The sequence below is a fragment of the Abrus precatorius genome, unplaced genomic scaffold (assembly GCF_003935025.1).
Source record: "Abrus precatorius isolate BTA unplaced genomic scaffold, Abrus_2018 Scaffold9, whole genome shotgun sequence".
Classification (NCBI taxonomy): domain Eukaryota; kingdom Viridiplantae; phylum Streptophyta; class Magnoliopsida; order Fabales; family Fabaceae; genus Abrus; species Abrus precatorius.
The window spans coordinates 2,116,517-2,177,464 of NW_020874439.1; the positions used below are offsets into that span (position 1 = coordinate 2,116,517).

General features: G+C 34.9%; 2 protein-coding genes across 7 annotated transcripts; both read right to left on the bottom strand.

Moving 5' to 3' along the window:
- Nucleotides 1-2,522: 2,522 nt before the first annotated feature.
- Nucleotides 2,523-4,534, bottom strand: LOC113851456 (type III polyketide synthase A-like). The gene is made up of 2 exons (XM_027481944.1): nt 4,384-4,534; nt 2,523-3,487 (listed from the first exon to the last, which is right to left on the bottom strand). The coding sequence occupies exon 2, from the start codon at nt 3,450-3,452 to the stop codon at nt 2,523-2,525; it is 930 nt and encodes a 309-aa protein (XP_027337745.1). The 5' UTR covers nt 3,453-3,487; nt 4,384-4,534.
- A 19,713-nt stretch (nt 4,535-24,247) lies between these two features.
- On the bottom strand, nt 24,248-59,392 carry LOC113849308 (probable helicase CHR10). 6 transcript variants are annotated; one of them, XM_027479122.1, is made up of 17 exons: nt 59,046-59,392; nt 53,396-53,403; nt 52,792-52,870; nt 52,526-52,686; nt 52,286-52,414; nt 47,508-47,688; nt 47,053-47,188; nt 46,815-46,932; nt 45,550-45,639; nt 44,865-44,972; nt 44,581-44,784; nt 37,026-37,151; nt 36,280-36,938; nt 26,425-26,570; nt 25,483-25,653; nt 24,671-24,785; nt 24,248-24,587 (listed from the first exon to the last, which is right to left on the bottom strand). In XM_027479122.1, exons 1-17 carry the CDS (start codon nt 59,230-59,232, stop codon nt 24,563-24,565), a joined length of 2,643 nt encoding a protein of 880 aa, XP_027334923.1. In that variant the 5' UTR covers nt 59,233-59,392; the 3' UTR covers nt 24,248-24,562. The 6 variants fall into 6 exon arrangements, with proteins under 6 accessions (XP_027334923.1, XP_027334926.1, XP_027334927.1 ...); XM_027479125.1 differs by having other exon boundaries at nt 24,554-24,587; nt 52,532-52,686; XM_027479126.1 differs by having other exon boundaries at nt 24,554-24,587; nt 25,483-25,656; nt 37,068-37,151.
- Nucleotides 59,393-60,948: the final 1,556 nt, after the last annotated feature.

Genomic DNA, 60,948 nt, shown 5'->3' on the forward strand with positions numbered 1-60,948 from the left:
GCTTTGTTGTCTACCAACACCATGATAGGTACTCTATGCATTGCACCCTGTAACTTTAGTGTTTGTGGTGCTAGCTTTTGACCTTCGAGATGCAACACGTTGCACTCTCCATTTATGTTCGCTATATCGTCTTCTTCCATAGCAAGCATGTTGGCTTCACCATCCTCCTCATTTGTGTCCTCTAAGAACATTACTTTCAATTGTCGATCAAGACACAGATGACGTGGATGATACTTGCCTCCACATTTGAAACAAAACCATTTTCGTTTGTGATCCAAAAGCACTTGGTATAACAAATGGCAAATTTCATTGTCTCTCGATGTAGTACATGTCCTATCAGCCATTGATTGTTTTTTCCTTAGCCATTTCTTTGAGCTTTTGGTAAGTAATGCTATTAGTCTCGCCCAGTTCTCTTCTATTTGTAAATACATTGCCTCCATCATTGATTTCAATCCAACAATTTCTCACTCAATCACCGTCATTTTACCCTCCATGCTATATACGTTCTTTCCTTATGTTCACTTCTTAGGTGGCATTCACCCTCCGAGTTATCTGGCAAGTCGGACTAATTTGTTACAAACTGAATCCAACAATGAACAAATTAAGAAAAATAATGAAAAAAATGTGAGAAATATACTAAATTTGTATTATTGAACAGTTAAAATATCAATAGGAGTACAATCACTTTGGCCCACAATCTATAACTAACCAAAAGTTATTCCTCTGTGCCTTCTCACTACACCCGCCCCTCCCTATATAGAAAATGCATCATGTTATAACTAACTCTCATTGCTACCTTCTCTCTATGCCAGCTCATCACTTATTCCTTCCTTTCTCCTATTTTTCCTCTTATAAACTCTCCAGATTATGGGCCTCTTATATGGTTACTGGATCATTATTTTGTCCTGACTATTTTGGAGCTACAACAGATTCACCAAGACAAGAATAGAAATTACTTGAAGTTTGTGTTGCCAAAATAAAAATTATGTATTTTCGTCATTAGAAAAATGGCATTACATAATAAGACTGAACTAATACAATATAACTAACATAACTAATTACTATTATCTTATAGTCATGATTCCAAATATTTGTTAATTTGTATATAAAGTATAATTAAAGGGTTACCTTTACTATAAAGATAAGGTTATTGTCATGTAGCCTAACAACTATATATTTAAATACTAGAAATGATATCTTCCTTGTATTAAATTATTTTTGCATGAATTATAACTTTAAAAATATTTATTTAGAAAATGGTACCTTTAAAGTCTAATTTTATAACATAGTAAGCAAAAATTAATTTTTTTGACTTTTTGTATCTTTTTTCTTGAACAATTTGAAATGAGGTTAGAAAATAATTAAAAACAATGCTAAAATTGAAAAAAATTTAAGTCATTTGTATAAAAAGTTGTGCGCTTGAAATAAAGGACATCTTCAAATTATGAAAATATGTTTATAAGTGCTTTATATTATGCCTCTATGAGTGAGCACAAATCTCTTATGTAACGCCCCAAATTTTTGCAATATTGATTATTGTTATATGTATGTATATATATATATATATATATATATATATATATGTGTGTGTGTGTGTGTGTGTGTAAATGTGAATGGATGTTGAAATTTGCACTTGAGTGCATGATGAATATTGAATGATGATGTGTACGAATGTGTATGGATAAATATGCGATTATAAGAGTATATATTTAGATATATATATATATATATATATATATATATATATATGTGTGTGTGTGTGTGTGTGTGTGTGTGTGTGTGTGTGTGAGTGTGCTAAGAATGTTGGACCGTGGCTGGTTTGATTGATGAGAATTAGGCTAAGTGTCTGGTGCAGAGTGTTCTCGTTGTAACGAGAGATGTCTTGCTATAGTGAGAGGTTTCTCGCTGTAGCGACAAAACGACAGTTTGGGGTGTAACTCTGTGTTATGTGCATGTGTTGGATAGTGTAGAGTACTCAGCCTTGTATTTATTTTTTAGGTAACCAAGACGATTAGCACTGGGCTCAATGAAGGAGTGGATGAAATTGCTATAGGACTTAGGAATTTCTTTTGAAAATTTGATGTATTAATTAAGTTCTGTAGTAGTTATTGATTCAAATTGTAATTCACCCTTATTTTAGAATACTTTGTTGAACTATGTGTCGAAAACCATTTGAATGAAATTTTTTATTATTCTCATATCCTCGAAATTCATTTATTTTGGAAATTAAATTTAAGGTGTTACACCTTACACTAAATAGTTATGCACAATTTTCATCACATTTATTTTGAAAGTAAAAATAATAAATTTATGAAGTAGGAGCTAGTTCTATAAGGTTTATAAAATAAAGTAAACAAAGCAATAAGAATTGAGAACTTAAAGTATCGTAATAAAATTTTCCTATTGATATTCATAAAGCAATTAATTTTCTACGACAATGCCTTATTATTAAGAAAGATTTTAAACCATAAGAAAAATAGCACCATTAAGTGCAGCTTCCTAATCCAAATTCATGTTCAAGATTATAGGTTGCGTAGGAGAATGCCTTCAAAAGTAATTCCTGGACCAAATGCCAATCCCAAACCCCATTCCTCTCCATCTTCTTTTAGAAACTCCTTCATATACTCCATGACATAAAATATAGTGTTGCTGCTAACATTCCCATAATGCATTAGTGCCTTCTTGCTACACTCCAGCTTGTCACTACTCAATTTGAGTGTACTCTCAAGCTTGTTGAGAATTGCAGGCCCACCAGGGTGAACAGCCCAAAACAAATCATTAAACTCCTTCACATTGCTTTTAGCCATAAGCTTCCTACAGAACTCCTCTATGTTGTCTTCAATTTTCTGTGGAAGGTCCCTTCCAAGCTTGAAATTTATACCTTCTTCCGAAAGTCTCCCATCAATCACATTGTGTGTCTCAGGCAAGAATTTTTGGACAGCATAGTTTAACTCCATAAAGGGAGACTCTTGACCCATAACAGGGTTAGCTCCAACTATCACGGCTGCAGCTCCATCACCAAAAAGTGCTGCCCCCACAAGATCATAAGGCCTAGCCTTGTTAGGGGGTCTAAAACCAAGTATTGTAGTCTCAGAGGTAGTGAGCAGAACCCTGCTACCAGGGTTGTTCTCTGCTATGTCCTTGGCTACTCTTAGGCCAGTGACACCACCATAGCAACCTAAAAAGTATAGCATTACACGAATAACATCACTCTTAAGGCCTAGCTCATTTGCAAGATAAAGGTCACCACCTGGTAGGCGAATTTCACTTGAAGAAACATAGACAATGTGGGTTATGTCTTGAGCTAGCCTTCCCCATTCCTTGATACAAGCAAGGCTAGCCTTGGTTGCCAACTCCACCACTGCTGGATTTGCTATTTCAAGTTTTTGCTTTAAGGTTGGTGACCCCTCTGTGGCCAACTCTGGGTATTTGTCAAGGATCTCCTTAGACATTACTGTGTATCTTGTCTTCACTGTTGTATTTTTACCTAAAAAGTGAAGAAAGTATTGTAGTATAGATTAGTAATTTTTATTAAAGAATTAGCTTATGTTTATTATAGTTTTTATTAGTTGCTTTTATGAGTGTCAAACTTTAATTATCTTCTCAAGATTTTAAATTACAATTCTAGTGACAGTTACATAGACTTTCAAAACCTTTATATTGCAAAAAGTTACTAGCAAATGGAATCCAATAATAGTGGGAATGCATTTATAATGTAGACTTGCAATCTTAATTGTGGATGCAATATGATTATAGATAACTTTGCATCAATACTATTAGGATAAAATCACAATTAAGGGTATGCTAGAAGAAAGATTTTAGAGAGAAAGTAAGGGAGGAATATACTTTTTAGTTTTAAATTAAGAGAATTATATTATTTATGATAACAAATATATGGTTAAAACATTAAATTTTATATTAATATATCAATTTATATATTCTATTTGTTAAAAAAAAAAGTAATTTTTAATAATTTTATTTAAAACAAAATAATTTGACCTCTCTTCCAATTTCCTTCAAAAGTCCTCTTGGTACGGAACTCCTTAAAATTTATCTTCATTATAAAACGAGAGACGCAATTAAAATTATAGACCATAATTTTAGATTTACCTTCGTTATAGAACCAATTTTACTAAAAACAAAACTTAAGTGGAGTTTCTTAAATGTTCTTTGTCTTTTTGTCAATTAAAATTAAAGTTTTACTTTCATAACCTGTAACAACATAAAAGTAAACATTTTATGGAGGTAAAATTCTAACTTTAATTCATAAACCAAACAAAAAATATGTACTTAAATCTTGTACTTTTGTTAATTGTTTTGAAGCAAGGAAGAAAAGGTTGATATTTTTGGTAAAATAATAACGTAAAGAATTAATGTACTTACAGAGACGCTCTAATTTCTCCTTAATATATGCATCTTCACACTTAGTATCACGTATGTAGCCCTCGACCAAGCATTCTTGAGGGATAATTTGGCTAGGGAAAGCTTTACCTATTGCAAGTATTGTGGCCTTCCCTAGAGTAGGAACACGCTTAGTGGGTGCACCATGCTGCGTGACACTAGCAATAGAATCACCTTGTGGCATCTTTCTGTGGTTTTAGCAAATACTATAGTGTAGAGACGGTGAAGACTTACACATGAACTTAAAAATTATCATATTATAAATGAAAGCTTGAAATGGTATTGGAAAGGAGTTGGTGGCAAGCAAGTTTAGCATGTTGTAAGAAAATTATTATCTTATTAAACTTCGGTGACAATTTTATGTTCATGATTTAGATGTGTGGAAAGTTTTACATGTCAACAACTTTCTACCATCTTAATTACCACCAAATACATTTCTAACTTGTGACACTTCTGCTACTAGTATTAAGTGTGACATAACATTGTGCCAAATGGTATAAACGAAATACTCACCTAACATTCTCAATACTGTAGTTTAAATTAATTTTGAGAAAAATGAGGTTAAAATTTGTTTGAAAATGAAGTTTTAAAATTAAATATAGAAATTAATTTTATTAAAATAGTAACAAATTTATTTTTAAAATAAAAAAAAAATATCTTTTTTGTGGATCTTCAATATGAAATCAATTCTTTTCAACTTATAAAGCCTTAATTTTCTTATTTTTCTAAGAAGTAATCACTTGTAACATATTGATTTTGAACATTCCTAAAAATTATTAAAAATAGGTTTAAATACGATTTTAGTTCTTACACAAAACTCATTTTTTTTATTTGGTTTGTATATAGCATAAACGTTTATAAATAAGTTCCTGAATAAAAATTATTTATAAAATAACCTATATAGTTAATGTTTTATTGTTATTTTCTTGTATTTAAACAATTTTTACTTGGATCTTATTCACAACACACTTTTCATTATAATCCTTATACATAACACAATGCAATTTGCTTGAGAAGAAAGAAGATGAAGAAAAAGAAAAATTACAAGAAAACTACTAACGTAGAAAAAGGAAATTGTGGGAAAATGAAATAATTTCACTGATTTGAGAGAACAATGTCATATTACAAAAGAAAATTCCACAAAAACTTAAAAATCCATGGAGGTTTGTTATCCATTCACTAGGAAACATGGTAAAAGGTAAGACATTTTGTGATGTATGTTACATCTTCGTTTTTGGTCCCTCCAGATCAATGCACCAATTGTGGTACAATAGAGTTGTTATTCACTAGTTATTCTAGACGCTCACCAAATCTAAAAAAATTAGAGGTTATTTGTATTCCTCGGAACCCCCCTACATCACCATTCAATATTTCTTGGCCCACTATTGGCCAAACCACCTTGGCACTAGGACCAATGTGAGTAGGATCGCTTAACCATGCTTCATAATTAGAAAAACGAGCACCATGGAAATACATGCCACTCAGCCAAAGAAAGATGATGGAGAGTTGGCTGAAATGGGCACCATAAACTTTTTGGGAAATCTCCTCCAAATCACTAGTATGGCTATCGAAATCATGAGCATCAGCATATAGGTTCCAGATCCAAGTAGTAGTATAAGGTCCTTTAGCTATTGTTTTTGAGAAATGACTGGGTTTTGCCCATTCCTCGAAAGAAGTTTTTATGGGATCCCTATCTACCAAAATTTTAACTTTTGGTTCCGGTAAACGAATAATCATCGAGTCCTCCTCTTTCCAGACAACACATATAAAGAAACTCGCCAACATAAAATAGAATTAGTGAACTTATGAAAGATGTTTATATTGAGTTTCGTTCTCTTCTATTTTCCATCTATCCATTCTATATTTTCTTTCATATAATCTATTTTCTTTAGTTATTCACTACAACAATTATGATCTTGAAGTCAATCCGTGGCAAGTGTTCGGATCTATTATGAAATAGCAGTGAGGCGCTCAACAGACCTTTTTTAATCTTTTAAGTGTTAGAATTTTCTTTAATCCATTATGTAATTTTCATTATGAAATGACTATTATGAAATTACCTTTTCCCCTTATGATCTTGAATTATGTTACTCTCACAACACAATATATGGTTCTCATACAATTAAGGGTTTAGAGAGCACTAACCTGAATCCATTATTCCTTGATGTTACCTTTCTCTTTGGTATCGTTGATCCTTTGGTATTTTCCCCAACTTTTCTTTCCTCTTTCAGCTCCTCTCGGATGGTTGAGAGAAAGTTTCTTTCTTGCGTTTATCGTGAGCTCACTCAGAGACCATGAAAGTGAAAAATAGGAAATGTCGTAACCCCTATTTGGTAACCACTCTTTAATTTATATGAAGGAAAAAGGAAGGGTTTCCTTATAATTGTATTTACAATTATACCCTCAATGACTCTATATTTTATATTTAACCACCATCACATTAAATCATTAATTAGAGTCATGCTATAAGTTATATAGGACACTATAATAAGATTATTAAAATAATCTAACATTCTCCCACTTAGCCTATGTGACGACTTGAAGATTTAATGAACTGTAAGTGCGCATATCATTGATAATATCAGGTCATCATCTTTTAATGATTTAAGTTGATCGGATCATGGCGGTCACAAGTCATTTGACGACATGATTCCTTCCAAGTATCACAGAACCAACTCAAATCAAAACAGCTTTAATCAGTCATACTACATGTTGTAACTCTGATGTGCTTTTAACACTTAACCTGTTATCAAACTCAAACCATACATGTACATTAACACAATTCAGATAACAAGTAAACAAGCAGAAATAATACTTTTATTGAATTCCAAAAATGTCTACAATAATATGAGCAAAACAATCTATACACATATATGTGAATCACACAATCATGCTAACAAGGACTTGTCTATAATGGCCATTCTACCAACATGGCCAGAAAATGTTTTAGGGGCAATCTCTTAGTTAGCGGATCCTCTATCATTAAATCTGTACCAATATACTTAATAGACACTTTCTATTTCCGCACTTCTTCTTTCACTAATAAGTATTTTAAGTCCATATGCTTTGCTCCATTTGAATACTTATCATTCTTAGAGAAAAAGACGGCTGCGGAATTATCACAGTACATTCTCAGTGGCTTTTCTATATTATCAACAATACCAAGCCCTAAGACAAAGTTCCGCAGCCACAAAGCATGAATAGTGGCCTCAAAGCATGCCACAAATTTTGCTTCTATGGTATACGTAGCAATAATGGACTCATTTCCCCTCTTCCATGAAATCGCACCTCCAGTTAACAAGAAGATATAGCCAAAGGTCAATTTTCTTGAGTGTACACATCCAGCATAGTCTGAATCCGAGTAGCCAACCACTTCCAACTATATCTCCTATAAGTAATCATGTAGTCCTTGGTGCCTTGTAAATACCTAAGGACTTTCTTTGCAGCCTTCCAGTGGTCCATTCCGGGATTACTTTAATATTGGCCTAACATTCCAACAACAAAATTGGTATCAAGCCGAGTGCATGTTTGAGCATACATTAAACTCTCGACCACTGATGCATAGGGAATAGATTCCATTACTTTCTGCTCCAACTCATTCTTGAGACATTGCATTTTACTAAACTTGTCTCCCTTTGAATTAGAACTACCCCTGATGAGCACTTTTCCATTTTGAATATCTCTAATACTTTGTTGATGTAGCCTTTCTAAGACAATCCTAATAATCCTTGTGATCTATTACAGAATATTTCTATTCCAATCACATAGGAAGCTTCACCAATATCTTTCATCTCAAAGTTCTTAGAGAGAAATTCCTTTACACCATGCAACAGCCCAACATCATTAGTAGCAAGAAGGATGTCATCAACATACAGGACTAAAATGATGAACTTGCTCCCACTGACCTTCATATAGATACACCGGTCAACAGTATTCTCTACAAAACCATATGACGTGATGGTATCATTGAACTTAAGATACCATTATCTGGAAGCTTGTTTCAACTCATATATTGATTTCTTTAACTTACACACCATACTTTCTTTACCTGCGGTCAAGAAGCCATCTGCCTGATCCATATAAACTTCCTTTTCGAAGTCACCATTCAGAAAGGTGGTCTTTACATCCATTTGGTGGAGCTCTAAGTCATAATGAGCCACTAAAGCCATAACAATTCTTAAAGAGTCCTTCTTTGAAACTGGAGAAAAGGTCTCTTTATAGTCTATGTCATCCTTTTGAGTGTATCCTTTAGTAACAAGTCTAGCCTTGTATCTCTCAACGTTGCCTTTTGAGTCACGTTTAGTTTTAAAGACCCATTTACAACTGACTCATTTTAAACCTTCAGGCAACTCAACTAGATCTCATACCTTGTTGTCACTCATTGATTTTAACTTTTCTTTCATGACATTCAACCACTTTTCATCATTGTAACATTCCATGGCTTGCTTCAATGAGATTGGATACTCATCAATACTCAAGTCACATTCATGCTCAAGTGAGTAAACCACATAGTCATTCGAAATAGCTGGTCTTTTCTGCCTTACAGACCTCCTTAATGTTATCTCTTGTGGTTCACCTTCCTCTTGCTCACTTGTGACTTGTGCATTTTCAGCTGGTTCATCCTCTATATGTTGTTCTTGTGGGTTTGGAACATTAACTTGTTGTCTCCTTATGTTGTGTGACCGTGATACAACAAGAGAAATGACAACTGGAGAAAAGACACCAACTATAGGAGTTTCCGCACGTGTCTCTTTAATTTCCACCTTTCGTGTTTCGCCACTCCCACTAAACTGACCATTTTCAATGAACCTTACATTTTCAGACTCAACTATTCTCATACTATGGTTAGGACAATAGAATATGTACCCCTTTGATTTTTCAAGATAGCCGATGAAATAACCACTTATGGTTCTAGCATCAAGCTTCTTTTCATGTGGATTATACACTCTTATTTCTGCTGGACAACTTCAGACATAAAGATGTCTTAAACTGGGTTTCTTTCCTATCCACAGTTCATATGGAGTCTTTGGAACTGCCTTACTAGAAACTCTATTAAGCAGATACGCAACGGTCTTTAATGCGTACATCCACAAAGACATAGGTACAGAACTGTAACTTAACATACTCCTAACCATTTCCATGATAGTACGATTCCTCCTTTCAGCCACACTATTTTGTTGTGGTGTACCAGACATAGTATACTGTGCACATATGCCTCGACTTTCCAAAAGTTTTGCAAATGGAACTGGACATTGTCCTTCATCGGATTTTCCATAATATTCACTACCTCTATCTGACCTCACAACCTTTACCTTTCTATCTAGTTGCCTTTCCACCTCATCAATGAACACCTGTAAGACATCCACTGATTGATTTTTCATGCAACACACACAGATAACAATAACGTGAGTAATCATCAATAAAGGTAATAAAATATCTTTCACCACCCCAAGATGGGATGTCAAACGGATCACAAATATCAATGTGTATCAACTCTAAGAGTTGACTGCTTCTTGTGGCTGAATTCTTTGATGTGTGTTTGGTTTGTTTTCCTTTAATACAATCCACACATACATCCTAGTCAACAAAATATAACTGAGGTAAAATTTTACTTTTCATTAACCTTATCATCCTTTCTTTGGATATGTGACCTAACCTTTGATGCCACAAGAAAGCAGAGCATTTATTACGCACATTCAAATTACTACTAACAACATTCTCAACATGAAACAGAGATTCAGCAAATTTAACATTAAAATTGAAACAATATAAACCATCAATTAATGTACCAGATCCAAAATAGTACGAGTGTTTATACAAAGAAAAGGTATCGTTTCCAATCTTAAAATTAAAACCAAATTCGTCCAACTTTGCAATAGTAACCAAATTTCTAGCACATTCAGGAACATAAAGACACTTTTCTAGATCTATGCAGCAACCAGTATGCAAGATCAATCTGTAAATCTCTATTCCTTCTATCCGTGCCTTCATTATGTTTCCCATGTACAAGAAATTTTCAGTTTTGCTTATGGGCTGGATCGAAAGAAATCTCTGCATTACATGTGACACATGAGTAGTTGCACCAGAATCTAACCACCAGGTATTTTTAGGTACCTTAATAAGATTTGATTCAAAGCATACTGAAACATAATATATACCTTTCCTTTCGAACCAAACCTTTCTCTTTGGACAATCTTTCTTGAAGTGACCAGTCTTCTTGCAGAAGAAGCACCTTTGGCCCTTCTGGATTCGGCCTTCACGAACCTTTAATAAGGCCTTATCCTTCTTGTCCTTGTTGTCCTTCTTACCTGGCTTAGCCTTGCTACTACTAGCCCCTTCATGAAATGTGAGATGGACGGAGTGTTCTTTCACCTTCCTCAGCCTCCCTTCTCCTGAACCAGCATGGCCTTCATTTCCTGTATGTTCCATTTATCCTTAATGGTGTTGTAATTCACCTAGAACTGACCAAACTCAGAAGGGAGTGAGTTCAAAATGAACTGTACTAGAAAGAATTTCTTTACCTCCATGCCCATTGATTTCAACTCTTCCGCTGATTGATCATGTCAGTCACATGATCATGAATGGGCCGTTACCAATCAAACTTCTTAGTAGTTAGCTCAGTCAACAGGGTGCCTGTAATGAACTTGTCAGTAATGTCCGATTGTGCATACTCTTTTACCTTTGCCATAAATTCCCTAGCATTTTCAGTCTTCGGCATTGATGGTTTCACATTTTCAACCATAGTCATCTTCAGCAAGCTCAAGCTCAGCCTATTCGACCTTTCCCAAGCCTTACGAAGAGTCCTTTCCTCTTCAGTACTGGTCTCTGTAATGGCTGCAGGCTCTTGTTCCATAATGATTGCTAGGTCTAAGTTCATAAAACCTAGCTGGAATCAAACTTGTTCAGCCCAATCATCATAATTAAGCCCATTGAACTTGACTACGCCATTGCTCATGCCATACGTATTCATAGAGACTGAATCCATTTAATACATGCTTCAACATTTATGCTTTGAATAAACTTAATAGATTCAGACAGCTAACCATTATCAATTATGCATATAAGTTTACCTTTGGGTAACGCCTAAATACATAATTTATCTATAATGATGCTAATAAACAACTTTAATTGACAACCAGTCACTCAAACCAATATACAAGTCATCTTTGGATATACAAACATATTATGAAGTGCTTACATGTCTCCTTAATGTCATTAATCATATGCAATGATCCACCTTTGGGCGATCTCCTAGCGTTATAATTAATAAGCTAAATTGTTCACTCTTTGTTTCCATATAGCATCAAACAATTTATAACACACAATTAAATGCTTAAAGAACTTTTAAAACTAGGCCACTTTGGTGAGTAACAAGCTACCCTTAAAATTAAGCACTAAATTATGAAGTTCTCATTATGATAATGTAATTTAGAATTAATTAACTTGAGAATTTAATCACTTTGGTGAGTAAAATTCACTTTGATGTAATTCTAAAATTATCTATATATTTTATGAATTATATTCCTTATTCTGCTGTAAAATTCCTATGCACAGCTGTGCTTTTACTTAATGCATGGTCGTGTTTCGATGAAGCAAGACCATGCTCATTTCTGATTCCTGAAGCATGGTCGTGCTTACAATATGCAAGGTCGTGCTTCCATTATGCAAGGTCGTGCTTCGTTGAAGCATCGTCGTGCTTGTTCCTGATGTGTGGCCCTGCTCATATTACAGATTCAAAATCCAATGTTTCTAGCTTCCAAAACCTCAAGGTTTTCAATTATTGAATCCAAAACAATTATTTAACATCAAAATTATGTCAATCCATCATATAATATATCTAGGGTTCATGTAATTTGGGGAAACTTTAATGGAGAACCAATCTCTTATGGAGAATCAACGAAATTTACAACCTAACTCTGATACCAACTGTTAGAATTTTCTTTAATCCATTATGTAATTTCCATTATGCAATGACTATTATGAAATTACCTTTTCCCCTTATGATCTTGAATTACGTTGCTCTCACAACACAATATATGGTTCTCATACAATGAAGGGTTTAGAGAGCACTAACCTGAATCTATTATTCCTTGATGTTACCTCTCTCGTTGGTGTCGTTGATCCTTTGGTATTTTCCCCAACTCTTCCTTCCTCTTTCAGCTCCTCTTGGATGGTTGAGAAAAAGTTCCTTTCTTGCGTTTACCGTGAACTCACTCAGAGACCGTGAAAATGAAAAATAGGGAATGTCATAACCCCTATTTGGTAACCGCTCTTTAATTTATATGAAGGGAGAAGGAAGGGTTTCCTTATAATTGTATTTACAATTATACCCTCAATGACTCTATATTTTATATTTAACCACCATCACATTAAATCATTAATTAGAGTCATGCTATAAGCTACATAGGCCACTATAATAAGATTATTAAAATAATCTAACATTAAGACCTTTTTTGGACTTTGAATGGATGTTTAATAATTTTTTGTGCAACCTAATGTATTCAGATTTCACTCATAAGTTCTCCTAGATAGAATTAATTTCACCCTTTCTCTTTATAGAGAAGGTACTATTATGTACTCTATTTCAAATAGAGTGAGCAGCCATTAGCATTATTAGGGAACACACTAGTATTTATATTTAGTTTTTCGAGGGTCTCTTTTATTAGTTTAATTGAATATTGGTTTGAATAGTAGGAAAAAAAATAAAATTATCTACTATATCCACGTATCATTTATCTCTACGAAATACCAGACGAAATAGAACAATTTTAAGTTAAGGGAGAGATACTAAAATTTTGTAATTGGTTGTTCCTATAGAAATGATTTGTTTTATTTGACTGATGGGAGCAACAACAATAAATTAGAACAAATGAAATAAATTAGAACAAGATGTTCATGTATGTAAGGAGATTCTCTCTTTTTCAAAAGTAATTCAATGTATTTTACAAAATTTTATGATTTTGGTTAAAGAAGTTTTGAGACAAAAGTATTTATATTATTTTATTAAAATAAATTCTCTCTAAATCCGTGTTTGATTTTTAAGAGAGAATTTTAAAATACTTATAATTATTTTAAAATCCCTTAATTAGATTTAATTTGCAAACATCACACACACTAAGGAAGGTAGTTCATCAACTCTTGGAACTTAGCTGCATACTCCCCCACGGTCATGTTTCCTTGCTTCAGCTCAAGGAACTCCCTAGCTTTTTGCTTCCTTAGGTCCTGGGGAAAGTAGTTCCCTAGGAAGATGGTCTTGAATGTTTCCCACTAGATATAGCCATCTTCTTGTGGCAAGGTCTGACTGGCAAACCTCCACCAGTCCTCAGCCTCCCCACACAGCAGATAGGTGGCATATGCAACCTTGTTCTCCTCTCGGCACCCCATTGCATTGAAGATCTTCTCCACATCGGCCACCCACCGTTATGCTCCTTCGGGGTTGAATCCACTCTCAAACTTAGGAGGATCATGCCTAGTGAAGGCAGATAACCCTCTATACTCAGCCGGCTCTCCACCTTGATTGTGCACCATGGCTTTCAGAATCTGAGCCATGCGTTCCATGAGGTCATTGGTGCCTCTAGCCCCTCTACCTCTACCAAACATATTCAATCTAGATACAACAAGTCAACAATCACATTCTAGCACATTAGGTCAATTTATACATTATAATTCAGGCAAACAAAATAATCAACACTTATCTTGGACGCTTCAGCCCGATACCCCAGTCCGATTTGGATGAATTGCTTTGATACCAAAATTGTAACACCTTAAATTTAATTTCCATAAATAAGAAATTTCACAAATTTTTGAGATAATAAAATTTTCATTTTTAATTCAAGTTTCATTAACCATTTCAAATAAAGGAAGGGGTTACAAATTATATCAAACGGTTACTATAAGACTTATTCAAATACAACGGTTTTCCAAAATAATATCCTAAGTCCTATACCAGTTCCATCCACCCTTTCACTGAGTCCGGTGCTGATCGTCTTGATTACCTGAAAAATGAATATAAGAGTGAGTACTCTACAGTACCCAAAAACACACAATCAACGTAGAGTCTCACCTCTAGCACATTTCTAATACATTAAACAAACATTATCACAGGCAGCATTCCATATCCATAGGTACAGTACACAAAACTCGTGCATACACACACACACCAACCATACTCACTATGGCACTGTGATCACAGATTTACATCATGAATGATCACCGGTTACCCCCGCCTCACAGATACCACGTGGGCAGTCACGGGTTGCTCAGTAAAGATAGCGGTTAGAGGTCTAGTCAGGAAGAGAGTGTGTGGTCTGTGGTGCACCTGTTCCGCACTTGGTGTCACCACCACTCTCTCTTTCCTAAGGTATTTCTACCGTCCTCATCTCCCCCATCCCTAGTGTATCACTGAACCATTCACAACATATTACAACAACGCTAACATGCCTATTCACACATATTCCATTCATGCATGCAGTAATCATGCTTACACATGGCACACAGCCCGCAATTATCGTTCACATTACACAGCCCTTGGGCTCACATTTTCACAATATTCATTCAAATATACGGCACAAGTGCCCATACTCATTCTATCACACAACATTTACATACAATCCACAGTCATCAATTTCGGATCAACACATATCACGGCACATGGCCCACATTACATTTCTCAGCAATTTCCTACCCACTAACTCAGCCACAACACAATATTCAGCAAAATAACAATAATTTATGCATAAAACAGTAGGATAGAGTCCTCCCTTACCTTGGATTGACGTCCCACATGCTAAATCCACCCAGAAGTGCTCCCCCTCATAGATTTTGTCCTAAACACATGGAGAAACTCTATGAGAACCCAGGGAAACTACGAAAACAGAGAAAGGGGATGAAAAACCAAAACCTTAACCATTAACACTTACCTTCAAGCGTTCCCCACACAGATTTAACCTTCAATCAAGCTCCTGAACAAATTTTGAGGCAATTAATCGGTGGAATAGGGCTTTGGGAACGAGAGGATCAAAGGAATTTCAAAGGGAGATGGAGAAATAACTCTCCCCGAACCCTAACCCCCTTTAAATCCTTTCTGGTCGCGACACTCTCGCTACAACGAGATATTCTCGCTGCAGCGAGGGGATTAATTGTCTTGCATTTCTACAATACGATGAATTAATTATTCATAGAGATAGAATGGATTGAATGGTCCTTAAAATACTTATAAGTAAGGTAGAGATTTATAATTTATCTTTGTCATGCAATAATTTCTACACCAATTTGCATAGAAAGGCAATTTCATCTTCTTGGTATCTCATAAGCCTTGGTCACTTTGAGTAATTGTATTGCAATTAACTTGGTTCCAACAACATCTTTCCCCATTCTTAAACATGTGTCATCATAAACAACTTAAGAGAGTAAAAAAAATTGTTATAAATTAGAACAATAGACAACATTGATTTTGTTAAGCAAGCCATTTCAACTTTGTTTAAGAAGTAATAATTCCAAGAAGCCATTTTATTTTAAATTTTCTTCAATACATAGTTGAAATTTTTTTTTTTTTACTAGTTCATTAGGAAAATAGAAAAGTACTTCCCTAAGCTATATGCACTCATAAAATTGGTTAGGCTGGGCTAAGCTAAGCTTTGTATAAAAGGAAATATTTTAAATCTCTCACTCTCATTTCCATAGAAACTATACTCACAAATAGGGATGAAAATAGGTTAGGCTAGGCTAGGCTAAGCTTTGTATAAAAAGGCCTGATCTGTTTAATAATTTTGAAGCCTAAGCCTAGCTTATTACTTGTCATAGGCTTTTTATTAAGCATAGTCTGGCCTTTTTAAAAGTCTGATTTGGCTTATAGCCTTTTTAATGGCCTAATTCATATTAAAACATTCAGTAGGTCATTAAGCTTTCATATAAATAGATTATTATTGAACTATCTAAATGAGTATATCTTTTTAAAAGTCATAAGGATTATATCTAAATAAACTATTAAAAAAATGATTCAACATCTTGAATATGTACAATAAAATTACATATTCTTATTTATCACTTTCAAACCACATATTTAATTTAAATAAGTAAATCGTTACACATATTAAAAATACAATAAAATGAATATCAATTTATAAATTATTAAACAAATCCAGTAGCATAAAGTTTTACACATTAAATCAACAAACACAATATAACTAAATAAGTTTTAGACCTAAAATTAGTAAAAGCAACAAACATAAATCTAAAATATACAAATAACAATATTTTTTTCATAGTAAATAAGAAGCAACAAATATGTCATCAGATTTTCAAGGAGATCTCTTCATATTGTTCATCAACCTTCAAAATAAAGAAAAATATTATTTGAATAAGAATACTTTAAAATAATGGTTACAAATATTTTTTAAAAATACTTTTAGAAGTTATTACCTTTGATTTTCTCACCAAATTATACTTGTGATGAAGCCAATTTCCACCACAAATTAATGTTTCAATAGACTCCTATTCAAACGAGAGCGATATTCATCAATAACTCTACCTCCAGCACTAAACATAGACTCTAATGCCACAGTTGAGATTTAATATATTATTATATTATAATTTTATATAAATTATTTAATATATTATTATAAATTTTATGAAATTTAAATAGACTATTCTAATAGGCCTAATAGGCTTTTTTTTTAAGTTCAAGTCTAACCTATTTAACTAATTAAGCTTTTTAAAAAGCTATTAATTAAATAGGTTAAGTCGGACTAGACTTTAAAAAGACTAGGTCGTAGGCTCTTATTGGACGGCCTAACCTATTTCCATCCCTACTCAAAAGTATTTTGTAACGTCCCGAATTTTGGTAATATTAATTATTGTTATATATATATATATATATATATATATATATATATATATATATATATATATATACGTGTATTGATTTACTTGATAATGATGTGTATGTATATTAAGTATATAGAGGTGTGTATTTTTAGATATATGTTGTGAATATATATGTGTATGCATAACTGGATAGGGCTGAGAAGAGCTAAGTGCAAGACGTGATACTGGGCTGTTCTCGCTGTAGCGAGAGGGCCCTGAGAGGGAGAACCAGAATTGTCGCCTTCTCGCTGTAGCAAGAAACATCTCGCTGTAGCAACAAAGCAATAGTTTGGAGTGCATTTCTGGGTGCAGTCTCGCTATAACGAGATGGTGCAGAAACCAGGATGCAATGTCGTCTGAGATTTTTGCTGTGGAGACAGAGGGCGTCGTTGCAGCGAGAATTTCTCGCTGTAGCGAGAGTATCGCGATCTGAGAGGTTTTAAAATGGAGTTTAGGGATTTGAGATTCATTTCTCAAATTCCCTCTCAAATCTCTTCAATCCTCTCGACCTAAAACCCTATTCCACCGATTAATTGCCTCCAAAGGCGTTCGAGAGCTTGATTGAAGGTTGAATTCGTGTGGGGGACGCTTAGAGGTGAGTTTTGATGGTTAGGGTTTCGATTTTTCATTCCCTTTCTCTGTTTTTGTGGTTTCTTTGGATTCTCATGGAGTTTCTCCATGTGTTTAGGACGAAATCCGTGAGGGAGAGCACTTCTTGGTGAATTTAGCGTGTGGGTCTTCAATCGAAGGTAAGGGAGAACTCTATCCTACTCTTTTGTGCGTGAATTGTTGATATTCTGTTGAATATTGTGTTGTGGCTGAGTTAGTGGGTAGGAAATTGTTGAGAAATGTAATGTGGGTCATGTGCCGTGATATGTGAATATGTGTGTTGATCCTAAATTGATGGATTTGGAGTATATGCAATGTGATGTGTGATAGATAACTGGACCCGTGAGGGTGATTGTGTATGATGAAATACCATTGATTGGTGTATTAATGATATTGTGAATAAATGTGGGCTATGTGCCGTGTAATGTGGAATGAATGTGGGCTATGTGCCATGTGTAAGCATGACTATTTCATGCGTGAATGAAATATGTGTGAATGGGCGTGTTAGTGCCGTTGTAATGTGCTGTGAATGGTTCAGCGATACATTGGGAATGTGGGAGATGAAGACGGTAGAAATACCTTGGGGAAGAGGGAGTGGTGGTGACACCGACTGCGGAATGGGTGCACCACAGGCCACACACTTTCTTCCTGACTAGACCTTTGACTATTATCTTTGTTGAGCGACCCGTGCCTGCCCACGTGGTATCCGTGAGGCGGGGTTTATCAGCGACCATTCATGGTGTAAATCTGTGATCACAGTGCCACAGTGAGTGTGGCTGGCGTGCATATGTATGGGTTTATGTATTGTACTTATCGATGTGAAATGCTGCTTGTGATTGTGTTTGTTTAATGTATTGAAAATGTTCTGGAGGTGAGACTCTACGTTGATTGTGTGTTTTTGGGGAGTGTAGAGTACTCAACCTTATATTCATTTTTCAGGTAATCAAAACGATCAGCACCGAACTCAGTGAAGGGACGGATGGACTACTATAGGACTTAGATTTTATTTTAAAATTGTTGTAATTGAACTAGTCCTGTAGCAGTTATTTAATATTAATTGTAACTCTTCACTTATTTCAAAATCTTTTATGAAAATTTGGTTATTTGATTTGTAAAATTATTATTTAATTGAAATTAAATTTAAGGTGTTACACATTTATTATGAATGATGCTTGAATGTTAAGCGATGAAATAGTTAAGAATATTTGGATTAAAATAATAGAAATTAAATGAAGTTATAAGAAAACTAACTGTGGAGAAATCACAGAGAAGATTTATAAGGATTAAAGTTCAGGGCTTCAGTTTTCTCTTGTAACTATCTAAATGTAAGTGATTCAATTGTAAGCTTTTGTGTTAGTCTAATTATCAATCATCTAATTAATTATTACTACTATCTAATTATCATAGAATAATGATAATCTTCTTATCTAAATGTTATCCTAATGATCATAGATAATAACTAACAAGTAAACAAGAGCATTAAGATTCATCAGACATGTTAAATCTAATTAATTGATTGGAAGTCTAAGTGATAAATTGATCCTTTTAATTCCTACACCCAAATTAATGGGATGATTGCTTATCAATTGATTAACAAATATTTACCCTTTAGCGGCCAATTCAATAATAACAATAACATCAAAGAGACAATTATAATTAACACATAACATGAATATCATAGATCAAATTAGGGTTCAATAAGGGTTATTACATCACAAGTATCCATATAAGCTCTAGAGCAAGAAATGTTTAGTTACACATAGTTATAACATTCAAAGAAGGAGAAACTAAACAAAAAAAATCCATAATACTAAATAAAAATGAAAAAAAAAAGAAGAAACTTTGTGACTAATTTGCTCTTGGATAATACCACTCTGTGATAAGGAACATCGCCGCTTTGAGATATTGTGGTAATACTCATAATGGAGAATGGAGAAGGAGATGATGTTGATGATGAAAGTAGAGGAATTTTGGACAAGAGCTTTGATGTGGATGAGGCATGAAGAGAAAGAGAGAAATGAAGTCACCACAAGTAATTCAAAAGAAAGAATATATCTTTTAAAAACTCTAAAATTTTATTTTATTTGATGTTGCAAATGTCAAGTACAAGGATGCTTCTATTGAGTACGCCTTTAATAAAGAGTTCTCAACACTTGAGTAATAGTCATGCTTCCTAATTAGGGCCTAGACAGAGAGTTTTTTAGCATGCCTTAAATAAAGACAATTTTATTCAACATAAAGTGTGCTAATGTTGGCATGGTCATGTTGATTTAAGCAGGGGCGCATACATCTTATATCATTTACCAATTACATCCAATTTTTGTCCTTTTATGCAACTTTTTTTCATAATTTAGCTCGCTTTCATCAAGTTGCATCGTAATCACTTCCTACAACAAAAACAAGAGAAACTTAGTTTTTTTAAGTGATAAAACACCAATTATAAAAATAAAATAGGTTATAAATTTATCAAACACCCAAAATATTAGAAAGTTTTACATGTTGATGGTTAGTAACAATGTTTAAGTATAAATCTAGATCTTTCAAAGTTTACTTTCAAGCCAACTGGAACACAAAAGTCATCTAACCTATCAACTATTTGTTTGATTTTAGTATTAGAAGGCCTAAAAAAAGCAAGACATCATATATATATATATATATATATATATATATAAAGATGAGAAAGACCTATGCCTCCCTAGAAATATGAATTAAGAGACAACTACAATTATTCACAAGTAAAATAGAGATGAGAATTTTTTTCATGCATAAAACAAATAAATATGACAATAAGGGATCTCCTTGATAAAACTCCTCGTTAAGAGTGAAATCATGAAGCTTAAATGAAATTCACAGTGCGAAGATGACAGAGGAACAAACTCCCAATTTGATAAAACTAATGACGTTGAGGAAAATCTAAAGGATAGATTGAAAGAATTTTCAATTGATGCAACCTACAACTTATCAAGGAATATCTTCAAAGCTATTACCACTTTCTTTCTTTTCATCTTCCTTATATAATGCATCATGTCTTGGGCTAGAATGACATTCTCCAAAGTCTCTGGCCTTGGTAGAACCTGCCCAAGACTAGTCTAATAAATTTGTCAAGTAAAGGTCCTAGTCTATTTATAAGGACCTTTGTAACAATCTTATAAACCATATTACACAGGGTAATTAGTCTTAAGTCCTAAGTCCTTCAAGTGCATAGAGTTATCTACTTTGAAAATCAACACTATGATAGTTTCCAATTAGCTTAGTTCAACAAAATTCCTATTAAAAGCCCCACTCACCATATACCTCAAGTCGTTTCCAACCAAATGTCAATATTGTTTAAAGAAGAAGGGTTGAAACTTGTCTAGGCTAGGTGCCTTGATGAACTACATGCCTATAGCTACATGTCTAATTTTGTCTCTCGATACCAAGGCTAATAAGATAGTATCTCCATCTTCTTTTAGCTTAGGGATATGATTAAGCAACAATTTATTAAATTGACTAAAGTATTGGTTGAAAACAAGTTCTTGTAAAATTGAAGAGCTTCGACTTTAAGGATCTCTTCATCTAAAAAGAGACCATGCAACTTATTATTCTTGCTCTTGACTAGTGTTTAAATGTGGAAGAACTTACTGTTTCTATTCCCAAATTTATTCACTTTTCTCTAGAATTTTGGAACCATAACAACTGCTCCTGAAGGACATCATTATAATCTTGTTGAAGGGACTTTTCAAATATGATAAGACGTTTTGACTAGCCTCAATTTGGCGTTTCCTTTGAAAAATTGTTCTTGAAAACCTCTTTGATGAACGTAATGGTATCCTATCGAATAACAATAAGACCATTGACTACTCTATGATTGCTCTTACGTAAAACATCCTATACAAGGTTACCTTTTGGAATTAAAAAGTTTTGTTCTTACTCATATTCACCTCACGTCAAAGAAGCATAAGGAAAAGATCTCAGTAGACTCAAGACTAGTTTGCCACAAAAGTTTCTAAGAACTCAGTTCACCAAATGATAGCAACCCATTTTATAACACGTTTTTTTAAACACACAATTATTAGTTAAAATTTATTTAAAACTGCAAAAATTATGTAAGTCTAACTTTTTTAATTTTTAAATTAATGTTTTTCTTTTATATTTTTATAATTTTTAATAAATTTTAATCAATAATTAAAAGTATATTAAAAATATATATTAACAAATAAGTTACTAGCATTCTTGTTCCAGTTTCTTAACTGTTATATGACCCTCGTATCTCCTAACCCAACTATACTTATTATCCACGGAGATAATATCTAATACATTACAGTCAGAAACCAATTACACAAATGTTTTAACTCTACTGTTGTTAAAAGAACCTCCACAAATTTTTGGCAACCTTATAATTTCATTGAAATCTCCAAGAAGAGCCCACAACATAATGTACACAATTGATTGACAAAAATAAGTTGTTTACAAAACCTGATAAAGAAATTGGCTCAGAATATGCTCTCTAAATTAATAGTCTTGTTAAAAAATGTGAAATCAAATAATTTTTTAATACTTTAATTTTCATATGAAAATAAAATAGTTTGAAGATAAATATTTTTATTTTATTCTTTTATATTCATAAATTTATAAAAAAAATATTTATAATAAATTTGATATTTTAATTAATTAAATTATTATCAAAATATGTTATAATTTTGACTATTATGATAATTTATACATTAGTTTTATCTGTTTAACATATTATAACATTTTTATAAACTATAAAATATTAAGATAATTTTATAGTATTTTTTAATAATTAAAAAGATTACAAAATTATACAAAAATTTTAAAAAGTGTGAATTCAAAAGACCAAGAAACATATAAATGAAATAAATGAAAATTTAATAAAAAAAAAAAAACAGACTACATGTTATAGTAGAGCTTATAATTAAAATAAAATATCAAACAAAAAACTTTAAATACAAATATATATATATATATATATATATATATATATATATATTTAAATCAAATTGGTAAATAGTTATATCACTGTGAAGTTGTAATGCTATTTAAATAAACTAAAAGAATTTACCCGAAATATGTAGACATTTTTTTGGGTAACAAAAATAAAATTAGTAATTATATGTCATATAACAGTGTATCATATAACAGTGTATAAAATTTATATTATAAAAACACCATAACCTATAAATACAAAAATATGTTAAAATATAAAACTTGATTTAGTTGTCATCGCAAAAGATACAATATCTAAATAGTCATAACTACATAGTATATAAATATTTTTTTTCCTAAACTCACTCTAATGGTTAAAACAAACTAAATATAAATCTCTATAAGAGAATAATCAATATTTACTGTTTCTTTACTGTGTATTTTATATTTTATACAATAATTTACATAACAACAAACTAATAAATTAGGATATGAAATTTAAGTTCATGATTAGTACGAGAATCCAATAGCAGTTAACTTATCTACAATATTATAAAAAATATATATCATTGAAATATTTCACATAAATATAAAATAAAATATAGTAATAATGTATAAGTACAGTAAAAGCATGTGGAACTATCACAAATAATGCCTTGGTGATGACAAATATTGATATATTTTTTGTTATTTAATTTAGCTCTAAAATAATGTTTTTCTTCTAAAATTTTGGTATATTTTTTCTGATATTTTCAAAATATTATATTTATTTTAATTACAACTATTTTATTTATAATTTATTTGATTATTTAATGTTATTTTATGATTAATCTTCATAACTGATCCTAATTTACTTTAATTAATAGCCTTTATTATATAATTAATTTTTCCCTCATCTGGGTCGATTTAGGGAACTAAAATCTTAATCCTAAATCAAACTTTATTATTACAATGTAAAATATTAATCATATTTTATTAAAGAATTAAAGTATTAATCTAAATAAATCTAATTTTAATTTCTGTTTTATTTTATAAGAAAATTTTAAGATCTTTCTTAGCTTCGCCCTCCCATATTCCTTCGAGCCAATGACAGTCCCAAGATCCATAATTTTTTAATTTTAATGTCATCAAATGCTCACTAAAAATTCTAATAAAATATCAAATAATTTCTAAATATTCGGCTTAAGTATATATTCATAATTCTTCCTTCAATTTTAAGGGCCCTAAATAAATTTGAACTTACATGGCGGCTACAAAAATTCATGCCTAAGAGACCGTTAAATAGGATTTAAACGCATGCAGTCGAGTATTCAAGGCATCAAGAAGCAATTTTATTTATTAATTAAACCAAACCATTAACAAAATTCATAAAAAAATAAACATAAAGGAGTACATCCAATTCTTGAGGTTATGCCAGTTCTAGGAGTAAATCCCAATAATGAAACTAATCTTCAATCCATTAGTAGAATATTGACATATTGTAATGGTGATTGACACAAATCTGTCAAGTCTAATTACAATTTTGTTTGAATAATAGCAAGAAAGACGTACATGTAAAATATAAATATATATTAATATATTTTTTTAATCTCCAATATAAACTTACAAGAATTTGCAAATTATTAAAGCTGTTTCACGTGGGTAAAATGATTTTGTGATACACATACATGCATGGATGCATAACCAAGAACTAAAACAGCACTTCAATATTGTATCTGCCAGAACCATCCTAGAGTCAAGGAAGTTTAGTAAGCCTGAAGACTTAATGTGCTCTTCGATAATAATATCTGAAAGAATTCGAAGATTAGTTATGCAATGGTGTATCCAAATCTGTTCAAGAATCTGACGACGAGAGAGAGGAGAGCATTACACATATATATTGATGTTATAAATGGAAGCATATTTTCTCAGTAGCCGTTCTATCGTATACCACTCGGAACGATCAGATCCCTCTTGATAACCAATTCGCGGCATGTGTATTGATGCTTTGCAGAATGATCAGATGTCAACTCGTCATAACAATGATATACATATTTAATCATTTAATAATCATATATGGATTTAAGTACTTTGCAACAAGAACTTATAGCTGAATGACCCATCCACGGTGTCCTAAGAATCTCACCAATATTTAATGCATTAATACTTGGAAATATTTTCTATGCTTTTCAAGAAAATGCTTTCCAATTCATAAATAGAAAGGGTAAAATGCATGAACACCCCTTCAACTTAGTAAATTCCATGTACAACCTCTCAACTGGACAAAAAAAGAAAGCAGCAGCAGCTAAATGCAACGCAAGCTATAGCAATTGGGTTTGCCTTACAATATTCTTAACAATAACGAGAAATATAGAGATTACCCTACATTTTGAATTTTTGACACTTCTGCAGAAAAATTTCCTAGCTTTTCTCTTTTGCTTATACGGCTGATATAATACATGGTAGTAAATATGCAAGATAAAGATGAAGTAACAAAACAATTCAGTATTTAAATGCCTATGACGCCTCAACTTCACTTGCAGCAATATGCTTTAGAATTAAAAAAGTAAAATATCAGCGCATACATGTGCACAATCCCCAGCCACGGATGTAAGCAATGTGCAAAGAAAATAGCAAAATGATAAATTAACAAAGGAAATGGAAGATAAAAAAATCAAATTAAATAATTGTGGAACATGTTACCAGAATTTTGAGCAGCTGAGAACGCGGCCTTTGATAAGCAGCTTTCCAAGTGGGGAAGTGAGATTTCACTGCGAGGGACTTTGCGCCTTGGATTATAAGATTGAACCACAGCTAAAGCAACCATTTTGGGAGCATTTCCTTCCATATTTTGTTCATCACATCCATCAACAACTACTAGGGCACAAAATGAGGCATCAACCATATATTCACGTGTCAGAGATTAAACACAGGCAAGAGAAGCTCAGTAATGTTTACTAAAAGCTGTTTTGAATAGAAATAAGCTAATCCATTTTAGCTTATTTTTTGTTAAAAACAGTTCATAATTGAATTTGGAGAGAGCTTAAAAAAATGCAATTTTCCCCCAAAATATTCCCAGCTAAACATACCACTAATCTAGACACATCAATTAAATGTGGTCTATTGGTTAATGTCCCAATTTTTAATATAATACTCGTCACTTAATTCATAATCTAACTGGCAGTAACACAAATAAGCCCCACCGCACCTTTCAGAGGATACCCATTAATGATAGATACAGTATACTCCAGAAGACAGAAAGATAACACCTAGTCGGAAGACAAGCATTAGTTATTTCTGAGGTCAATTGTTCATTAATGAAAATGACACCTCAAACACCTTAATGGAGTTATGACAACATAAAGAATAAGAGACACAGATTATATTTGCAAAAAAAAAATGTGGAAAATGGCAATAAGTAATAACATCCCCAAGAAGAAATAGTTTTAGTAGTTGGTAGTGTGGCGATGACATTGAAAGAGACAGTCCTATATAATAATTGAAATGATTTCTACCAAAAAAAGTTCAAGAAATTAACATTGCCCTTTATAGGCAGGTTAGTATTGTCGTATATTTGTTTGTATTATGAAGCATCTTGTATGCAGTCCATGTATGCCTAAATAATTAGTTTTTATCAGTGCTCACCATCGAGCTTTATAAGATGCAGATCACCAAGATGCAGATCCCCATGTTCAGAAGCCCTTTCATATGCATCACCAATGGTCGAAGAAAGTTTGGCCAGTGCATCAAACATTCCACCATGGCCCCAATGTCCAGAGGTGTCAAGGCAGCTGCAAAACCAACTTACATATTCACTGCTTATAATAAAATAAAAAACTTTTACAACATGGCCAGTTTTTTATCATATGTTCACAGCCAACAGATGATTGCTTATGTAGACATTACTGGTAATAATTCGAGTACAAGATACTCAACAGTCATAATTTTGTCACTTAAACTGTTACATATTTGATTTGCTTAGGATTTCGGGGTAGAAAGGGATGAAATGGTATTTTGCTAACCTCAAGAACCAATCATACTTCCCCTCCATAGTAATGTAAGACTCATGCTAGTAACAATAAAAACTATCAGTTTTATTCAATAATAGTTTTAGGGGATGGGGATATTTGGAATGCCAGTTTAAGTAGAAGATTAGTCTGCTGCTGAGTTGTTTGTGGAAGGACCCAAAGCAAATCTACAACCTAAGATGGCATAAACAATGCTGTTGAACCCCACAATCTCTCAGCAATACCCTCTATCTGACTCAATGGCTCTAGTGGGCTCATGTTGCCCATAAAACCTTCAAGGGTTGTAAAAGACTCAACCACGTAGAATGGAAGGCTTCAGCCAAGACTAACGAACAGTCCAAAGCAAGGGATGATGAAGACTCCTTATGATTTGATTGTGGAATTCTATGATTTCAGAGATGAGCTAAAATTGCATCATTTTCACCACTCAGGAAATTGTGATAGTGCCAAATCTTTATGAAATAGTATATCTCTGCTTGTTACAAGTTGGAGAATAAAATTTTCAATACGAAGCACCAAACTCTTTTGGTGACCAATTACTAAGCAATCTTAAATGGCTTGTGGATTGGGTTGGACCAATATTAGAATTTGAACATGAAGTGCAGTGAGGATACTGTCATGTTGAAACAGTTCACCATTCGATATAGGATCCTATTCAAGCTCAAATATTAGGCAAAGAGACACTCTGATGGGCCTCAACAAAATGGACCTCCATTGAAGACATTCCATTGAAGGAAGGGTAAGATAGGAAGTAAGGGAGAGGAAGGGTGTATGCAGGATCTTAACAAACTGCATAAGTGGCAAGAGGAGAGAGAAAAAAAAGATGTGTGCATCAGGCCAAGGGAGGGAATATTTGAGGGAATGGAAGGCGGGGAGAGAGCATAGGAATCATTTTGGGTATTCTGGAGGATGACAGTTGCCCCAGGGTTGTCACCAATTCTCTGATGTCTATCTTATTGTTTGCATTTATTTCCTTTTCGGTTGTCTATTTGTAATTTGGGTTAGTCCCTGAATTTTGTTTGAGTTCAATAACAAGAGCAGTACCTATCAGTGGTATCAGAGCTCCCAATCCTAGGAGTATCTGATAGTATCGACTAGAATGGAGAACTGTTTGGAAAGTGTTGAACGCAGGTTAGAAGGAATGCAAGCTTCCATTTAAAAAGAGTTCCGCTGGCAGATGGAAGAGATGATGCAGATGATGATGGAGCAGGTTGACGCCGCAGTAAGAGAGCATAGGAATCATTTTGGGTATTCTGGAGGATGACAGTTGCCACAGGGTTGTCACCAATTCTCTGATGTCTATCTTATTGTTTGCATTTATTTCCTTTTCGGTTGTCTATTTGTAATTTGGGTTAGTCCCTGAATTTTGTTTTAGTTCAATAACAAGAGCAGTACCTAGCAGTGGTATGAGAGCTCCCGATCCTGGGAGTATCTGATGGTATCGACTAGAATGGAGAACTGTTTGGAAAGTGTTGAACGCAGGTTAGAAGGAATGCAAGCTTCCATTTAAGAAGAGTTCCACTGGCAGATGGAAGAGATGATGCAGATGATGATGGAGCAGGTTGACACCGCAGTAAAGGATGCTAGGAGGGAAAGGGAAGGTGAAAACAACGGAGACGGAGAACATTGGGGAGACTTTGCGAAGGGAGGAACAGGTGAAACAGGTCGAAGTGCCATACTTCGGGGGGACGATCCGCATGGATGGCTCTACTGAGTGGAACACTATTTCGCGATAAACAGAATCCCTGAGGCGAAGAAGGTGGACACAGCGATGGTGTGTTTGGAAGGAAGGACATTGAATTGGTACCAATGGTGGGAACCTCATATGCCGGCGGTTACTTGGCCGATATTCCGGCAAGCCCTTCTTATCTTTGGAGAATCCATATGAAGTTTTGATGAGTTTGAAACAAAAGGGCTCGGTTGTTGAGTATAGGGAGCAATTAGAACTCCTCTCAGCTCCACTATGTTTTGTAGATGAGGAATGTATGATAGGAGCTTTTTGGAATGGATTAAAAGATGAAATCAAAGCAGAAGTGAGGATGATTAGTTCCGGCGAGTTGCATACCGTAATGGAGATGGCACAGAAGATAGAGGAGAAGAATCAGCTTTTGGGTCACTCGTACGGACCATTGGGCAGAGGAGTTGGGTCAAGTGCTAATAAATCCAATTGAGCCAATACTCACAGACCTAGTTGGGCCGGAAGGGGGGTTGGGGCCCAAGAAGGGATAAGGACAGAACTGTCTTATTCCTTTGGACAAGGAATGTCCATCAACCAGTAGCTAGGAGTCGGGTTGAAACCCAAAGCACCAAAGGAAGCAAACGTGAAGGCAGCGCCGTAAGCTCCAATCAGAGAGGGCTGGGCTTTAATATAGAGGAGGAGGAAAACGAAAAGAGACAACAGGTTGTGTTTTCACTGCGATGAGAAGTTTACCCCAGGCCATATTTGTCGGAACAAGCAACTCCATGTGATTTTGCTTGGAGAGGAAGAGGAGAACCAACGGAGGATGAAGGTGCAGAAGAAGTGAATCTTCAGCTGAATGTTAGTAGCATTGCCGGAATGACCTCAAAGAATTCATTGAGGCTATGAGATATTATAGTAGGGAAAAAGGTCATCGTAATGGTGGATTCAGAGACTAATCCAGGTTACAAATAGACAACTAAAAAGAAAATAAATGCAAACAATAAGATAGATATCAAAAAATTGGTGACAATCCTATGGCAACAGCCACCCTCCAGAATACACAAAATGATTTCTATGCTCCCTCTCCGCCTTCTATTCCCTCAAATATTCCCTCCCTTGGCCTAATGCTCACATCTCTCTTTTCTCTCTCCTCTTGCCACGTATGCAGTTTGTTAAAATCCTGCATACCCCCTTCCTCCCCCTTACTTCCTATCATACCCTTCCTCCGATGGTATGTCTTCAATGGAGGCCCATCTTGTTGAGGCCTATCAATACTCCCCCCAATGAGCTGCACCTTGTCCTCAAGGTGAAATTTGGGAAAAACTGCCTAAATCAATTCAAATTCGTCCGTTGTCCACCTTGGGCAAGCCAGCCCATTTTATAAGTACCTCCCAGGTTCCATTTAACAACTTCCGAGTTGCTTGCACAGCTTCAGGTTCAACTCTTAATTCCAGCTCCTCTGTGAAGAAAGGTGGAAGTTCTTCACTAGGTTGACTAGTTGGAGGAGCCCTTTTAAGTTGTGACATATGAAAAACTGGATGTAACCATGATGTCTCTGGTAATAGGAGTTTATAAGCAACCACACCAATCTTTTCCAGGACCTTGAATGGCCCGTAGAACCTAGAACTAAGCTTTTCATTCACACGTTTTGCCAATGATCTCAATTTATAGGGTTGAACCTTTAAGTAAACCATGTCACCCACCTGAAATTCCACCTCCCGCCTGCCCCTATCAGCTTGTTCCTTCATCTGCATTTGGGCTTTTATCAAATTCTGCTTCATCTCCCCTAAAATACTGTCCCTTACTAATAATAGCTGGTCAACCTCATCTACCATAGTGCTGTCTTGGTGGTAAGGAATAATATTAGGAGGATCACGACCATAAAGTGCCTTAAAAGGACTCATTTTTATAGAAGCGTTGAATGAAGATTTAAACCAAAACTCTCCCCATGACAACCACTTCACCCATTCTCTCGGGTGGTTACCTACAAAGCACCTTAAATAGGCTTCAATTGGTTACTTCCGTTTGGCCGTTGGTTTGAGGATGGTATGCAGAGCTAAATTTCAGTTTGGTAACCGACAAGCGAACTATTGGATACAATGGAATTAGGAAAACCATGCAACCTAACAATTTCCTTCACAAAGACAGCAGCTACCTCTTTAGCCGAGTATGGATGAAGCAAATGTATGAAATGAGCATACTTAACCTATTCACAATGATTATGATGGTGTCAGCCCCCTTAGTCTTGGGTAATCCACCAATAAAGTCCATGGAGATCTCTTCCCACAAGTGGTTTGGAATAGGTAATAGTTGGAGTAATCCAGCAGATTTAAGTGTTTGAGACTTCGTTTTATTGACAAACCTGACAAGCAAATACAAACTTTTCCACATCTTGCTTCATACTATTCTAATAGAATGCAATGGCTAACCTTATGTAGGTCCTTGTAACCCCTGAATGACCACCTAGGGTGATGCATGAAACTCAGCTAATAAGAGTGGAATTCTAGAAGTCCTAGGTGCTGTTTGAACCAAAGGCAGCCCTTAGAAACTGAGTAATGTGGGTGGGAATGCGGATTGAGTACAATTTGCTGCATAATCATACGTAGTTGCTCATCCCCAAAAATTTCTTCAGCCAATTCTACCAAATCTGAGTTGGTGACCATAGATGGCATTGCAGTGCATTACTCTAGATAAAGCATCAGTTGCTTTATTTTCTAAACCGGCCTTGTATTGGATTTCAAAGTCGCAACCCAACAACTTAGTCACCCACTTTAACTGCTCTCCAACCAAGACCCTTTGTTCCAAAAGAAATTTCAAACTCCGCTGATCTGTTTTGATAATAAAATGCTGACCTAGCAAATATTGGCACCATTGCACAGCAAACACTATTGCCATGAACTCCTGTTCATACACTGACTTCACCTTGTTTATGTCTGAAAGGGCTTGGCTGATAAAGGCCAATGGTCTGCCTTGCTACATTAGGACTGCCCCAATACCATAACCAGAGGCACCAGTCTCTATCACAAAAGGCAGCTCGAATTGTTGCATAGCCAATGTTGGCAAACCCTCCATTGCCGATTTCAGTTGCTCAAAAGCGTTTTGTGCTTCCTCCGACCACATAAAACTATTCTTTTTTAAGAGTTGCGTAAGCAGTTTAACAATGCTCCCACAATTGCGTACAAAACGGCAATAGTAACATGTCAAACCCAAGAATCCCCTTAAACCTTTAAGATCTTTAGGAATAGGCCAATTTTTCATTGCTGCAACCTTTGTTGGATCTGCTGAAATGATATGCCCAAGGTACTCCAACTATTTTTCTCCAAAGCTACACTTCTTACTATTGACCCACAGCTCATGACTACACAACAGTTCGAAAACTACACGCAAATGGTCAATATGTGAAAAGCAATCAGGGCTGTATACTAGGATATCGTCAAAAAATATCAACACGAATTTACGTAGATAAGGTCTAAAAATTTAGTTCATGAGAGCTTGGAATGTTGAAGGAGCATTTGATAACCCAAACGACATCACCAAATATTCATAGTGCCCTTCATGTGTCCAAAAGGTGGTTTTATGAATATCTTCCTTCTTCGTGCTAGTGATACCCAAATTTAAGATCTAGTTTAGAGAAGATCGTTGCCCCTCCTAGCTCATCCAATAATTTCTCAATTACTGGAATAGGAAATTTATTTGGAATGGTAATACTGTTAAGAACTCAGTAGTCCACACAGAAATGCCAACTTCCATCTTTTTTCTTTACAAAATCAGGGGACTAGAGTATGGGCTGGTGTTGGGTCTGATGAGCCCTGCAGCTAACATATCTTTAACAAACTTTTCAATCTCTTCCTTGTGTCTATGTGGGTGTCGATAAGGACAGATATTAGGAATTTGTGCTCCTCCTTTAGAATAATAGCATGGTCACAATCTCTTTTCGGTGGCAGGGAAGTATTTTCCTTGAATATGTCCCCAAACTCCTTTAAAAGTCTTTTTAATTCTTCTGGGACTCCTTCTGTAATCTGAGTTGATGCCTCTATGCATACTATATTCATCATTCCCAACTCCACATAGTAAGCTTCTGCCTCATTTCTCAAATCCTTCCTTATAGTCTTTAATGATGCCACTGTATGGAATAAGGCTACACCACCCCTCATCTCTATGATTTGCCCATCTTTCTGCACCTCAATTAGGTGTTGTCTAAGGTCTGCACTGAACTTGCCCAGACTTTTGAGCCATTCATAACCAAGGATGACATCCACACCTACCAAATCGAACAAGAAAAAATCCTTAACCACCTTCAAATTTGGTAGTTCTAGTTCAACCCCTCTACAAACCCCCTGACTATATGTGGCAAGAGGAGAGAGAAAAGAGAGATGTGCACATCAGGCTAGGGGAGGGAATATTTGAGGGAATGGAAGGCGGGGAGGAAGCATAGGAATCATTTTGGGTATTCTGGAGAGTGGCTGTTGCCACAGGATTATCACCAATTCTCTGACATCTATCTTACTGTTTGTATTTATTTTCTTTTCAGTTGTCTATTTGTAACCTGAGTTAGTCCCTGAATTTTGTTTTAGTTCAATAACAAGAGTAGTACCTATCACACTCTCAGATATTCTACGTTGTCTGAGCAAAAGAGAGTTGCAGGACAGTTATGTTGGATGAAAAATAAAAATTAAGGGAATCCTCATCATCCACATGTCAAACTATGAGTCATTTTTCTCAAGCAATATTATCAATAGCAGATGACAAGTCATGAGAGACAGCCAAAAAACTGCCATAAAATTATGATGAGTTATGCTAGACATAATAAAATATATAAACGAAATAAGTAAATAAATCAATACAACTTTTGTAGCCTAAGTCTCAACTCAAGCATAATTTAATATAAAATAAAAAGTTATCAAATGTCAAGTTAATAAAACAAAGTGATAGAAAACAATAAAAACATAAAGATTAATTCTTTAGTCCTTCTCTTCAACTCCAATATAATCATCTTTTTTTCATCTACTAAGGCATATCTTTTTCCTCTTTTTCCTCAAATTCTTGAATATTAATTTCCAATTCATCTTTTGTCTCCTCCAACCTTTCTTCATCCTCTAGTTTTTCATCATCATCTTCAATCACCATTTTCCCTTTTCCTTTTGTTATTGAACATGACATTATCTTGAAAACTTTTGCAACTTTAATAATAAAATTATTTTATGGATTCATTTATTTCGTAGAATGAATCCTAGTATATGTTCTAGACTCTCTAACTCTAGAAGCTTCAAAAACAATTGCCCAATTTAAAGTGTCATCATTATAAAAAATTAAGTCATTTCCAGCATCCTTATCATTTATCTCTCCAACCAACCACTCATTATAGTCATCAATGTCAATGAGTGTGATTGGATCAATTACATCTTTAAAATTGATACGTTGTTTGAGTTGCTAGTTATATTTCACATAAACTAAGTCATACAATTTTTAATGATCAAGTTTATTTATCTTCTTTGAATGAATATACAATCTAAGTGTAATTAAAAAAGTATTGATTAGTTTCTTTCAAATTTCTAGAAGAAAGTACTAGATTTGAGAAATGAAAAATTACTTGCTCAAATATATTTGAGTTGCATTCACATCTGGATGCACTACATTTAAAGCTCAAAATCTTATAGCTAGTTGCTGCAAATTTGGAATTGAATGACTATACATTCTCCACCATTGAGCTATAAAACCAAAGATAAATTATAACTTTAAAGGTTTTAAATATAAATTAACTTGAAATTAAAATGTTAAAGTCTTTGATAAGCAATGCTTTTTCTTTGTGATTTTGCAAAGTTGAATCCAAAGAGATCACCACCACTCTTACAAATTGATAGTTCAAGTAATATGCTTTGTTGCACATACCAACTTGGAAACAACCTCTTAAAACAATCATATAACCCATTTCTAATCTCCAAATCAAACTATATTTATAAAGATTGTCATAAAAGAACTTCGGATTTAAAATGTGATCTTGACACAACACTTAAAAATTCATTATTAATCTTAACCTTAAGGTCTCAAGATAAAGCAGTAGCTTGCTTAATAATCATAGCACAGTTTAAATGTCAATACTCCTTGTGTTTTCACTAATCCATGTGTTCTCATAATAATCTTGGTTCACAAATGGAGTCTCAATTCACCTACTCATACATTCATGTACGCTATGTATGCCATCACATACAATAGACCACTAGTATCAAAATGTCCTTTTTGAAGTTCATCATTTTAAAACTCAGAATCAACTATGTGCATTCAAATCAAAACAAATACAACCAATATATCCAAAGCATAAATCAAGCATTCAGAATTTCAAGGTTAACGGAACCATAACCCATTCATCCCAATTTTCCTTACTAGCTACTTGAAAGCATTTCCTCCCCTTACCAGTTTTTGGTGTGATTATTGATATTTGTTGAATGTGACGAAGTGTCTAAGTGGTCCCTATATGAGAGATCATATACATGTAACAAGTTAGGGGTACCAACTATCAACATCCTCTAACTCAACTCAGCCAAAACAGAGTATGTGACTAAGCGTTTATTCTCCTAAGGTTCAGAATTTCGACAATTGTTACACTTACCAATTTAGGTGTAACTGAGAGCGACGTTATTCAATTTGGGCATGGAATAGCTTCTAGAAAAGCTACAACTGCAAGGAGTATCATCGATTAGTTATCCTGCATATTTGCAGTTAGAGTTTCTTCCTAAACTAGCAATCAAGTGACCGATTTGCAAAAAGGGTCCAAAATTGTGCTATGTAAGATGTTTTGTGCATAACTAATTGAGTTGTGATCCAAATCAAGCCCAGCCAATTTTGTTTGAAAGCTAAGAGCCTAAGACAGAGGATTCTAAAAATGTGTTCAGGCAAATTTTTTGGAGTGTAAATTGGTCGCAGCACTGACGTTTTTGCAGACTGTGTCTACTGTTTTCTGAAGTGAAACCTTCACTTGTCCAGGCTTTTTGACTTAGCAAATGGAATCCAAAATGGGCTCAAGATAGCTTGGTAGAAAGTTAAGATTACCTAGAATACAGGGTTGAGGTTAGAAAAATCATTCCACGTGTACATTTTTCCTGAATTTGAAGGAAAGTTGCTGTTATGACCTGCAGAATTTTAACTTTTTCCAGAATTTGAGGGAAATTTGGGTTATTTTCCAGCAAGATCCGGCACTTTCCAACAAGACCCACCTCTGTTTGGGTCCTTCTGCAACGTGCTTAGGCAATTCTCAACAATACCCAACCCTTGTTTGGCCTATTTTTTGGAAATTTTTTTATTTTACTGTTATTGATGCGTGTTATAAGTACCTAAACTCTCAACTTTTGATTGATTATTAATTATGAATATTTTAAATTGGGTATTATTTTTTATTTTTCAGCACATATATATTTTTAGTTTAATCTATGTTAAGGGTACCTTAAACCTTTAAAAAGCAGTCATCCCATTATCCTACTATAGCTTTTTGAGGTTGGCCACTCTGTGGCTGTGCCACTATTTGGGATTGACTACTGTGGTCTAAAAATAGTACTATTTACAACAACGCTCAACAATAGCACAACTACAAAATGCTTACAAAAGCCTCCTTCAAATTGGTAACAATCAAGAAAACAAGAAAAGAATCTACAGTTCTATTACCAAATGTCCAAATGTTACAAAGAATGTTACCACATGGAAGAAAGGTGCAACAGAAATTTAATTTCATAATTGTAGTTATTAAAAGCTTGGTGCATCAACCAAAAGCTACGGTTGGGCAAATAGAAAAAAGCTGACCTGAATATTATAGCAGGTTCAGATGAACAAACATTTGATGGAGCTGTACAATCTCCATACACAAAATGAACAGACCCAGTAGCTGATGTAATATCACCATCTGGTGGGCTTATAGGATCTTCTACAGATAATGACTGGTATCCAAGTGCTTTCCACTTAGACAGCTTTGTCTCTGCCTTCTTCCTTGCAGACTCAAGTTTTAGACTCCTTTCCTCATCTAAGTTTCTTCTGCCCTTCAAGTCCATGGTTGAATCACAATTTGATTTAGACACTTGCTCAAACTTTTTAACCCAAGAAAGATATGAAGCCTCATCAAGACCAAGATCACAAGAGAGAGAAGCAGAATCTCCTTCCTTAACATCATATCCTTTTAGAATGCTTCTTGGATTGACCTCAAATTTCCTTTCATCCTTGTCAAATATTTGTTCATCACGCATAGCTATCACCTTGTCAGCCATAGCATTAATTTCTCGAAAGTCCATGTCCGTACATTTTCCCTCATTGATCTCAGCGGGACCAAATAAATGTAACCCAAATATGATGGATTTCAAATCACCAGTTCCGGCTTCAGATTGTTCCTTATCTTCATGTTTCAGAATATTATCACCTGTAACATTGAGGCTCAGCCGCAATTTTCTCTCTCCCCTCCGCATAATTACCTACAGTGTAACATGTGAGTTCCCAGAGCCTATGTAAATACCCTCCATGATCAAAGAATAAAAGAAATATAACAAATAGAAACATACTTCCTCCACTGTACATTCTGTAACAAGGTTTATACACAATACATGGTTCATCTGGCCGATTCTATGTGCTCTTTGTAAAGCTTGCTTGTCAACCTGAGGGTTCCAATCTTGCTCGAAGAATATAACCTATAGGATGCCATACCATATACAGTAAATTCCCAATATGTTCTAAAGTTAGAATGCTCAAATCAGCCTGTTGAAGAAATGGAAGTCCAATTTCTATGGATTTTATTATCAAATTAAAAAGCTAATTCTTATACTCCCCTAATTAATTCTGGAAGGTTTCTAATCATGCAAATAATATGTATCACGTAATTTATTTTATTTGGCATATAATGCTTTTTTTTCACTTGCCAAGAGTTTGAGTTAAAGACTTTTCCTAATTAGGGAGTTGAGCATCGTTGGGCAATGAATGAGCCAAGTATATAAGACAGCTATGAGAAGGTTGATGGACCCTTGGAGGCAAAAGCTTGAAAAGTTCTAGTGGAGTTTGACAAGGGTTTCCTAATTGAAGGGGAGTGCTAGACTGCTAGTTGCCTACTTTGTCAATGGATTGTGTGATGTATGTTGAGAAAAGAATGAGAGCATGTGAATGAATCTGTGTCTTAAGTTATACACTGGAGCACATATTTATACTGTCATTAATACAAGAGTGATAACAACTAAATACAAGAATATACAGTTATCTAATAAACATAATTGCAATAATAAAGCTTCCCTATTCTATTACGATATATATTTCCAAAAAAGTATTTTGTTTTTCTTCATATTCTGTCAAAGGTCAAGCTGAACCTTTTGTAAGGTTTGTTAAGAACATAGAACTCTATAATGGAAGTTTTATTAATTAACTTGACATTAAAACCAAGGGTGATTAATAGGGGATTTACATGATTAAATGACAGGAAATTATTTGACAGAAACACAATTGCATGCCCCTCCCTCCAATATAAAAATAAGTGTGGAACAGCAGCACTGTGTGCTTCAGCCTACAATCTCTCTGATACAACCGACTCAGAATTGAAAATGAAAGTAAAATCTTTATTTAGATTGAGAAGAATTAACATATCCATACTACAAGAGATTCTGGTCCCTCCTCCTACTAAACAACTCTTCTGCAAAATACCCCCTCTACACATATCCAGAATGAACACCTGTGGACCCCATAGATTGCCACATATAGATGCAAAAGAAGTATGCAACGCTAGAAACAAACAGATGGAAACCTTAAAAAGAATCTGATAGGTTCACAACGGTGTACCATAAAAAGAGATGAAAGAGAATAGGCGGGAAATTGAATAAATAGCCATTAAGTGGGTATGCCCAACTGTAATTGTTGTATTAGTCACTGTTATAAATAAGCATATAAGGATTAGTGAGTATGATTTTATAATTGATCATTGGAAAGGTTGTGAGAGTGGAGTTCTCTCAAATACCTTTGGTAGTAATCAATGTAACACAATATTGTTAATCTCATATAGTAGCAAATAGCATCTGACCCCTAAAACAATATTACAAAATAGCGTATGACATATTTAAAAATTTATAATATGCATATATAATATGTTATGTACACAGATTTTTAATATAAATGCTCAAGAAATTCTCAAGATTGCATAATCATCATTCCAAGTAACAGTGTAAAAGTGGAAAACACTATAGCATGGGTGTTATATTAAACAAAAAAATGCTAAATAAAGCTTTAACCGCAAAACAGATCTTGAAATGCAAAGCAAGAGTGATCAGGGAACAGTAAAACAAAGCTAGAACAGAAAAGCTTATTTCTCCAGTGAAATGGAGTGAGCATCCGGAAAAGCTGATTTTTATGGTGAACAAAAAAGCTGATTTCTCCGGCGAAATGGAGCTGGTGAGCCTCTGGACTAGCTGATTTTTCTGAGAAAATGAAAGCCAGTGAGGAGGGTAGAAACCACTATGTTGAGATCCCGACTTTTCATGCAAAGAGGAAGAATGTGGAGGAAAATGAAATTCAATTTTATGATATATATGTTTTATAAAGAGTAAATGACCTTTCTACCCTTAAAAATAACCAAAACAGTGTGTTTTAAAACAAACAGAAAAGGGTTTCTTCCTTTCCCCAAAATCATGAAATAGCACCCGCGACTTTGTTCTGGCCGCAAACCACCTGCAACCGCCACAGCATGGTGGCCTACAGCTGCTCTGTGCTGCAACAGGATGATACCGCCACTATAGCACACTATTAACAACTATGGCATAACATTTTCACCTAAATTCTGAATCACTATGTAATGAATCAAATTAGATTTAGGGACTTAATTGTAATTCATGGATTCTTTTAGCCTTAGTTGCAAATTCTGTTAAGTTTGTTTGGCTGCCAAGCTGTTAGGCTGTTAGTGGCGCCAATAATCTGTTAGGTTATGTAGAGCATTAATTGATTATAAAAACCAACACCTTGTAATCTCAATCAATCAATCAATAATAAAATTCAATCTTTGTTTCCTTTCTTCTCTTCCGAATTTAGAGAGATTGAGAGTGAGTGTTCAGGAATTGTAGAAACATTCCTAACAGTGGTATCAGAGAGCTTGGCGACGCAACCATGGTGAGCAACAAGGAATTGGAGACGAGGGTCGATTCTTTCGAACAAATTTTCCAAAATTCCCAAGAAACCACGCAGAAGACGCTGGAATCTTTAGCAAAAATAATTGAAAATCTCGCTGCGAAGGTCGAAGCTCTTTCCACCGGCACGAATGGAGTTCCGATTGGCAACGACGAAAGCAAAACTCCGGAGAACAACGTCAACTCTGTTCTCGACAGAACCCAAATTCAATTTCCTTCGTTCGATGAAACCAATTACAGGGATTGGAGGGCGAAAGCTGAACAATTTTTCGAGCTTGAAAGAACTCCGATTGAGCAGAGAGGAAAACTGCTGTTGCTATCAATGGAGGGCAAAGCATTCGCGTGGCAACGTCATTATCTGAAGCACCCTGATTTTGCGAACAAATCTTGGTCCGAAATCTTGAAGGATGCTGGAACTCGATTCGATGATAGTGGTTACGATGACCCAATCGCCGAAATTGCAAGATTACGGCAACAAGATTCGTTGATACAATACCTTGAGAAATTTGATAACCTCCTGGCTCGTGTGTCAATCACTGAGTCTATGGCGCTGAGTTTCTTCTTAGCTGGGTTAGAACCACAGCTAGAGAAGTCTGTACGCTTGCACAATCCACAATCCATGCACGAAGCTACAAGACTAGCCAAATTGCAAGATGAAATCCTAAAGGAGTTTGAAAGGAAGATGATGATGGGAAGATCCAGTGTAGCTAATCAACATAGTTATTCAAGAACATGGTCCAACACATCCTGTAACTTCAGGAATCAACCTATCACCAATCTTCAACAACAACACACTCACAATTCTTCTGTTTCATTACCTGTTCAAGAATCAAAGGCGAGTCCTATATCCCCGATAACTCGGAAAGATGCTAGTGAACGTATATCTAAGGGATTGTGTAGATTTTGTGGTGAGAAATGGGAAAGGAACCATAGATTGAAATGTAAAGTCTGGGGTAAATTAACTGCTATTTTTTGTGAACAAGAAGAACATGATATGGATGAAGAAGGTGACAATGCTTCTAAAGATGAGGAATTAGCATTGAATAATAGTAGACTATTAAGCACTGATGCAAATGTGCAAATCTCCCTACATGCATTGAAAGGTATTGCTGGTGGTAACACTTTACAGTTGCAAGGTTTAATCAAAAAGCAACCTGTCCCATTCTTGATGGACACAGGAAGCACACATAACTTCATATCTGCAAAATGGGTCAAGCTTCTAGGTTTGAAGACGCAACCTATCAGAGAATTCCCTGTTATGATTGCTAGTGACCAATCTATTACGATCACAAGAAAATGTGATATGTTGGACTGGAAATTTGGTCAGCATTGTTTCACAACAGACTTTTTTGTATTACCTGGATCTTCATTTGGAGTAATTCTAGGAATGCAGTGGTTCAAAGTACTGGGCGAGATCAGCTGGAACTGTGATAAATTGACAATGAAATTCATGCATCAAGGAAAGGAAGTGGTGTTGAAAGGAGAACAGCAGCAATGTGCCTTGATTGATGGGGCTGGAAATCTACGAGCAATCACTATGCAAGCTATGATCTTCTCTATGAATGGATCTATCTGTTTTCAAATTTCCATGGATCCAGATGAAGCGAGCTTGACTAAACAGCAGCAAACCGAGCTAGAAGATCTCTTACAGGACTATACAAACTTGTTTGTGGAGCCTACATCATTACCTCCTAGCAGAAGGTATGATCATCAGATCACCTTGACTGATGAGAAACCTATCTGTCTAAAACCTTACCGTTATCCACATACTCAAAAGGAAGAAATCGAAAAACAAGTTCAGGCTATGTTAAAGACAGGATTCATAAGGGAAAGTGGTAGTTCGTTCTCTTCTCCATTGGTTCTGGTTAAGAAAAAGGATGGAAGTTGGAGGTGCTGCACAGATTTCAGGAGGTTAAATGCTGTAACTGTAAAGAATAAGTTCCCTATTCCACTCATAGAGGACTTATTAGACGAATTGAAAGAAGCTGCTTACTTTTCCAAGTTAGACATGAAAAGTGGTTATAATCAAGTGAGAATGCACGAGAGGGACATCCACAAGACAGCATTTAGAACACACAGCGGCCATTATGAGTGGGTAGTTCTCCCATTCGGGCTGAGCAATGCTCCTGCTACATTTCAGAATTTAATGAATGACATTTTCAGAAAGCACTTAAGAAAGTTTATCCTTGTGTTTTTTGATGATATCTTAGTCTATACTAAGACTTGGGAGGAGCACAAAGCATGTTTAAGAGAAGCACTTCAGATTTTGGAGGAGAACTGTTTGGTACTGAATTATAAGAAGTGCAGCTTTGGCAAAAAGAAAGTGGAATACCTTGGACATGTGATCACTGTTGATGGAGTAGCACCGGCTGCAGGAAAGATTGAAGCGGTACAGCAATGGCCTACACCTAAAAATGTGAAAGAACTTAGGGGATTTCTAGGACTTTCTGGTTACTACAGAAGGTTCATTAAAAATTATGGATGCTTGGCTGCCCCCCTGACCTCACTTCTTCAAAAGGACCAGGCGTACAACTGGAATCAACAAGCAGAAGAAGCATTCTCAGCTATCAAAAAGGCCTTGATCACAGCTCCTGTCTTATCATTGCCAGATTTCACTAAACCATTCACTGTGGAAACAGATGCCTCAGCAACAGGAATTGGTGCAGTTCTGATGCAACAAAGCCATCCTATAGCATTCATTAGTAAGGTAATGGGACAAAAATTCCAATTGCTTTCAGCTTACGAAAAGGAGTTCTATGCAATCCTGTTTGCAATAAAAAAGTGGCAGCATTATTTCTTAGGCCAGCACTTCATCATCAAAACAGATCAGAAAGCACTGAAGCATATTATTGAACAGCCTCCAACTACACTGATGCAAAATTGGGGCCTAGAGAAGCTAATGGGGCTTGACTTCAGCATTGAATACAAAAAAGGGAAGGAGAATATAGTTGCTGATGCACTTTCCAGGAAGCCTAATACCAATCAGCTAATGGTGATGTTACAAGCAGCTTCAGAACTAACAGAAGAAGTAAAGCAATCTTGGGAGGCAGATATGAAGTTAAGAAAACTCATAGACAAGATCAGAATAACTCAAGTCCCTTATAAACACTATAGCTTCAACAATCAGCTGCTGAAGAGGAAAGGAAAATTAGTAGTGGGTGACAACAAAGATCTGAGAAATAAATTGATGAAGTACTTTCATGATTCTCCTGTGAGAGGACATTCTGGTATGGACCAAACATACAAAAGAATCAAAGAGCAATTCTACTGGAAAGGTCTGCAGAAAACAGTGAAAAGATGGGTACAGGAGTGTCAAACATGTCAAAGATTCAAAACCTTTCCTCAACTGTCCTCAGGCAAACTCCAACCTCTTCCAATTCCAGAAGGAGCTTGGCAATCAATATCCATGGACTTCATTACAGGTCTTCCTAAGTCCAATGGAATGACAGTCATATTAGTGATAATTGATAGATACACGAAATATGCCCACTTCATACCTCTTACACATCCATTTGGCGTTGCAATGGTTGCAGAAGTGTTCATCGATACAGTTGTGAAACTACATTGCTGGCCAACTGAAATCATATCTGACAGGGACCCTTTGTTCCTTAGTACATTTTGGTCTGAATTGATGAAGATACATGGTGTACAGCTGCTTAAGTCCACAGCCTTCCATCCACAAACAGATGGGCAATCCGAGGCCTTGAACAAAGCATTGGAGGGTTATCTAAGATGCATGACGGGAGATGTACCTAAACAGTGGAGTAGATATTTGTCTATGGCTGAAATGTGGTACAATACAAAGTTCCGTTCAGCAATACAAATGACTCCATTCGAGGCTCTATATGGATATAAACCATCCATTCCATGTCCTATACAACAAGGTGAATCAATGGTGGAGGCAGTAGATTACACAATAAAGACAAGGGAACAACTTTCAAGACTTCTGCATGATAACCTGACCAAGGCTCAGAATAGGATGAAGATGTATGCTGACATGAAGAGAGTTGATAAGGAATATCAAGTAGGAGACTCAGTTTATTTGAAGATCCAGCCTTATAAGCAGCACTCTTTGGCTAGTTCTTCTTTTCATAAACTAGCAGCAAGGTATTATGGACCTTATAAAATAATAGAGAGAGTGGGCAAGGTTGCCTATAGATTACAACTACCAGCAGGGACCAAGATTCATAATGTATTTCATATCTCCTTGCTGAAGAAACACCATGGAGATCATCCTGTATATGCAGCTTTGCCTTTATTGACAGAGAATGGAGAGCCTCCAATGCAGCCCTTAGCAGTATTGGATAGAAGGATGAAGCAGAAAAACAACAGAGCAACAACTGAAATATTGGTGCAATGGCAAGATACAAACCCTGAGGATGCAACTTGGCATGACTTACAAAGCATGAGGACTCAGTACCCTAAGTTTAATTGGTTTCAGAACTGATATAGACCTTGAGGACAAGGTCGTGTTTCATGGGGGAGAAAATTGTAATGAATCAAATTAGATTTAGGGACTTAATTGTAATTCATGGATTCTTTTAGCCTTAGTTGCAAATTCTGTTAAGTTTGTTTGGCTGCCAAGCTGTTAGGCTGTTAGTGGCGCCAATAATCTGTTAGGTTATGTAGAGCATTAATTGGTTATAAAAACCAACACCTTGTAATCTCAATCAATCAATCAATAATCAAATTCAATCTTTGTTTCCTTTCTTCTCTTCCGAATTTAGAGAGATTGAGAGTGAGTGTTCAGGAATTGCAGAAACATTCCTAACAGTCACTATCTACATGGTACTCGTTTGGGAATTAGGGTTTTCTCAATAAAAATTCAAGAACTCTTCTGTACGTCTGTACCAGTTCTATCAGAATGATCATTTTATATATACCAAAATCAAGAAACAAGAAAACTAATAAATAAGTAATTAGGTTCCAATTTGAAGAATGTTGAAAGATGGACAAAACTCACAGTATCAGCAGCCACAAGATTCAAACCAACTCCCCCAGCTCTTGTGGAGATCATAAAAACAAAAGCTCCATTTTGGTTAGCTTCAGAATTCAAGCCCATATTAGCTAATGGGCTACTAAAACTTCTTATAGCAGCAAAGCGCTCCTCAGCCCTAATTGATCCATCAAGACGCTCATAAGAATACTTCCGCAACTCCAGAAAATCCTACATTACAATAAAATGTATTTCATCAATATATTCCCTTAACTACTATAAGGTATTCAACACAGGTAGAAAAATCTTACCTGCAAAATGTCAAGTGTATGAGTCATCTGAGCAAAAAGGAGGACACGATGTCCAGAATAATGAAGCTTCTCAAGAAGTTGGTCCAAAATCAGCAGTTTACCACTAGCCTAATAGAGCAAAATGAGATAGCAATGTGGCAAGCACAATTATAGCGCAAGAGAAAGGTGTATATTTATGTAAATAGAATCCTGTGGCTGTAATAATTATTAATTTTTGTCTCTTTCAGAAACAAACTAGCTATAATCTAATGCTCTATTTGGATGAGCAGTGAAATATGGAAGGAAAAAAATGAGAGAAAGAAAAAGAAGGAATGTAAAAAAAGAGGAAATAAGTACAAAAAATATGTTGTTTGAATAAATAGAAATAAGAAGGAATGACATGGAGACATTTCTCTCTAATTGTTTGGAACTTTGGATGACTGGAAGAGAGAGTGAAAAATAAATAAATGGTATGGTTTTTTTTATACTAAGAAATTAAAAAAATTAAAGAACTTTAAAAATGAAATTTTCATATTATTCTTTCCCTTCACTTTTCTGTCATTTTCCCCTCCAAAATGGGAATGCAACACTAACAACCAATTTAGACTACAAGATCAAACAAAAATAAACTTGATAGCAACCATGTGACTTAAAGGGTGGTAAGTATGAGTCCCAATTTATCATATATAAAAATAAGGGTAGGTACCTGAACTAGATGTTCACCTTCTTCATAAGGTTCAGGCTCAATACCAGGAAAGAGATAAGGATGGCTGCATGCTTTTCTTAGCTGTAACACCTTAAAAATTGAATAATATTTACCATTACCTTTAATGTGAAAGCAACAAATAACAAAAGCACAACAATATGGAGTTAAAACAGAAAAGCAGAAATCAAATACAAACACAATCAACATGGTTAAATATATGTAATTATAGTAATAAGGCAAGTTTATCTTTATAATTATGTTAATTAGGTAACTGAATATTTTGCAAATATTCTATAATTATTGCTATTATCAATATAAATATATGCTCCATTGCATAGTTGAAACACACCGATTCATCCACATGTTCTCTCACTTTTCTCTCATTCAACAAACCTAATGAAGTACAAAATGCAATCCCGAAATAGTCAGGAACCACTTCATATGTTTCACAGGATTACTCAGCCATGCTCAAGTCAAATTCAATAGAATACACCTTACAAAAAATTATGAGTTTAATTTATATTCAACAAAAGAATAATATACTTAATATATTGTATTGATAATTATTTTTATTTAATAGAAGACACTGCATAAAATTATCTGTCAGCTAAGGTATTTGCACAAACATCAAGTGCATATTTGGATTTGATTATTTTGAGAGAGAAAATTGTTTTTTTATTTTAATAAGCCTTTGTAAGAAGCTGACAAAAGAAATGACTATTTTTCAGAAACAGGTTAAACAAATTTTGGACCAAGTGAACCACTATATAGCCTCAATTTGCATTTGACTACATAACCCTTTATTAAAATACATGAAGGTAGCATTTGAAAGAGCTTATTTGAGCTTATGGAAGTAGCTTATGACCTTCCTATAAACTCATTTTGACTTCTTCTAATAAGTTTCATAATCAAACTTATGAATAAGCTCTCATTGATAAAAACTTATTGAATAAGTGCTTAATTAAGTTATTTATCCAAATGCACCCAAAATATCATCACTGTATTAATGCTCTCATTCCATTTCATGAAGATAACAAGATACAATTTAAAATTGAAAAAACAATGATAATTAATAATTTCTTCATTTTCTAAAACCTTAAAAAAATTGAAAGAAAGCATTTTTATAAAATGATAGTTAATTTGAAATGAAAGAAGTATCATATATGAAATCAGTTTAGCATCCACCTCCAAGAATATTTATAGTGAAACTAGAGAATTTGCTAAAAGTCACTATAAGAAAAACAGAAAACTAGAGTTAGACTAACAATATTCTGTAGTGATTGATGATTTGAAGTTCCAGAAGAAAGTGCAAGTAACTTAGGAAGTTCCTTCCTCAATATTGACCTGTAAACCTTTTTCTGCAGGCTGACAAGGGGTACTAACCTGTCATGGGATAGAATTTAAATATTCAATACAACAACTTTGCATCTTCGCATAAAAAATTACAGATCAAATTGCAGTAAAAAAGTTCAAGATAGCTATGTAAAAGTAGATACAACGTACACAGTTGTCTCAGTGAGAGGAGGCAGAACTAAATTTCCAGAGTCCATAAGCTTTGATTTGGTACGTCGAAGCATAAAGGCTCCCAGTACATTTCTTAGAATTTTAAGTTGCTCCTTTACCATTGGAGCATCAAGAACTGTTTAGAAACAAAAGTACAACAATTAGAAAAGGATGAAAAAAGTTAATTTTATTTTCATTGGATAAATCTATTTCTGCATTGTCACAGGGTAATCAATTAAATCACAAACTTTCTTTGGTTCTCTTCTAACATGATTCAAAAAAGAATGCACGAACCTAACAAGGAAATTAGAAATTTCTTAATCCTTTAAACAATTTATATTACTAATTGTGGTTCACGTTAAACATTAGAGACTCAGATTCTATAAGTGTGCAGAAACTTTTAGAAGAACCAAAACAATTCAAAATCCAGTGATGCTAAATTGAATGAGAATGACCTGATGCATGATTACTGATGTCCTTAAATGTAGAAAGGAACTGATCCAGTGTACCAAAGACAGAAGGCATGCAAAAATACATCAACGCCCACAATTCAGAAAGGTTGTTTTGAATGGGCGTGCCAGTCATCAACAACCGTCTTGGCATTATATACCGATCTTTGAGAACATTAAATAAAACCTGTTAAAGTTCCAGAAATTTTAACAACCAGAACCAATAATCTCAGAAGCTGAATGATTAAATTATTTTTAAGTTTTTAACATAGAACTGTCTGAAATTTATGGTTACATCTTCTGAGCCTAAACAGCTGATAACATGAAATAGATTATATATTTTTGTAAATGCTGATCATTTTTTTATAGTGTTGCTTCGGTTATGTCACCTTTTCAATTTATTTACAAATTTATCATAAAACATTCTCAAAAGATAAGCAAAGTTTGCCTGGTCTCAATCAATGGAAAGATGAATTATTAGAGTATATGAAACATGTCCCATGATATCATTATTGCATCTTAGACAATCTCTTAGGATTTAGTTTTATATTTCATGATTGCTATTAGTGTTAAGAAACTTGGACTTAACTCACTCTCAAAAGTCAGCTCATAGAAGGAGGACTATGAAGCCTGGATACGTGAAAATATTGAAAGTATCTGTGTCGGACACGTATCAGATACCAATACGTGTCCGATACATCTAGATACGTATCCCAAAAGTATCCGTAATTTAATTTATTATTAAAAATTAATTTCAGATGAGATACGGCTTAGATACAGCTAGGATACGGCTTTAAATCATCTGATACGGCTCCGATACGGCTCGGCTAACAGCTCCAATATGTTTATTATTGAAACAGTGCGTTTCAATCTTTCTTCTTCCATTTCTTCATTTCTTTCATTCTTTCTTCTCCCATTCCTGATTTCTCTCATTCTTCGTGAGATAGAAGTGCCCCAGAACCTCACCCAAAATCAAAACCTAGCTAGGGCTTCTTCAAATTGCAATTCTCTTCTCCCATTTTCCCGTTTCTCTCATTCTTTGCGAGATAGGAATGCCCCAGAACCTCACCCAAAATCAAAACCCAGCTAGGACTTCTTTGAGCTATGATTCTCTTGGGGAAACGAGAACTATTGAGGAAGCAAGGTGATTTGGAGGTTTTTGAGAGGTCAATTCTGGTCCAGCAAATTCCTAAGGCATCGATTCTGGTTGAGCAAGTTCCTGAGGTGTTGATTCTCCAATTCGTGATAGTGGGTGACGTGATTTCTGTTTTGAACTTTGTTCCTCTTCTTTGGACTTCAGCAACAGTTTTGTTACTCTTCTCCGTATTTTACAGCAACAATCTTAAACGTTACTCTATTACAGTTGCGGTAAAATCTCACAAACTTTCTCTTTTCTAATCTCCTTTTTGCTATTCATTTTACAGCAACAAAGTAAAAATGTTATTCTTGTATTTTTCAACAGCTGTGTTTGTTGACAAAAAATGAGTTTTGATGCTGAAACGTGCTTTGCAAAATATGGTCATTAGTAACCAATGGAATAGTTATAGAGAAGATGATGTTGATAAAGCTCCCCATATGAAAGAACTTGTTTTAAATGATATATGGTGGGATAAATTAGATTATATTCTTTCTTTCACAGATTGTATATATAGCATGCTTAGAAAATGTAACACATTAATATAAATTAATTATCAATATCTCTTTATAAATATTATTTTTTAAAATTTATGTTAAAGTATCTAAGTCATATCGTATCTTGAAATTTAAATTTTTTCCGTATCCCCGTATCTGTATTGTATCGTATCCGTGTTGTATCAAGTATCAAGGCTTCATAGGAGGAAGACTATCCTAACCCTTATAAGGAGTATTCTGACTTTATTCCTAACTAATGTAGGACATCTTAACACACCCCTCACACCCATGACTAGACATCTAGTACATGAAATTTGCAAAACTAGTTACCTGCATAGGTGGCCCAACAGGACTAGACATCTGTGGGCAATCCAACATTCAAACTGAATAGGCTCTGATACCATGTTAAGAAACTTAGGCCTAATTCACTCTTAAAGTTAGCTCATAGGAGAAAGACTACCCTATCTCTTATAAGAAGTATTTTATGCCTTTTGACATGACTAACTAATACCACTGCAGTGTTCATGGTTTACATGAACCGCATTTTCTATCCTTAATTAGATAGATTTGTCATTGTGTTAACCGACGATAACCTAGGAATTCTACGTGAGAAGCAACTCTACACCAAACTATTCAAGATTGAGTTTTTGTTGGAAGAAGTACATTTCTTGGGACACGTCATATCAAAAGAAGGCATCATTGTCAACCCATCAAAAGTACAAGTTGTGTTACAAACAATGGTGGAGGTTTGATCTTTCTTGGGATTGGTAGGCTACTATCATCTATTCATTGAAGGGTCCACCAAAGACAAGGAAAAATGAGAAAGAACATGACATTCAATGAAGAGACAAGCAAGGCATGATCAAGTACAAAGACCGAATATGTGTGCCTGGTGAAGTTAATTTGAGAAGCATGATCCAAGAAGTGCACAGGAGCAAACTTAGATTCATCTTGGTGAGTCAAGGATATATCAAAATTTGAAGAAGACCTGGTGACCTAGGATAAAGAGAGCAGTAGCAAAGTACGTACCTTTGTGCCTAACATGTCAAAAGTCTAAGGTAGAATACTAGAGACCTGTCAAAGAGCTGCAACCTCTAATCAGCTCTGAATGGAACATCACAATGGATTTTGTGTCATGAAGCCTTATATGGATGCAAATGTCGAACACCGCTATGCTGGTATAAGACTAGTGAGAATGTGCTCATTGGACCTAAGATAATCCAATAGACCACAGAAAAAATTAAGGTGGTGTCAGACTAGACAAAAGAGTTACTACGACAAGCGAAGGCAATCACTTAAATTTCAAGACAAAGACCATGTGTTTCTGAAAGTTGCACCTACAACTAGGGTAGACAGAGTTTTGAAGTCTCGAAAACTTAGCCCTAAATTTATTGGACGATTCTTAAAACAATAGGAACATTAGCTTACCTTCCACGTCTCGCAACTCCAAAAGTATGCTCATGACCCTCACATGTAGTCAAACCGAATCAAGTACACTTGAGGGAGAATTTAATTTATGAAAACATGCCTGTTCAGATTAGTGATCATGAGATTAAGAAACTTCTAGGCAAGGAAATTTCAATGGTTAAAGTGATCTAAAGCACAACTAATGATGGAGACACGACATGGGAACTAGAGGCAGCAATGAAATATCTTAAAGAAGGGAAGTACTGTAACACACTCTTTTCTATAGACTTATTTGTTCAACCCAATCAATGTAAACTCAGCTGCAACTGAGTAATTACGTTGATCAAAGGGAATGAATGTCTGAGCAAATTTATTCTAGAAATAGTTTGACTGATTATTGGTTGATTAAAACTGGTTTGAGAAAATTCTGTGCTCATTTGGTAACGATCATGATTTCTGTGGAGTAAAATTCTGCAACCTAAGAGATTGGAATCTGTCATTGTCCGCTTAGTTAATTTAATTAGTGAAAAATTTTCCAAAAGTAAAAAATGACTTTCTAAATATTTTCAAGAAAAAATTAAATTTCTGTTTGTTTCATTAATTTCGTAAATTAACATAGTGCAGGATTATACTGTCAAATAAAATGTTTAGAGAAAATTCAGCTGAGTCAAAACCTCAAGAATATTTAATAATATTATATTACAAAAAAACTTGTATCAGGGCTAGGAATAAAATGAGAATTGAGACAGAAACGACCAATGTGACCTGTTGTCATGAAATGACAAAAGTCATTTTTTATGACAACCATCATTTCATTTGTTTTTCCAAGGTTTCTGCATTGAATAAGGACCATTGATCTTGATTGCAAGGACAAGATTTCAGCCCATGATTTTTACAACTTTCTAAAAAGCTAACTTTTCCCACCTAACTAATCCTAGCCATTAATTTAAATTTGCAGGAGTTAATTCTTACCCTTGAATCTTTGCCATTTTCAACACAGGTGCAAAAATCACCTTTTTTCTCTCTTCCTCCCACCTTGTAGCCGTGCAAGAACCTTCCAATTGCACACTTGGACTTTGAAATTTTAGCTTTTCTTGCTCCCTAAGTCGTGGCCACATTCCATCAAAATTGGAAAGTACAAAATTGGGAATAAATTGACTTTTTGCCAACCATGTTTCGTTAGATTGTCAAAACTAGCATTAATCAAGACCGTTACCGACAGCTTCAAACAATGTCAAAATTGTCTCAAACCAATTTTAATTTTAATCAACCAATAATCATTCAAACTATTTCTACAATAAATTTACTCAAACAATCATTCCCTTTGTTCAGTGTAATTACTCAAACAATCATATTATATATTTGTTTCTAAAGGGTTCCTTTGCAACAATCTTACTAAGTAAGCTATAACTTGAGGATGAGTATTAGAATATATTCCCTTACATTTCACAATTTGTGTCCTTATTTAATTAGATTTTGGAGTCAACAATTAGTATAAATGGGTGTAAGTGTTTTACATTTTGTATCTGGTCATCACATTAAAACAATGTGATTTCAGATTATTCAGCTTCTATTTTGTCTTTTCCTTTTTTCCCTACCTAAATCCCTATAATTTCAACATTTAGAATTTGTAACAACTACTGCTTCATAGAAATGAAAGTAATTAGACAAGTGTAACATACAGAAGCATATTCTTCAATGAGCAACTACTAAATATAGTGCATTTAATAGTCTCTTCAACATACACTTGATGGGTTTTTCAGTCTTTGAGCTTCATCAATGATTGCATACTGCCATGGTATTTGAGAAAGAAAATCCTGATCCATCAGTGCAATGTCATATGTAGTTAACAGCACATCAAAAGACAACAGGACCTGCCAAAATGTTCAACAAAAATCAGTATACATGCATATGACAACAGAAATACTGCACTTTAATAAAAACCATCCAGATTCAATGAGCCTATGAAGTTATAATGCACTCACATTCACTGTTGAAGACTGCTGCATTACATGTTCATGCATTTTCATGCGTAGATTGCGCCTGTATTCTTTATCGCCAACATATTTGAATACTGCTAGTTTAGGGGTAAATTTGACTATCTCTGACTCCCAACAATCTGTCACACTTAAAGGACATATAACCACTGAAAATATAGAATGAAAGCAGAAATGAGTTATGTATTTTTCTGAGTACACATCATAAGAAAAAATTAAATTTTATCAAATCAAAAGAAGACTTCTTCACTCACAAAATGGTCCGAGTGACAACTGGCATGCTTTTAAATAGCTTAAAAAGGAGATAGCTTGCAAAGTCTTGCCCAGTCCCATCTGTCCATAACAAAAGCAAACACATCAAAATAAAAAAAATCTGGAATCACATTTTGATTCTGCATTCCAATGACCAGACTGTGAACCTTATATTCAGCTCTGGATCTGCTTAATTAGAGAAGATCAAGACTCAAGGAATATATATCAGAAGCAGGTACACTGCTTATCCGTTAACCATTTGTAAGATAAATAAGGATAGTGAATAACTATGCATCTCAAAAGCAACAAAAATAACAGATTTTATCTGCCTTGACTGAATTCACCCTTGATTAGTTCATAAATTCAAAAAGATAAAGAAACTTTAAAGTAAATAAATAGCAATTTCTGGAAGCATATGATATCTAATAAATGTGAAACGCCCCTCTGCTGGGTATATGTTGACTTTACATAACAATGACAAAAAATCAGAAAAAAAAAAATTAGATAACCATTTTAAACGGTGAATTCCATGATTGTGTACCAATTAGATAACAAAAACTTCCCTTTTAGTTTACATAGGCTCTGACACAGAAATGAAGGGTATACCTCATCCCCTGCAAATAATGGAAACATTCTAATCATAACATAATTAAAAGTTGCTTCTTCGCAAATAATATCAAATACATGTAGTCTAAAATCTTCAAAACAGAAAACTAAAAGTAAAAACACATCACATGTCTACACCACATATGCTGTCTTCATTGTTAAACAGATTGAAAGAAATGGGGGTGAGCCTTGACACTGTTGGGTTTACTGCTTTGTTTTGTTATTCTGTTGCTTTGATATTCCTATTATTTAGCAAGAATAAGTCATACGTTCCATGATATCAAGGATCACGTCTAGGCATGTAAGTGTGATCTTTGCTGCTATTTGTTTTGATGTAGCGGCTTTATATAGTCGTATATTTCTCATTTTTCAGATATAATAAAACATTTAGTTCTTCTTTTCTCTCGAATATCCAGATATCCAATTTTAACAATTGGTATCAGAGCTCCGCAAGGGGCCTGATAACCTTAAAGAGAGAGGAAGTGTGTTCTATATATACGTGAGCAAAAGTGAGAGAATACTTCCTGTAGCAAATCAAAATGACAGAGCAATTCATGCAACCCTCGATTCCAAAGTTTGATGGCCACTATGATTTTTGGTCCATGACAATGGAAAACTTCCTTCGGAGCAAGAAGTTATGGAGTTTGGTGGAGGATGGTATACCTACGCCTGTGCGTAGCACGGGACCCAACGGTGAGGCGCAAAAGAAAGCTCTTGACGAGGCTAAACTCAAAGACTTGAGAGTAAAAAAATTTCTATTCCAATCCATTGATAGAGAAATTCTCGAGACTATTCTTGACAAAGGAACATCCAAGGCAATTTGAAATTCCATGAAACAGAAGTATCAAGGTTCTACAAGGGTCAAACGCGCAACTCCAGGCATTACGAAGAGAATTTGAATTGCTCGTCATGAAAGATGGAGAAAAGGTGGATAGCTTTCTTGGACGCACCATGACTGTGGTTAGTAACATGAAATCAAATGGAGAAACAATGGAGCAAAGCACAGTGGTGAGTAAAATCTTGCGCTCTCTTACCCCAAAATTCAATTATGTAGTCTGCGCGATTGAAGAATCAAATGATATCAGCGTCTTAACAATTGATGAGTTGCATGGAAGTTTCCTAGTGCATGAGCAAAGGATGCAAGGGTTACACGAGGAGGAGCAAGTGTTGAAAGCAACCCATGAAAAAATTTCTAGCAGAAAACACTCAAGAGGATCGACCTAATAGAGATAGGGGTCGTGGCGCATTCAGAGGTGGCTGCGGCAGAGGGAGAGGAAGACAATCCTTAAATAAAGCCACTATTGAATGTTTCAAGTGTCACAAATTGGGGCACTTTCAATATGAGTGTCCAGATTGGGAGAAGAAGGCAAATTATGTAGAGGTAAATGAAGAAGACGAGATTTTAATAATGGCTTATGAGGACTTACACCAACAAATAGAAGACCGGTGGTATTTTGATTTAGGCTGTAGCAATCACATGACCGGCAATAAAGAGTAGTTTCTAAGTCTAGAGGAAGAGCATTGCAGAACAGTGAAGCTTGGGAATGATACTCATATGAAAGTGGAAGCTAGAGGTAGTATCAGAATGCAAATTAATGATATGTCTCAGGTTCTAACTGATGTATATTATATTCCCGATCTGAAAAATAATTTGCTAAGTATAGGGCAACTACAAGAGAAGGGTTTGACCATTCTGATTTCAGATGGTACGTGCAAAGTATTTCACTCACAGAAAGGATTGTTTATGAAAACTAACATGAGTGGAAATAGAATGTTCTATGTGACAGCCTCTTTAGTTCCAAAACAGCCTGTGTGTTTTCAAACAGAAAGTGCATCAGCAAGAGAAGCCTACTTATGGCATTGCCGGTTCGGACATCTCAATTACAAGGCATTAAATACATTGGTTTGTAAAGAGATGGTCGTTGGACTACCAGCATTGGAATTTCCAGTAAAAACATGTAATACATGTTTAACTAGGAAACAGACCAAAAGTCCTTTTCCTAGCAAAAATACATGGAGAGCATCCAAACAACTGCAGCTGATTCATTCAGATATCTGTGGTCCTATCAAGCCAGCTTCACACAGTGGTAAGAAGTATTTCTTGAGTTTCATTGATGATTTTACTCGTAAAACCTGGGTGTATTTCTTACGTGAAAAATCAGAAGCACTTGCAATGTTTAAGAAGTTTAAAGCTCGCGTTGAGAAGGAGATAGGAACAAGTATATCCTGTCTCAGGACAGATAGAGGAGGGGAATTTCTTTCAAATGAATTTGAGGAGTTCTGTCACTCAGAAGGTATACGAAGACAGTTGACCACCTGTTACACTCCTCAACAAAACAGCATGGCGGAAAGGAAGAACAAGACTATTATGGATGTTGTCCGAGCTATGTTGCATGAAAAACAGGTTCCCAAGATGTTCTGGCCAGATGCTGTAAAATGGTGTGTGCATATTCAGAATAGAAGTCCAACTGCAGCTATAGAAAGCAAGACGTCAGAGGAGGCCTGGAGCGGTGAGAAGCCTATGGTGGAGTACTTTAAAATCTTTGGTTGCCTAGCACATACTCATGTACCAGATCAGAAGAGAGCTAAACTAGATGACAAAAGCAAAGCATGTATCTTTCTAGGAGTCAGTGATGAATCAAAGGCCTGGAAACTATATGATCTGATTTCGAAATCGGTCATCATCAGTAGAGATGTGGTGTTTGAAGAAGAAGAAAGTTGGGACTGGAGTAAATCAAAAACTTAGCAATAGAAACTACACTATGAAGATGCAGATGAAGAGGAAGACAACATAGGAGATATATCATATGAAATATCTCCAGAGAGGGGTGCACGTGTAAGGAGAGCACCAAGATGGTTGGAAGACTATGAAACTAGGGAAGGTATTTCCGAAGAAGACTGCTTAAATGTAATGTTGATGATGACTGATAGTGACCCAGTCACTTTCAAAGAAGCTGTGGAGAGTACACATTGGAGAGAGGCAATGTCGAGTGAAATAGAAACAATAGAAAGGAATCACACATGGGAACTCACTGTATTACCAAATGGAGTCACACCAATTGGAGTTAAGTGGGTGTTTAAAACAAAATTGGATGCTAATGGGCAAGTGGAGAAATACAAAGCAAGGTTGGTAGCAAAAGGATATGCACAGAGGCATGGGATTGATTATACCGAAGTCTTTGCACCAGTTGCTCGACTTGACATTGTACGAGTAATATTGGCCACAGCTGCTCAATAGCTGGACAGTTTTTCAGCTTAATGTAAAGAGTGCCTTTCTACATGGGGAACTCAAGGAAGCTGTGTATGTCCTGCAGCCCGAAGGATTTCAAAAAAAGGGAGAAGAAGAGAAGGTTTATCGGCTGAAGAAGGCATTGTATGGCCTCAAACAGGCACCACGGGCCTGGTACAACAAAATTGAAGCCTACTTTGCACAGGAACAATTCGAAAAGTGTTCTAGTGAACACACACTGTTCACTAAGTCACAAGGAGGTAAAATAATAATAGTCAGTCTTTATGTTGATGATTTAACATTCACGGGCAATGATCGAAGCATGTGTAATGAGTTTAAACATTCTATGATGTTGCATTTTGATATGACTGATTTGGGTATGATGAGTCATTTCCTTGGCATTGAAGTCAAGCAGAGCCCAAACGGCACATTTATCTGTCAAAGAAGATATGCACAGGAGGTATTGTCGAGATTTGGAATGTTGGATTGTAATACTATGAAAAATCCTATGGTTCCAGGAACGAGGTTGTCAACAAACAAAGAAGGAGTGAAAGTTGAGGAAACGTTATTTAAACAATTAGTTGGAAGTTTGATGTATTTAACGGTTACAAGGCCTGATTTGATGTATACAGTGAGTTTAATAAGTAGATTCATGACCAGTCCTACTACAACACATTGGCTTGCTGCAAAAAGAATCTTAAGGTATGTCAAAGGCACAATCAATTTTGGCATTTGGTACAAAAAGGGAATTGATAATCTAAAACTACTAGCCTTTACAGACAGCAATTATGTTGGAGATTTGAATGATCGAAGGAGCACGTCGGGTTTTGTGTTCATGATGGGAACGGGTGCAATATCTTGGGCATCTAAGAAACAAACTGTGGTTGCATTGTCCACAACCAAGGCTGAATACATGGCAGCAACCCTATGTGCTTGCCAATGTGTTTGGCTTGGAAGGATACTTAAGAAGATTGGAGTTAAAGACGAGTCTAAAATTGCAATTATGTGTGATAACAGTTCTGCTATACAACTATCTAAGCATCCAGTGTTCCATGGAAAAAGCAAACACACTGATGTGAGATTCCACTTTCTTCGAGATTTGGTTAATAACAGGGTAGTTCAACTCAATTTTTGTAACTCCTAGGAGCAGCTTGCTGATATCATGACGAAACCCTTAAAGCTGGAGCTGTTTGAGAAATTGCGAATTATGCTTGGAGTAACTAGTATGGAAGCATTAGTTTAAGGGAGGAAATGTTAGGTTTACTGCTTTGTTTTGTTATTATGTTGCTTTGATATTCCTATTATTTAGGAAGAATAAGTCATACGTTCCATGATATCAGGGATCACGTCTAAGCATATAAATGTGATCTTTGCAGTTATTTGTTTTGATGTAGCGGCTTTATATAGTCGTATATTTCTCGTTTTTCAGATATAATAAAACATTCAGTTCTTCTTCTTTTCTCTCGAATATCTAGATATCCAATTTTAACAGACGCTATCGTAATGTTGCTTCCTTGTGACTTGGTCACAAGTTTCAAATCTTGAAATCAGCCTTTTGACTTGCAGCGGTAAGGCTGCATCCATTCACCCTCTCCCTAGATCCCAGCAAGTGGGAGCCTCACTGGCCAGTCCACCCGATTACAACATACATTACTGTATTCAAATGTCAATATATATTCAGGTTCATATAACATGAAACAAAGTTCCTCCTCACCAAACTCTTAAATTATCTAAATAAACCCAACTCATAACCATACTTTCAGAGTTAAATATCTGTTTTAGACCTTCAAAGTATTTCCACAATTCACATTACCTTGAATCCTGCGTTTATACTAAATATCAAGTTTGGTCCTTCAATGATAATGCCATTAGTTTCAGTTTGACGGTATAATTTGAGATTGAAGGACCAATTTGTTGTATTTACAAAAGAAGGAATAGCATGATGACTTATGTGACTATATGAAACATGTCCATAATACTCTTTTTTCCAATACATTCTATTATTGGTTGAATTCCATTTAAGTGCCACAAAGAAAGTGGACCCATTTTTTAGTAGAACCCACATAAAACTCATTCAATAATGGTATGCTAAAGAATATTGCTATATTTTGGAGTGCTAAAATACACCTTTGCACCAAAATTTATAATCCTTCACTTATTTTTCATAAAGTTATTGGCACACATTGGGGCGGACCAATAACTAATCCAAATCCCACATTTTCTTTCAAATTTCAAACATTCCATGCAGTTAAACACAGCGAAATTGAAGACCGAGCCTATAGTCTCACTGGGAATAATGAATTTCGATTTTGTCCAGAAAATTTAGAAAACCAGAAAACGATGATCTAAAGTATCTTTCAGTATCCGAGCATTCCGAGCAACCAAACACATTGAAAGGAAGATTCGAAGGGTATATCTCACCGAGGACAACGTTGACGCCGAGTTTGTACCTCCGTATGAGCCACGCCAACCCTTCCACCTGGTGGGGCTTGAGCGTTGCCGTGAGCCCAAACTCTTCCTGACATGGCGGCGCGTCGCCAGAGCGTGCGTCGCTGTCGAGTATGATTTTTGCAACAACCTGAAGCCTCTGTTCGTAGCTCAAATTCATGGCATCGAAAGTGACACTGATTAGTCGGAGCGACGGAGACTCAGTTGAGTGAGAGAGAGCGTGAGCGAGTGAGTGGTTTTCGAGTCGGTGACTCGGTGTAGCTGGAAAAGGTTTTTGAACCTACGAAATTGCGAGGGAATGATCTAGTTTACGCTGGCTTTTACGGTGGTCAAAACGAGAAGTACTTGTGATAGCTCAGATAGATAAGATCACACCCATGAAAATATATAATTAAAATAATAACATAAAATATGTGTTTAAATTATAATTGGATAAGATAGCATAGATAGGTTCAATTTCGCTCGTGTTAAAATTTAACGGAGAGGGTCCATATCCCCTCACCTGTGAAGTAGGAATCTCACTTAATATGAACGTTATTGATATTTATTTGTATACCCTTCCTGTCATTTGCAACTCAGACCACAAAAGTAAAAATAAAAAATTAAACCTGTTTTGGACTCCTCCTCGATGGGGTAAGTATTCAACGTCACACAAATTTTGCCATATACCACGCATCTCATTTTTCTTTTCGGCTACCACTTTCTTTTGTTTAACTAAATCTACCATTCTACAAACTTACGCACCCTTACCCATGAATAAGACTTCAACAATAAAGATCGCAAGTCAACGTAGAACACTGTTTAAATCTCACAAGTTATTCTGCGGATCTTGTGACTGCACTACCGGATGGGTATTTATATTATCAAGAGAAATCACGGTTATAACTACATAATTAAGAATAAATGTGCAATTATCTGAGATAACTAATATTAACTTCTATAAATAGTATATTTATATATATATATATATATATATATATAATATTATCTTTTCAGTTGAGTATATAAATCATATATACTTAATTTGAAATTCTCATATGAGAATCTCTTTCAGACTTTATAAATATATTTATTAATTCATTATTTGAATTTATAAAATTTACAGCGATATCTTTAGATAAGGTCTTTTCACAAATAAAATAATAATTAATTTTATTTATTTGTAAAAGAATTCAAGAGAAGTATAAGATTATTTCTGATTATAACAAATGAATATTATATGTTTTTTTTTAAATTTTAATTCTTTTAAATAGTTATTTCGGCTATATAAATTCACATAAAACTAAAATCATGGCTTAATATTTTGTTTATACAATAAAAATATATATATTTTAATTATTGTTCTTCTGAGAAATTAATAATCTTCAATCAAAACACAATAACTAGAAATAGACTTTAAATAGTATTATTCATGCTAAAGTATGCTAACAAGTATATAAACATCTTAATTATGTTATAATTTTAATTTTTATATTAATCTATTATATCCCTTACTTTTCATTTTCCTTCTTTTCACCAATTTCATACCTCTTTTATGCTGTATGAGTTAAACATTTTTGAATGCCATACTCATAGTAATGTTTGAGGATGTGTTTAATATAAAGGATACCAAAAGAAATGTCTTCGAAACCAAACTCGTCATTGAACCAACGAAGATACGAGTTCATGCATGGATTTGGTTTAATCATGATTGAACTGAGACCAAATTAGAAATAACAAAATATATGTTTAATATTATATGATACAAGTGGTAAACTAATATAAAATTATAAAAAAAATAAGTTGTAATTTTAAATTAGTATAGAAATATCATATTACATGTTTTACAAGATAAAAAATTATAATAAATATTAAACAATAACCATATATATATATA

What these genes read in the sequence shown, in the direction of transcription:
- LOC113851456 (XM_027481944.1), bottom strand. Translation starts at nt 3,452, where the DNA reads ATGTCTAAGGAGATCCTTGACAAATACCCAGAGTTGGCCACAGAGGGG.
- LOC113849308 (XM_027479121.1), bottom strand. Translation starts at nt 59,232, where the DNA reads ATGAATTTGAGCTACGAACAGAGGCTTCAGGTTGTTGCAAAAATCATA. An exon ending in CATCAGTAATCATGCATCAG is followed by an intron (nt 47,189 to 47,507) that starts GTCATTCTCATT and finishes GTTTCTAAACAG; the next exon opens with TTCTTGATGCTCCAATGGTA. An exon ending in GCATCTTATAAAGCTCGATG is followed by an intron (nt 25,657 to 26,424) that starts GTGAGCACTGAT and finishes TTTGTGCCCTAG; the next exon opens with TAGTTGTTGATGGATGTGAT.